A 72,089-nucleotide genomic window follows, 5' to 3' on the forward strand; every position below is an offset into this window, starting at 1 on the left:
TCAAGAACTAATCTATTTACCATCTCAAAGGAATGGCCAAACTATAATTCACAGCATCCTTAACAAACTACAGTTTATGGGATTCTCTCCATGACTGCTGAACTGGTGGTCTGCCGCAGTCAAAACAAAATAAAAAAATCCTTCCAGTAGCACCTTTGTTGTTGTTGTTTAGTTTTAGTTGTGTCCGACTCTTTGTGACCCCATGGACCAGAGCACGCCAGGCACTCCTGTCTTCCACTGCCTCCCGCAGTTTGGTCAAACATGCTGGTAGCTTCGAGAACACTGTCCAACCATCTCATCCTCTGTCGCCCCCTTCTCCTTGTGCCCTCCATCTTTCCCAACATCAGGGTCTTTTCCAGGGAGTCTTCTCTTCTCATGAGGTGGCCATAGTATTGGAGCCTCAGCTTCACGATCTGTCGTTCCAGTGAGCACTCAGGGCTGATTTCCTTAAGAATGGATAGGTTTGATCTTCTTGCAGTCCATGGGACTCCTCCAGCACCATAATTCAAAAGCATCAATTCTTTGGTGGTCTTTCTTTATGGTCCAGCCTTCTTTATGGTCCAGCTCTCACTTTCATACTGTAGCACCCTGCTTGTGGTTAACGCTTAGCTGGAATGAAATATTCAACGCAGCAACAGAGAAATTAAAATAATAATTTATTTGTCAGACAAATAAATGTGAGGCACAGTGGTATATGATTACCAAGCTCTGGCCTGGCCTCCTGCCATTATGGCCAGCACTTATATTTCCTTAATCCAGCCCCCTTTGCTTCTCCTCTGGCTGCATCTGTCCAACCAGCCTGGTTGGAATTCCTATTGGCTGATTGGTATGACCAATCACAAAAATACACTCATTTCCTATTGCCTTTTATGGGAGACAAAGAGCTATATTTCCTTCCATTTATAATTGACAAACAAGTATTAATATATCTTTACATGTGTCTCAACAAGGAATCTTAATTACCAGCTCACCTCTTTGCCCTCCTTGCCCTGTTGCCTTCTAAAACAAATGGTTAATCTTAAATTTTTATCTTGAACAGATGTCAGAGACCTTGGGTTCATATTCTCATGCATCATCAATGAAATATCTCCTTTTGGAGGTCTTTAAACAAATGTCTGACAACCATATATATCAGAACTGCTCGGATGGCGTCTCATTTCTGGCAGGGAGCTAGGCTCATCTGCCCCCCTGGTCTCCTACAGCAATATGACTCTATGAAATAAGAATTTAACATTTCTTTCTTTCTAGATCCTTTGCATAATTACATTTAAACCAATATATTTCATACATTATCATAGGTAACCTTTTAAAAGAATAAAGCTTCTCAAAGTAAAAAGGAAGGAACTCAGTAAAAAACAGCTTTTAAAAGGAACCTCTTCAGTTCACCCCCCCTTTCACCCTCCTTTCCAGCCTCAAAATAAAATAGGAAGAAGCTTCTTCTTCCCCAGCCAAGCCAGTTGCCTTTCCCAACATTTATTGCTCTTTTTAACTCTCTCAGTTTAAGAAAGAAACAGTTTTAAAAGACTTCCCAAAAATGCTTTAAAAAGACTTCCCAAAAAGCCTCTCTTTCTGCCAGCTAGATGCTTCTCCATTTGGTCTTGGCCTTTTAACCTTAGAAAGAAGATCTGGCTCAAGTTTAAGGCACATGGTTTTATTTTCCGTAACCTTGCTCTTTAACCTGTAATTCCAGCTTTTATGACTTTGAGAATTGTTTTCTGCTATAAATCAAAGGGGGGCCCCTTGTCTTAGGAGAATGGCCAAGGTTTTCTCTATAAACAGTTGGCCTTCTTGCCTGGCATGAAACATTTGAAAATCTAAGCCCATTTAATTTAGGAACCTGATCAAATATAAGCCAATATATGCCTTGATTAAAAATGCAGTCTATATTCAGATGCCACATTCCCCCCTTTCAAGCTCAAGGACCTGGCTACAAAGCGTCCTTGATAGCTTGATCTTCCTAAGTTAAAGCTCTGTATAGGGCCATGATATGAGGTAGAGTTTCATTCGAAATCATCTTGCTAATTGTACGTCTAAAACATGAGATGATACATGGCATCATACATAAAACCATTATTACTACCGTCAAGAAAAACAAGCAAGACAATAGTATCCCTTTGAGTCCTGTGACATTAAGTAACCAATTGGTGAGCCATCCCATATCCCATCCTTCCCATGTTTATACTGGGACATGTGCTATATTCTCCATCTTTGTGGCCAACACACGGATTGCCTCACCATTATCAGAAATGTTAAAGCAACAGGCATTCCCTGTCAAGTTCAAGACTCCACATAGGCCTCCCTGCCTGGCAAGTACATAATCCATTCCCATTTTCAGCTGCAAAATAGCGGCTCTACTTTCATCCAGCTGTTATGCAATAAGTCTCAAACTCTGGGCCGTTGCATTGGTTACAAGTTCCACTACTGCTTGTAATCGAATTATTCTGTTTAGATTATAAATAGGATCCCGTGCCCCTTGTATGAGCTCACCAGGATTCCAGGAGGCAGGATCATAATAGGCTATAATGCGCTCTGGTGGCCAATCATTAGTACCGCTCCAACTTTGGGTACTTCCTCCTGCTATACGAGAAATATCAGCATTCCTTCGTGTTCGCTTAGCTGAACTAGTGGGCAAATCCACATTGGTGGTAATACCCATCCCAGGAAACAAGTCCCACTCCATTTGGAAGGGAGTTTCTTGTATGCCCATTCTCCACATATCCACCACAACCATCGGGTCTGAGGTTTTTTTGGTATGTGGAGTGTATAAGGCGAAATATCAAAAGGGGTATAGAGTTCACAGTGCAGTATGTTAGATTGCCTTTCTCTGTCACAGTTATGTTCCATACCACTTTCCATGCATGAATAAAAGGAGGTGCACAGGGCAAGGTATTCCGAGTTCGATAGGTAGTACCGTGTGCCCAGGTATGACTATTCTTAATATAATCCCAAGTATAGTGACAATGAGAAGAGCCTATCATGGTAGAATCAGCTGCATCTGATGATTTATGTACACAGAATTCCCCTTGTACAGGTATAGTTGAGTTCCATCCGGGGAAATTCTGTACTTCTGTTTGGTGTGGCATTTCGCTTACCATACCAATGGCATTTAATGGTATCAGTAATAAGGGCATACCTCCCTCTGAATCATCTGGCCCAAGAGAGCAAACAAGGCAATTGGTCCTATTTGCAACATTGGCTACCATTTCAGCTAAGCCTACCCACATATTGTGGTCATGGCTGAATCCATATTTAACAAATTTGGTCAGATTCAAGGACCCTTCCCCTTACCAAGGGATCAGGATTAATAATAAAATCATGTTGATGTCTAGCATATGCATTCCTTCCACAAAAGATTACCTTATTGTGATAGCATAAAACTATTAGTCCCAATATAATTCCCCCAGTGACAGAAATGGGGAACCACCAAGACCAAAACATATATCCCAAGGATCCCCAATGTGTAATATCTCTGATAATTGTTCCACAAGGGGGCAGTCAATCAATTGTATAAGAGAATCTTCCCTTTCACAATCGCTGGTTCAGATGCTCCTCAAGCTTCAGGCGTGCGCAGGTCAGCCAGCTTCCAAGTTGTGGCTGCAGCAGGCCGGTCGTCTAATGTTGCCCGTGACCTAGCCCGTTCCCCGTAGGGCTAGGTACAGGGGTTTTTGGAGAGAGTCAGTTTTAAAGGATTAGAGGGGTCACCTTTGCACGTCCAACTGCCTTCAGACTTCTTCAAACGAGAGTGATGAATCCAGGGGGTCACCTCAGCTACCTTCACCGCTGTTGGAGTAGAAAGCAAGACGGTGTAAGGTCTACGCCACTTAGGTGCAAGTGGATCACGTTTTCCACTCTTTCACCCATATGCTATGCCAGCCTGGAGCTGATGAATCGGCTTGGCAATGCTGCACGGCGTGTGCTTGAGGGCCCACCTGTTAAGAAAAAAACAACAACAAACAAACAAACACGGGAGAGAGACAAAAACACGGGAGAGAGATTGCACTTATCCCTGTGTCACATGGTCTCCTATTTGTTTGAGGTCAGTTGGAATATCCTGAACAAAGGAGGGCGGCCTCCCATACAGGAGCTCAAAAGGTGACAACTTAAGTCTTTTTGTGGGTGCGCACCGAACACGAAACAGTGTTATGGGTAACACATCTACCCTCCTGAGACTTTAGACATATTAGTGGGCTTCTGGCATGCCCTGCAAATACCTTGCACAAGCGTCTGGCGGTAGGTGGTAAGTCTGGCCAGGTAAATCGCATTGTTTGGATCCCAATTAGGATCTTCCAAGGGATAGTTGTCCTGGAGATGACGGTCAATATTATAAATATTTCCCACTCTGGCCTGCTCACGCAAATATATCTGTACCTTTTTAATTACGTCTCTCCTTTCCTCAGTGGTGAAGAGAGTATTCAGGAGCTGGCGACAATCTGTCCAAGTAGGACTATGAGTATTTTACTATTGAAGTCACCAAGTCCATCATAGCCTGAGGTTTTTCTGCGAAAGATGGGGCGTTTTCCAATTCATCAGACTGTAGTTGTGAATGGAATACATTGCAGGGTCGAAGTTCGAGGTGGCCGTGGTCCAGGTTGCCCATTAACCAGCACAGGCTCCTCAAGTGCATCAAATACTCTTCTAAGAGGGGCTACTACGTGACCTTTCTCTTCGCTTTGCTCTAGGGGCCTCAAATCATAGGGGATGGTATCTGTCCCAAGGCGTTCTTTTGGCAGCTCTATACGCCTAGCTGTATTGCTTGCTGACCGATTAAGGTCTCCCTGTAACTTCTGTAATAATAGATGTACAGGGGTTTAGGGTAGGCAATCAGTTGTTCCACTAAAGGAGACTGTAGATGGAGTTCTACTGGGACTCACAGGTGGAATAACCACTTCTGCTTGGGCTTCATTATAGGACTCCAATGCCTCCTGAAGATATTTATCATAATCTATCAAGGAATCAAGTTCTATGACTCCACCCCCATTATTCATTCCACTTTCTTGCCTTGGGGTTACAACTGGTGGAGGGTTTGAATTTGTTTGGCAAGATTCCTTTCCTAGCTTTGGCTTTTACAGCCAATAATTTGCATCGTTGGACTTTGCATTCCCTTATCCATGGAGGATTTTTATTTAATGTGCTCAGCCAGGAATCTATATATGAAAATTGTTCTGGGCACCCTCCAGTTTCTTTGGTGATGTTAGACCAAAGTTTGCTTACTAAATTTATATCAAAGGTTCCTTGAAATGGCCATTCAGTATTTTGTTTTGGCCATTCTAGTTCACATAACGTTCTCAAGCGCCCTGGCGTCATTTTGACTCCATATGCCCCTGAGAAGGCTTTCTTAAAATTATTTAACATACATTCAAGAGGTGTATTTCCCCCTTTGAACCCCCAATTCCCATTGTATGGCCCTGTGAAGTATCCACTCAGTCACTCACACACACACCTTACTGGGAAACGAAGTAGTACTCACTCCACACTTAGGTCAGTTACACATTGTACTTTCTCACACATGCAATGCGCAAGATACTTCACCCACACTCTACCTCCCAATCTTCCCTTTTGCCCTACACCAGATCACCATCTGATGTACCCAGCCACCTAGCGTACTCAGTTCCCCTTTACTGAGACGCAGAAGTTTGATCAGGACTTCTCTTCCTCCCAATTAATTGGAGGGCCAAAACCCTTTAGTGCACTTACCCTTAGCTGGTTCCGTTTCCCCCCGGTCCGTCGCCGTCGGTGGGCAGGGTATCAGACAGACGAGACTGCTGCGTTCCCCTGGAAAAAAATTTTCCATTGCGCGCTGAGTAGGCAGTGAGTGATCCTCTGTCTTGTACCCTGCTCAGTAGGCGAAGGGGCTGCGTTCCAGCAGACCACTTATCCGAGTCGCAGGCACCATAAAATGTAGCACCCTGCTTGTGGTTAACGCTTAGCTGGAATGAAATATTCAACGCAGCAACAGAGAAATTAAAATAATAATTTATTTGTCAGACAAATAAATGTGAGGCACAGTAGTATATGATTACCAAGCTCTGGCCTGGCCTCCTGCCATTATGGCCAGCACTTATATTTCCTTAATCCAGCCCCCTTTGCTTCTCCTCTGGCTGCATCTGTCCAACCAGCCTGGTTGGAATTCCTATTGGCTGATTGGTATGACCAATCACAAAAATACACTCATTTCCTATTGCCTTTTATGGGAGACAAAGAGCTATATTTCCTTCCATTTATAATTGACAAACAAGTATTAATATATCTTTACATGTGTCTCAACAAGGAATCTTAATTACCAGCTCACCTCTTTGCCCTCCTTGCCCTGTTGCCTTCTAAAACAAATGGTTAATCTTAAATTTTTATCTTGAACAGATGTCAGAGACCTTGGGTTCATATTCTCATGCATCATCAATGAAATATCTCCTTTTGGAGGTCTTTAAACAAATGTCTGACAACCATATATATCAGAACTGCTCGGATGGCGTCTCATTTCTGGCAGGGAGCTAGGCTCATCTGCCCCCCTGGTCTCCTACAGCAATATGACTCTATGAAATAAGAATTTAACATTTCTTTCTTTCTAGATCCTTTGCATAATTACATTTAAACCAATATATTTCATACATTATCATAGGTAACCTTTTAAAAGAATAAAGCTTCTCAAAGTAAAAAGGAAGGAACTCAGTAAAAAACAGCTTTTAAAAGGAACCTCTTCAGTTCACCCCCCCTTTCACCCTCCTTTCCAGCCTCAAAATAAAATAGGAAGAAGCTTCTTCTTCCCCAGCCAAGCCAGTTGCCTTTCCCAACATTTATTGCTCTTTTTAACTCTCTCAGTTTAAGAAAGAAACAGTTTTAAAAGACTTCCCAAAAATGCTTTAAAAAGACTTCCCAAAAAGCCTCTCTTTCTGCCAGCTAGATGCTTCTCCATTTGGTCTTGGCCTTTTAACCTTAGAAAGAAGATCTGGCTCAAGTTTAAGGCACATGGTTTTATTTTCCGTAACCTTGCTCTTTAACCTGTAATTCCAGCTTTTATGACTTTGAGAATTGTTTTCTGCTATAAATCAAAGGGGGGCCCCTTGTCTTAGGAGAATGGCCAAGGTTTTCTCTATAAACAGTTGGCCTTCTTGCCTGGCATGAAACATTTGAAAATCTAAGCCCATTTAATTTAGGAACCTGATCAAATATAAGCCAATATATGCCTTGATTAAAAATGCAGTCTATATTCAGATGCCACATTACATCACTACTGGGAAAACCATAGCTTTAACTATACGGACCTTTGTTGGCAAGGTGATGTCTCTACTTTTTAAGATGCTGTCTAGGTTTGTCATTGCTTTTCTCCCAAGAAGCAGGCGTCTTTTAATTTCGTGACTGCTGTCACCATCTGCAGTGATCATGGAGCCCAAGAAAGTAAAATCTCTCACTGCCTCCATTTCTTCCCCTTCTATTCGCCAGGACGTGATGGGACCAGTGGCCATGATCTTAGTTTTTTGATGTTGAGCTTCAAACCATATTTTGCGCTCTCCTCTTTCACCCTCACCTTAGAACCAACTAAGTTTGTAAAGCTGCTTTCAATGTATGGTGTGAGATATGACCATAGGTAAATGTAGATATGGAACCCAGGAGAAAAAAGCTCAACAACTTTGGCTGACCCCCCCAAACAAAAATCCTGGCTACGGCCATGTCCAGGAGCACCTAATTTCATAGTGCTGGGGAGAACTAAGGTGCTTCAGCCCTTCCTGGTGTCTGTGAGATCAGTGGATGGACAATGGGAGCTGCTCTAAGTGTGCCAGTTGTTTTGCCGTACAAGCATTCCAGCTTGCCATGGGAGAGACCCCACTTCTACCTGCCAGGTGGCTGCTTTGGGGGTTCTCCTGACACCGCCCCCCCAAACCAGTCTTGGGGAATGTGGAGGGCATGCAGGGTAAGGTTACCAGACACCCCCGTTTCCCAGGGACAGTCCCCGGATTTACAGATCAGTCCCCTGACAAAATCCATCTATTCAGTAGGAAGTTGAAAAGTGTCCCCCGGAATCAGTTACCCACTAGGGGAGAACGGTTATGTAAGCTTTCAGAATATTTAGAATTAGCCAAATTGACAGATATAATAAGACAAAAACCAAAAAGTGAAGTGAAAAAAGAAGGGGAGTGCCTAAATGAATACCTTAAAAGCCAAGGTTCGAGGACAGAAATCTGGCTGAGTCTGGAATAACCTTGTGCAGTGAAAGGACAAGAAAGAGGGATTTATATTTAGATGTTAGGATAGAGATGATCAGGAAAACAGGAAGATACAATGAGAGGTAAAGGAAGTGCTGTGGGATTGGTGGAAGTCAATGTTTGTTTTTCCTTTTTAGTGTTTACATTATTAATTTGTAAGATGTGGATTTGTTTTTTTAGTGCTTGTTTTTGTTTTTGTGTATTGTTATTTTTTGTTGTTTTATTGTTGTGTGGAAAATACTAATAAAATTTACTAAAAAAGAAAAGAAAAAGAAAAAAGTGTCCCCGGATTCATTGAAAAAAATCTGGTAACCTTAAGCAGGGGGAAGAGAGGGAGAAAGCCTCATTGTGCAAGCAGAAGTCCTTGCACTGGGCTTCCATTGATGGGGCTGTTAAAATGAGTATAGTATAAATTGGTGTTCTTCCGCTGCAGGTCCCTAGACGTTGTTGGACTACAATTCCCATCATCCCCAGCCAATTTAGCCAATGGTCAGCGATGATGGGAGTTGCAGTTCTGGCAATGACCCAAAGTGGAAGAACACCACAGTAAGCAACAGTTTCAAAACAGAAGCTCCTTAATATCTCTGTCAATTTCATCCTGTTAAAAGCTTAGAGTGCAGGAGAGAAGGCACGGCAAGCATTTTTTTGTTTAATAAAAGTGGGATATTTCTGGAGCAGAAATTATGAGAACAGAATGATCGGTAGGCAGAAAGCTGCAATGGCAGGAGCTACAGAATCCAGGGCCAGGACACGTAGGCGTAGAATATATGGGTGCGTTCGTTTTTTCAGAGAATTGAACGTACTTTGCTAAGTTATTGCTGCCCATGGTGTGCATACTCATCCCACTCTAGGATAAAGGAGATCAAAAAAAATCCCAGAGTATCTAATTTTAATTCCTTTGTTTTGTTTTCGTTGGGCTGGTGTTGGTTAAATGTTTAGCTGTAGTTGGTGGTTATTTTAACTTGGGTGTAACTGTAAACTCTTTATTGTTGTTGTTACTGATTTCTATTGATTTATTGGTTGGTTTGTTGCTTGTGTAGGATATTTTGTTTTTTAATGTTTAATGTTTTGTTGCGTTTCTGTATGTATTGTAAGCTGCCCAGAGTGGCTGCGGAAACCCGGCCAGATGGATGGGATATTTTTTTTTTAAAAAAATAAAACATTATCTCACCTAAGATCCAAACATTAAAATGGTAATCAGTGATCCCATGTGTTCAATCCACCTTCAGAAGCGAAGGCTAATCTCTGGAGTGTAGATGTGTTCTACGGTTGGGATAAAAACCAGACTGCCCACAAATGAGAAGTCTCTTTCTCTTCGTTAGTTCCATCTAAGAGGACACTGTTGTTGCTCGAGGATCACTGTGGCTAGGCATGGCTCACATTTGGCTACTTGCATCTTGCATTTTTCTCTGCTTCGTAGCAGGAGGTAAGCCCAACAACTAATAATAATAATAATTAGGGGTACGCATATCCTGATGTTGGGAAAGATTGAGGGCACAAGGAGAAGGGGACGACAGAGGACGAGATGGTTGGACAGTGTTCTCAAAGCTACCAACATGACTTTGACCAAGCTGCGGGAGGCAGTGGAAGACAGGAGTGCCTGGTGTGCTCTGGTCCAGGGGGTCACGAAGAGTCAGACACAACTAAACAACTAAACAACAACAACAAAAATGCCCCAAAACATTTTGTGAATATAAGTTTGGCCTCATTGAGGGGCAATATTTCAATGAGTAGGAAAATGAGAGTACCCCTAAACATTTTTTTAAGGAAAAAAGCACTAATATAATAATAATAATAATAATAATAATAATAATAATAATAATAATAATACAACATAGGGTGCCACTGCTCTGGGCATCATATCCCACTACCCTTTCCCCTATCCGTCACATACATTTAAAGTGTATTTAAAACACATGGCTTCCCCAAAGGATTATTGGGACCTCTCATTTACCCCTTACAGTTTTTCGATTCTCCACACTCTTAATCCAGTTCCCAGGAGTCATTGAGGGAAGCCATGTGTTTCAAACGTATGACCTAAAAGACAAACCCCCAATTTGCTTCTCCCCCTCAAGGTAAATTACAAGGTAATTTATTGTTTTTAATTGTAGAATTAGATCAGATAGCTTTGCCACTTGGTCCCAGGTGATATTGCAATATCTGTGAACAATACAAACATACACTTACTCAGAATCTTCGCCATCAGCTGCCTTTCTGTAAATCACCACTTTCATGCAGCCCATGATATCATGAGGACAACTACATATTCAAAATGCTTTTGAACTTGGGAAAGACAAATCGCTGTCAGAACTCAGTTTTCTTAAGGCTACCAGTCATTTCAATCCGTATCTCTTTCTTTTTTCTTTTCCTTCTCCTCCTGCGATGAGGCTACATTTTAATATTTTAATGTTTCAATAATTTTAATGTTGTTTTTTAATGTTGTTTTTAAGTTGTAATCATTCAACTTGTTTTTATTATTGCTTGTAAGCTGCTCTGAGCCCGGCTTTGGCTGGGGAGGGCGGGGGTATAAATAAAAATTATTATTGTTGTTGTTGTTATTATTATTATTATTGTAGACAGTTTGTATGGCACTTTGTATTTTATTATACTGGTATACAGTGGTACCTCGGGTTACATGCGCTTCAGGTTACATACGCTTCAGGTTACACACTCCGCTAACCCAGAAATAGTGCTTCAGGTTAAGAACTTTGCTTCAGGATAAGAACAGAAATCAGACTCCGGCGGTGCGGCAGCAGCAGGAGGCCTCATTAGCTAAAGTGGTGCTTCAGGAGGTTAAGAACGGACCTCCGGAACGAATTAAGTACTTAACCCGAGGTACCACTGTACTGGTATAATTGCTGCACATTGCCATGGTGATATGAAAACGTTTTAGGAAATAAACAGCAAGTCATCTGAAAGGTTAACTCTGAAGGGGGGGGGGAGAATGAGCACTCTAGGAATATGCAATTGCTTGGGCATATTGATTACATATTTGTCTGATATATTGTAATGGTTTGTTTTACGAAGTCCTGAGAATGTTCTAATGTCCGTATACACAAACTGAGTTGCTTTTTGGATTATGTTTTAAAATGCTTTAGCATTGGATCATTAATGCTATTTAACACTGTCTTTGGGAGCCATTGTTACTCATTCCTGAGGAGCTAAAGCAGTTATATATATAAAAAGGTAAAGGTAAAGGACCCCTGGATGGTTAAGTCCAGTCAAAGGCGACTATGGGGTTGTGGCACTCATCTCACTTTCAGGCCGAGGGAGCTGGCATTTGTCCACAGACGGCTTTCCGGGTCATGCAGCCAGCATGACTAAACCGCTTCTGGAGCAATGGGACACCGTGATGGAAACCAGAGCTCACAGAAACGCTGTTTACCTTCCCGCCACAGGGGTACCTATTTATCTACTTGCACTGGCGTGCTTTTGAGCTGCTAGGTTGGCAGGAGCTGGGACAGAGCAACGGGAGGTCACCCCATCGCAGGGATTCAAACTGCTGACCTTCTGATCAGCAAGTCCAAGAGGCTCAGTGGTTTAGACCACAGCACCACTCGCGTCCTCATTCCAGAGGACCAAAACAGATATACTACAGTGCCTGTCACATCCTTGCACACGGCACTATGTCATGACATAGCAATGCGAACAGCACCGTGTCATGATATAGCTCCATTTTCATGAGCATTGCTGGGTTAAGGAGAAAAGGAGGAGGAAGATAATATCTCTTTTCACTATCCAGCATCTGGATAAACTTGATCTGGAGACACTTGCTAATGTGGATCCTAGGAGCAACCGCATTATTATTTTTAATGCTCTTTCTTAACGACAGATGCTGTTGTCTGCCGACAGTGTGCTACCATGAGACCATGGATACCATGCACGCCGTTAGGGAGAAGATGCGCTGCCATAAAGAACAAAATGATCTGCATAATCTTGAAAGTCTACAAAGGTAAGGTGTCTTGTCTTCTTAGCAACCTTGACCTTTTCCTTGCAAGCTAGCACTTATTTCAAGAGCATTGCTTTTGGGGAAAGTCTTATTGTGTTGGCCTGTGGATTATAACAACAACAACAACAACAACAACAACAACAACAACAACAATTTATATCCCGCCCATCTGGCTGGGCTTCCCCAGCCACTCTGGGCGGCTTTCAACAAAATATTAAAATACAGCAATGCATCAAACATTAAAAGCTTCCCTAAACAGGGCTGCCTTCAGATGTCTTCTAAAAGTCTGGTAGTTGTTGTTCTCTTTGACATCTGGTGGGAGGGCGTTCCACAGGGTGTGTGCCACTACCAAGAAGGCCCTCTGCCGGGTTCCCTGTAACTTGGCTTCTTGCAGTGAGGGAACCTCCAGAAGGCCCTCGGCGCTGGACCTCAGTGTCTAGGTAGAACAATGGGGGTGGAGATGCTCCTTCAGATATGAATACAGCTGCCACTGGGGCATCAAGCCCCTGGCTGGCTTTAGATAGGTTGGGACTCACAGCTAGGCCTAGTCTACTGACGAACGAAGGTGAGGCACCCACCTTGAATGGTGGAAGAAGTCCAAGAGGTGGTGCCTGCCTCACCTCCGCCACTCACCCCCCTCCACCGCCAGTGGAGAAGCAGCGGCTAGTGTGTCGTGGGCAGCAGGGCGGGGTGACAGCACGTTCCTGTTTCACCTCAAGCAGAACATGAATAACAACACGAATCAAAACGCTTTCCTTTCTCCCCGTGCCTCTTCCCACCACCCCAGGTTTCCAGCTGTGGCAGAAGGTCATGGACTGCACGAATGTGGATGACAACAGGTGTGACCAATGGAATTTTGACAAGCGCACTGGCAAAATGTACACATTCTCCTGTTGTGATGATAAAAATTATTGCACTCAGCAATAATAGATGGCAGTGTTGCGTGTCTTAGTTCTTTGTGTGACGTTGAGAGAAGAACGAAGAGGGGCCGAAGCGACCAGAAGTCTTTCAGTTAATTAACCGATATCGAAAAAGTGAGTGTTTGTTCAGCCGTCAGTCACGCCATCTCCCATGGACACCGTGAGGGCCACAAACCTAGGCAGCTCTAAACAAATCCAGCGGCCACTATTCACCATGGCCACATGCTACTTAAAGGGCCAGAGGCAAATATGAGCCGTTGAGGATCATGAGTGGAAGAATGTTTCTGTGGTCATGTGGGCTGCCTTTAGACCTATGGTTGGCACTATAAGCAGAAGAATGGCTGGACCTGGGAGGCCCGTGGTCCGATTCGGCAGTGCTCTTCTTTTTATGCTCTTATTCTCTGGGATATCTCAGTCGGTAGAGCATGAGACTCTTAATCTCAAGGTCATGGGTTTGAGCCTGACGTTGTGCAAAATAACCCTGCATTGCAGAGGTTTGGACCAGATGACTCCATGGTCCCCCCCTTCTATAGCTAAGCATGTGGCCCTTTCTTTATTTGAGATTTCCATTTGCCACCACGGGCAGGGAAACGGGGAGAATGCAAACACTGGGAGCAAAGTCCTCTCTTGTTGTATTGGGTGGCCACGTTGATGTGGAAACTGGAAGAGTAATTCTAGCCCACTTGGAATCTGTGACCCACCCTTAAGCCAAGCTGCATCAGGGAATGTGGAAGAATAGGCTGATTTGTGGCGCGACAGACTCCAGCCAATCAATTCTGCCCACGGCCAATTTCTGCTTCCAACATGCAGTTACAGTGTGATCTTGGTTCCCTTTAGGGGTTTGCAAATTACAGATGTGCAGAGCAGCAAATTAAGCACTGGGTTATCTTCCCCCTGACCTAGGTAAAGGGTAAAGGGACCCCTAAACATTAGATCCAGTCGTGGACGACTCTGGGGTTGCGGTGCTCATCTCGCTTTATTGGCCAAGGGAACCGGTGTACAGCTTCTGGGTCATGTGGCCAGCATGACTAAGCCGCTTCTGGCAAACCAGAGCAGCGCACAGAAACGCCATTTACCTTCCCACTGGAGCGGTACCTATTTATCTATTTGCACTTTGATGTGCTTTCGAACTGCTAGGTTGGCAGGAGCAGGGACTGAGCAATGGGAGCTCACCCCGTTAGGGGATTCGAACCGCCGACCTTCTGATTGGCAAGTCCTAGGCTCTGTGGTTTAACCCACAGTGCCACCACGTAACATATCACAAATCATTGTGTGTGTGTGTGTGTGTGTGTGTGTGTGTGTGTGCTATGCAAAAAACACAATGTGGGAAAACCCATGAAGTCAGCCAATGTTTCTATCGATTGCTGCAGTAAATCACAAAAGCAGGTGCTGGCAAAAATCACGATGCAGGAAAGGCCATGAAGCTAGCCCATAATATAATAATATTTCCCCAGCCACTCTGGGCAGTTCCCAATCGTATATTAAAAACACAATACAGCATTAAACATAAAAAAAACTTCCCTAAACAGCGCTGCCTTCAAATGTCTTCTAAAAGTCAGATAGTTGTTTATTTCCTTGACATCTGATGGGAGGGCGTTCCACAGGGCAGGCGCCACTACCAAGAAGGCCCTCTCCCTGGTTCCCCGTAACCTCGCTTCTCGCAGTGAGGGAACCACCAGAAGGCTCTCGGCGCTGGATCTCAGTGTCTCTACATAGCTCCATCCATATTTCAGAGATCGTGATAGATTGGTATATCGCGATGTTTAGCTGGTAGTTGATAGCTCTGTTGGTAGAGCATGAGACTCTTGATCTCAGGGTCTTAATCTCAGGGTTGTGGGTTCAAGTCCCACACTGTGTGAAAGATTCTTGCATTGCAGGGGGTCAGACTAGATGTCCTTCTTGGTTCCTTCCAGCTCTACAGTTCTATGAAATATACAACTCTACTGAAAAATGAGATATCACCCAGTCCTGGTTACCACATTCTGCACAACAGTACAGTGGTACCTCGGGTTACATATGCTACAGGTTACATACACTTCAGGTTACAGACTTTGCTACCCCAGAAATATTGCTTCAGGTTAAGAACTTTGCTTCAGGATGAGAACAGAAATTGTGCTCCTGCGGTGCAGCGGCAGCAGGAAGCCCCATCAGCTAAAGTGGTCATAGAATCATAGAATCATAGAGTTGGAAGAGACCACAAGGGCTATCGAGTCCAACCCCCTGCCAAGCAGGAAACACCATCAGAGCACTCCTGACATATGGTTGTTAAGCCTCTGCTTAAAGACCTCCAAAGACGGAGACTCCACCACACTCCTTGGCAGCAAATTCCACTGTCAAACAGCTCTTACTGTCAGGAAGTTCTTCCTAATGTTTAGGTGGAATCTTCTTTCTTGTAGTTTGGATCCATTGCTCCGTGTCCGCTTCTCTGGAGCAGCAGAAAACAACCTTTCTCCCTCTATGTGACATCCTTTTATATATTTGAACATGGCTATCATATCACCCCTTAACCTCCTCTTCTCCAGGCTAAACATGCCCAGCTCCTTTAGCCGTTCCTCATAAGGCATCGTTTCCAGGCCTTTGACCATTTTGGTTGCCCTCCTCTGGACACGTTCCAGTTTGTCAGTGTCCTTCTTGAACTGTGGTGCCTAGAACTGGACACAGTACTCCAGGTGAGGTCTGACCAGAGCAGAATACAGTGGCACTATTACTTCCCTTGATCTAGATGCTATACTCCTATTGATGCAGCCCAGAATTGCATTGGCTTTTTTAGCTGCCGCATCACACTGTTGGCTCATGTCAAGTTTGTGGTCAACCAAGACTCCTAGATCCTTTTCACATGTACTGCTCTCAAGCCAGGTGTCCCCCATCTTGTATTTGTGCCTCTCATTTTTTTTGCCCAAGTGCAATACTTTACATTTCTCCCTGTTAAAGTTCATCTTGTTTGTTTTGGCCCAGTTCTCTAATCTGTCAAGGTCGTTTTGAAGTGTGATCCTGTCCTCTGGGGTGTTAGCCACCCCTCCCAGTTTGGTGTCATCTGCAAATTTGATCAGGATGCCCTTGAGTCCATCATCCAAGTCGTTGATAAAGATGTTGAAAGATGTTGGTGCTTCAGGTTAAGAACAGTTTCAGGTTAAGAACGGACCTCCTGAATGAATTAAGTATTTAACCCGAGGTACCACTGTAACCACAACAGTAACCACAATCAGTGCTATTTTTCTAGAAAAGGAGGTGCCAGAACTCACCACAAACCCCTCCATTGTTCTCTTATAATGGCAATGGCGCCCACCTGAGAGGTGCTGGAACTGAGTTCCGGCAAGTTCCGGCTGAAAAAAAAAAGCCCTGACCACAATCGCCTAGATGCGGCGGGGGACAATATGGATGCACACACTAGCTCTGCCCCCTCCGCCACAATTCTTTACCTTCCAACTCATTGAAGGCAAGCATCTGAACTGGAAGTCTTTTATATCCAGGGATATAAAATGAAAGAAGCAAATGATCTGCTCAGTGCTGGAATATAGGAAGCTGTCTTAATACTGAGTCAGATTATTGGTTCTGCCTTCTCGGTATTCTCTGCAGTGAATGTCAGGCATGAATCTCTCTCAACTTTACCTGGAGAAGCTGGAAAATGAACCTAAGGACCTTGTGCAGATGCTCCCTCACGTTTATTCCTCTTTCCCATAAACCACTTACAGATTTGTTTATTATGTTAAGCAATATATTTTTAAATAAAGAAACAAGTAAAAAAAAATGAAAGAAAAGATGTACAGTACAGGGTTGGAGAAGAAATGTTGCGTATCTTTTTTCAGGAGAAGAACAGCTGGGCGGCCATCTATCATGGATGCTTTAACTGAGATTCTCGCATTGCAGGGGGTTGGACTAAATTATTATTATTATTATTATTATTATTATTATTATTATTATTATTATTATCCTGCCCTCCCCAGCCGAAGGCGGGCTCAGAGTGGCTAACAACAGTAAAATAACACAGTTTACATAAAATCACAATCAATTAATTGAAATACATTCTAAAATCAATTCATTCTAAAATCAATTCAGAGTCAAACTAATGGCAACCATTGGGCTAGAGTTCTATGAGGATTACAGAAGGAGAGAGTGTGCCTTGGCCAAAGGCCTGGTGGAACAGCTCTGTCTTGCAGGCCCTGCGGAAAGATGTCAAGTCCCGCAGGGCACTTCTCTCTTGTGACAGAGCGTTCCACCAGATCGGGGCCACGGCCGAAAAAGCCCTGGCTCTGGTTGAGGCCAGCCTAACCTCCCTGTGGCCTGGGACCTTCAAGATGTTTTATTTGAAGACTGTAAGGTCCTCCGTGGGACATACCAGGAGAGGCGGTCCCGTAGGTATGAAGGTCCTAGATGACCCATGGGGGTCCCTTAAAATTCTACAGTTCTATGATTCTATGATTTGGGGACAGCAGAATCAGAAGGCAGAATGTCGCAATGCCAGCATCCACAGGATCCAGGACCGGTTGGACATGTAGGCAAAGAAAATATGAATGTATTTGATCTTGTTCAGAGAATTGAATGTACCCTCACCCCACTCTATGATAAGGGAGTTCTAAGACTCCCAGAGTAATGTGTGCCAGCCGGTTTGTGTGCACATGCTGTGATCTCGACTACGATTCAAACGTTCAAAAGGTTTTCTGTGATTTTAAGGCCCACCCATCGCCTTTCAACCCACCTTCAGAAGTGAGGGCTAATCTCTGGAGCATCGATGTGTTCTGTTATTGGGATAAAACCAGTTTGCCCACAAATGAGAAGTCGCTTTCTCTCTGTTGGCGTCAACAGGACACGGCTTCTACTTGAGGACCGCCGAAAGCTAGCCATGGCTCAGATTGGGCTACTTGCCTCCTGTTTTTCCTCTGCTTATTTGCAGGAGGTAAGCCCAACCAACGTTGTGGCTCTGTAAGGGTTAACCGATGCCTGTTTTAAACTCTTTTCCATGGCTTATATTGTACCGTTTTATGTTGTGTTCCAGTAAACTGGTTTGATGTATTTTTTAATGACATAATGGGATATAAGTATTTTTATATTTAAATAATAAATTAGAGGTAAAGGTAAAGGACCCCTGGACGTTAAGTCCAGTCAAAGGCAACTATGGGGTTGTGGCGCTCATCTTGCTTTCAGGCCGAGGGAGCCGGCATTTGTCCACAAACAGCTTTCTGGGTGATGTGGCCAGCAGGACTAAACCTCTTCTGGCACAACGGAACACTGTGATGGAAACCAGAGCGCACGGAAATGCCGTTTACCTTCCTGCCACAGCAGTACCTATTTATCTACTTGCACTGGAGTGCTTTCGAACTGCTAGGTTAGCAGGAGCTGGGACAGAGAAATGGGAGCTCACTCCGTTGCAGGGATTCGAACCACCAACCTTCCAGTTGGCAAGCCCAAGAGGCTCAGTGGTTTAGACCACAGCGCCACCCGCGTCCCTGGTGATGCTGGTCCTCATTTTCAGTGTTGGAGATAGTATGCCCCCTGGATACCTGTTTGCTAGGAGTCACAGGTAGGGAGAAAGCCAACGCTCTCTGATCGTGCTTGGGGGCTTGCCATAGGCATCCCATAGGCCACTGTGAGAAAAGGATGGTTCTCTGGATAGAAACATGGAAGAAGAAGAAGAAGAGTTTGGATTTGATATCCCGCTTTATCACTACCCGAAGGAGTCTCAAAGCGGCTGGCATTCTCCTTTCCCTTCCTCCCCCACAACAAACACTCTGTGAGGTGAGTGGGGCTGAGAGACTTCAGAGAAGTGTGACTGGCCCAAGGTCACCCAGCAGAAGGACAGCTCAGTTGGTTAGAGCGTGGTGCTGATAACACCAAGGTCGCAGGTTGGATCCCCTTAAGGGGCATTTGCACATTCCTGCATTGCAGGGGTTTGGACTAGATCAGGCACCCCCAACCTGTGGCCCTCCAGATGTTTTGGCCTACAACTCCCATCATCCCTAGCTAACAGGACCAGTGGTCAGGGGTGATGGGAATTGTAGTCCAAAACATCTGGAGGGCCGAAGGTTGGGGATGCCTGGACTAGATGATCCTCAGGATTCTTTCCAACTCTATGATTCTGTGACTTTTTCCTCTTCCCAATTAAGATGGGAAATCAATAGGAAATGGGTCTGGAAGGGAAGGGAATAGGGTATGAACTAATGAACATGCAAGAAGTACGGTAAGTACAGTGGTACCTCGGGTTAAGTACTTAATTCGTTCCGGAGGTCCGTTCTTAACCAGAAACTGTTCTTAACCTGAAGCACCACTTTAGCTAATGGGGCCTCCTGCTACTGCTGCGCTGCCGGAGCACAATTTCTGTTCTCATCCTGAAGCAAAGGTCTTAACCTGAAGCACTATTTTTGGGTTAGCAGAGTCTGTAACCTGAAGCGTATGTAACCTGAAGCGTATGTAACCCGAGGTACCACTGTAATTATGGATTATTATTACCTTACTAAGGGAACTTCTTGGAGATAAAATCGAATACACTGGGCCGGAGGAAGAATATTCTGAGTCTCTAGTGATAACAACAATTGAAGAGCACTTTTTGGACCTTTTGCGTGGAAAGGAAAACGAACCAATTTGGAGACTGAAGATTGAGGAAGCACCGCCTAACAGATTGACGAATACCCGGACCTTGTCTTGGAGTTCTGAATGCTTTGAATAATCTGAATATACATAATGGACCGATGGCGAATCGGAAGTCCTTTCTATCTCTTTACCTTATGCCTCTTTCTCTCTCTCCTTTTTATTATATTTAGCTTTTGTGCTTTTTGTTTTTGGTTGATTTCATTTTTGTTTAAGTTGTATTTCGTTTTCTAATGTCCTCTACTCTGAGTTGAGGAGGATGCTCACAGGAAGGTCATGGAGGACTGACGAAGGACCTTACGTGAGAGGCAGGGAAGGGAAGAACTCCCAGGGTGGGAGAAGCAATGGAAGCTCCCAGGTGAGAGCTGGGAGGGTCCACACTCTTTTGTGCGAGATAAGGATCAAGATCTACTCCTAATACAGGACTCTCTCTTTTCCCTCCTCTTTTCTCTCTTGGTTTTCTCTTGGTTTTCTCTATTTTAATTTAGATTCATTTTTTAAATTGTATTATATGCTGAAGACTTTCAATAAAAATTCAGGTTTTTTTATTTTTTTAAGTTACACGGTGTTTGCAGTAAGGAATCCCTCCGTCCACACAAATGCTGGGCCAAAACCTCTTCCCCAACCCCCGGCTTCCAAAAATAGTCTCCTGCGAAAAAGAGGGGCTATTTGTTTTTCTTTTATGCTTTCCCGGGGGGGGGGGGGGTTCAGATGAATTTATTTGACATTTTCCAGAGCAGTGAAGGTAAAGGGACCCCTGACCATTAGGTCCAGTCGTGACCAACTCTGGGGTTGCGCGCTCATCTCGCTCTATAGGCCAAGGGAGCCGGCGTTTGTCCGCAGACAGCTTCCGGGTCATGTGGCCAGCATGACTAAGCCGCTTTTGGTGAACCAGAGCAGCACACGGAAACACCGTTTACCTTCGCGCCGGAGCGGTACCTATTTATCTACTTGCACTTTGACATGCTTTAGAACTGCTAGGTTGGCAGGAGCAGGGACCGAGCAACAGGAGCTCAACCCATTGCGGGGATTCGAACCACCCACCTTCTGATCGGCAAGTCCTAGGCTCTGTGGTTTAACCCACAGCATCACCCATGTCCCATTTCCAGAGCAGAGTTCCAGTCAAATCAAACTCCTTGAAGATAAGCCTGCCTGTTGTTTTATAATTGTCCATAAATAGGTTTGTAGTTTTCGGGGAGAGCCAGACACCTAAATATTTTATTTTCTTTACCACTTTACCACTGTTATTTCCGTTTTGCTTTGTAACTGATCTATTTGTTCCCCATTCATATTTTTTACCATCGTTCTTGTTTTATGCTTGTTAATTTTCAGTCCTGCCAACAAACCAAATTCTTAATTACTTTTAATGCTCCCGCAGTCGAGATTTGTGGTTCCTGTAATGTCAAAACTATATTGTCAGCGAAGGCTTTGACCTTGTATTCTTTTTCTCCACACTTTATCCCTGTAATTCTTTCTGTCTCTCTTATATTTTGAAGTAATACTTGCAGTATTTGTTTTTGTCTTATGCTTTACAGGGGGGGGGGGGAGGGGGGGTTGGATGAATTTATTGGACATTTTCCAGAGCTGAGTTCCAGTCAAATCAAACTCCTTGAAGATGGACCTGCCTGGCAAGCTGTTGAGTTCCGTCATGGAAGGAAGTCAAGATACAGGTATGGAAAACATATGCATTGCAGGGGGTTGGAAGGCGGACTCCATGATTTGCAGCACTACCAAAACAAGCCCTTTAAAAAATCCAAATAGGGATTTCCTTCCTTCTTTTTCTTTTAAGAATGGGGCAGACCCATTGGTGTCCATTATTAAGGACAGTCAGTCCTCTATTATGAATAAACAAGAAAGCAAATGAGAGATACATACCAGCAGTTGCCAGTCTCAGAAGAGCCAAGATTTAGGGAGTGGGAGGATGTTTCAATATTTCACTTGGGAGGGTCTTGCATTCCATAGACCAGCAACGATCCTTTGGCTCATCGCCAAGAGAACATGTTGATCTTTGGAGTGTAGGTGTAGATTTTAAAAAAAATAAACAACAACAATCACAACAACCACCGAGCGGTAGTTTCATTCAGTCTGTCAAATGGGGAACATACTCTTCCTTAGGGCTCGGGGGCCAGTCGTGTTCCGGACATGGCTGCTTGTAGTCTATGTTTTCCTCTGCCTCATACCAGAAGACCTGTCAAAAGGTAAGGTGACGTCTGCCGGCCAGTGACATGTTCTATTACTCCCCCCTCCACTTTCTTGTCTCTTCTTAAAAAGTGACAAATCCCCAAGCTGCTTTCTGAATTTGGAAGATAATTTGCAAGAGCGACGTTAAGTTTCTGCAGAGACATTTTCAGGGGAGGGGGGGGGAACTAGCTGAGAAAAGGTTCGCTGCCTTTGGAGAGCACACACATATTGGGATGTCAGAAGAGGAAAAGGGAGTAGAAATTGCTCCAGTCCAGGTGTTCATCTGTGGTCAGGAATTGAAATCAGATAAGCAAATATGATCCGTATTATTTCTCACTGTTTGCAAACAGCACATGATTGTTCTCTTACATTGTTTTGGTATTTTCTTTGCCATTGAAATGAATGTATGTTGCGAAAATGGTTCCGCAACTTATGTAGCTTGCTTTGAATAGCGGAGAGTGAGATGACTAACACAGCACTTGGCAGAAACCAAACCACAGTGCAACGGAAACAGCGCTGGTTGTGGTGAGTATGGGTTGGAATGCAAACTGCTGCCATTTTACACCCCTACAGACCTACGATCCATGGAGGCGAAGGCGGCTCACTGTTAGCATGATGTTGATTAACTTTCAATGTACTTGTTGTGGTGATGTGTGCAAGAGGTGGAGGGGCTTGCAGATTGCATGGGAATCTAAAAAAATATACATCTCTCTGTGATCAGAGGCACATTGATGTCCTCTTCCCCCTGAGGTTCGTTTTAGTAAAGGTCATTGTGGCATGATTAGAAAGGTTTTGCTGAATATTATCCTGAAACAATTAGCTTTATTCAACCAAACTGGATGCCTGCTACCTAAGTCCATGGCAATTATGTGCTTTTATGGGGAAATATCAAGTCATGCTTTGAGGGAACAGTGTCCCTTTTTGTGTGTGTGTGGGGGGGGGGGGAAACATCCCCTTAGGTTGGGATCACCAAAGTTACAGGTGACAATAGCTTCCAATTCTAAAAATACAATTTTTGAAAATGTACCCAAGGAAAAAAAGTGTCCATCTACCCTGGTGATAGTCCAAGAGAGTTATTCTAGTATGTTTCTGAGCACAATTCAAAGTGTTGGTGCTGACCTTTTTAAAGCCCTAAACAGCCTCGGCCCAGTATACCTGAAGGAGCATCTCCACCCCAATTGTTCTGCCTGGACACTGAGGTCCAGCTCCGAGGGCTTCTGGTGGTTCCCTCACTGCGAGAAGTGAGGTTACAGGGCCTTCTTGGTAGTGGCGCCTGCCCTGTGGAACGCCCTCCCACCAGATGTCACGGCAATAAACAATTATCTGACTTTTAGAAGATATCTGAAGGCAGCCCTATTTAGGGAAGTTTTTAATGTTTGATGTTGTTGCTTTTTTATTATTGTTATTGGGAGCCGCACAGAGTGGCTGGGGGAACCCAGCCAGATGGGTGGGGTATGTATGTATGTATGTATGTATGTATGTATGTATGTATAAATATTATTATTATCATTATTCCATGGTCAGTTTGAAGCTGCAATTCTGGTAGCAAGCCCCACCGAACTCTACAGGACTTGCTTCTGAGTATACACATATAGAACCCTTCCTACGTACTCCTCAGGCAGTACTATAAAAAAGATAAAATTGGTGCGGTGAGCATTCAAGGTAAGAACAATGCGTTTAGGCAGGGAGACGCTGCAATAAAATATGTCTCTGTCTCTTTAACAGCAGATGGCTTGGTCTGCCGGCAGTGTCTCTCTATGTGGCCAATGTCACCGTGCATTCCATATAAAAATTTCTGCCAAGTCCGTGGTGGTGCCTGCTTCACCCTGAAAGTCTTGGGCGGTAAGGAGCCTTTCTGGAGGTCGTGCATTCTCTAAGCGCCACCCTTTTATAGAATTGGCTGTGTTGGACACAGGACAGCATTCTGCTCCCAAGCATCCCTTGAACTATGCTGTCTCAAAGAGCTGGAATTGAAAGCAAGCCTCACATGTTATCTCATTGGATGAGATCCAGGTGGAGTCTACCCACTGAGGTCACTGAACTTAATTTCAGTGGGTCTACACTGAGTATGAGTTGCCTGGATATCACCAAATATTTTTATGCCAACCTGGTAAGGCAGGCCGTTTTCAAAATTATGCACACCCCAATATAATTCCTCTCCACACTGGAGAGCCAGTGTGGTGTAGTGGTTAAGAGCAGTGGACTTGTAATCTGGTGAACCGGGTTCTATTCCCTGCTCCTCCACATGCAGCTGCTGGGTGACCTTGGGCCAATCACACTTCTTTGAAGTCTCTCAGCCTCACTCACCTCACAGAGTGTTTGTTGCGGGGGAGGAAGGGAAAGGAAATTGTTAGCCGTTTTGAGACTCCTTAAGGGGAATGAAAGGCGGGGTATCAAGTCCAAACTCTCCTTTTTTATTATTGTCTTTATACCGATCATCAGTGAAGATGTTATTGGTTATTATGTATATTCAGTCTTATGGTTTCTTGGCACTAACGCTGGATGCTGTTGCTGTTTTTCAAAGCAGCTTTGATGGCTAACAATTCATTTCCTCCAGTTCCATAGTTAATTTATGTCCTTTCATGTTGGCTCCCGTCTCTTTTGTAAAACTGTAATATGCCTTACATTGATGGTATAGTACAACTTATTACATTCTCTAGAAAGGAATTGCGATAGTCCTTGGGGGGGGGGGGAAGGTTTATATGACACACACGACAACATATTTATGCTAAGTAAGCTGCACATTGTGGTGTTACGTTGGTCACAATAAATGTTGCGTGTAAAACATATTTCAGGTAACATCTCGTCACATTTTCTTAATGCTAAGAACCTCAAAGAAGAGATTAAAATTTAAAAATATAGATTTTTTTCTTCATTTGTTGTGTGCGGGGTGTGTGTGTGTGTGTGTGTGTTTGTGACCAATGCAACATGCTCACCCAACTAAGCTCATCCAATTTTATTCCTAACATAAAAATTATTGTCAGTTCACTAAATCTTGTATGTCATGCTCCTGGTTGCTTTACTCACGTGTAGAATGCCATTTCGAAAAGCTGTTGGCAGATAAGGAAAATCTGGAAAGTTATCTTTAAAATAACGCAGAACATGTTAACTCTATATGGGGGGAAATGGGTTTGTAGGTGGACATTTTCTTGGAATTTCCCTAACACAAACTCTTTTTCTCTTTTCCCAATTCCAGAAAAGCGGTTGGAGAAACTTATGCTAGGTTGCGAAGAGGATGCAAAGCACAAATGTGGAAGTCAGTGGAGGCACCCAAAAACTGATTTCCATTACATATTTAGCTGCTGCTCTAATAAAGACAACTGCAATTGGAAACCCTGGATCCGTCCATGGTAACCCCTTTCTCTGGAATTGCCATAAAAGTTCATTGCATTTTCATGGAGTAATCAGGCAACTTCATTGTCAGCTCACTGTATTCCAGAGTTTTCTGTGTTCTCCTCCCATTCCCCCTCCCCATTTTGTTTGCCACCATAGAATGCAGTTACAGCACCAGCCTGCCCAGTCTGTTAAGGCAAAGCACTATCGATGGTGTTTCTGGGTCACTGTGCCTTTAATCAAAAGCTTCCTGTTTTCAGGTTGTGGCCCTCTTCTTCCTTTCCCTTCGGTGCTGCTGGGAGACTAATGATGAATGGTTCCTCCACATTTAGCTGGCAATACCCAAACCACTTACCTAGGAGTAAGAATCCCTGAAATAAATGGGATTGTGGCGTTTGCCCTCCTAGGTGTGTGACATCATACTGGGTTCATAAGGCAGCAGGGAAGTGAGCACAGTGGTGGCACAGGGATAAATAGACCGTTGAACGTCCGGGGACCCTGTGTGATCGGCACAAAAGTGGTGTCAGCGGTGGGATTCGAACCCATGTCCCCAAAGAGACTGGAGCGATCACACAGGGTCCCCGGACGTATAACGATCTATTGATCCCTGTGCCACCACTGTGCTCACTTCCCCGCTGCCAGCAACCCATTACTCTCGGGTACACACTGAGTCCAGACAGTTGTTAAAATTGAAGCAAATAAACAAGTTTATTTTATAAGTATTAACAAGTTTATGGTTTCTCAGAATATTCTTGTCAGTTTCTTTACTTTCTTTACCGGCCTATACCTTCCTAATACCTTCTGACTGATTATATCAACTGTTTGACCGGCTCCTCTTAACCGATTCTCTCACTCTCTCACATCAGACTAGCCCAACCCACAGACTTATCCTCTCAGTCTCTTCTCTAACTCCAGACTGACTTCTTAACAACTCTAACTCCTCCCCTTGGGTTCCTATTGGTTAGTCATTTTACAATTAGTTAACCCTTTCCTTATGAACCCAGTATGATGTCACACACGTAGCAGGGCAAACGCCACAGGGATGTACTTCTGTGTGGACTTGTATAAGATTGTGCTGTTCATCGGCCTCTAATCCGTGTGACAGCGTAGCAGAGGCACTTGACTAAAGCAGACAAAAGAGAGAAAGTCCTACTGAACAAACCAGTATACAACTGGTATATGCTTGGGAGCTAGTGTAGGGAGGAGATGGACCTTTAAAGCCCTAAACGGCCTCGGTCCAGTATACCTGAAGGAGCATCTCCACCCCCATCATTCAGCCTGGACGCTGAGATCCAGCGCCGAGGGCCTTCTGGCGGTTCCCTCATTGTGAGAAGTGAGGTTACAGGGAACCAGGCAGAGGGCCTTCTCAGTAGTGGCGCCTACTCTGTGGAACACTCTCCCTTCAGATGTGAAGGAAATAAGCAGCTATCCTATCTTTCAGAGACATCTGAAGGCAGCCCTGTTCAGGGAAGTTTTTAATATTTAACGCTGTATTGTTTTTAACACTTGATTGGGAGCCACCCAGAGTGGCTGGGGAAACTCAGCCAGATGGGCGGGGTATAAATAATAAATTATTATTATTATTATTATTATTATTATTATTATGGTTGATCTTGCTGCTTTTCACTGCCTTTAAAAAAACAAAAAACAAAACCCAGTGCGCATTGGTGTCTTTACAGGAAGAACTTTGATAATGAAGAAATAAGCCAGTTTGAAAAGCTGAAAAGCACGGAGGCGCCTGCGACAACGTCGAAGGGACCAATTCAGAATTTGGATGGCAGCAGTGCCGCCATTTAAAGTCGCCTTGCGTTCGTGTTAGAAACTGGTGATTCTGAAATCCAGAATGATTCCTGCAGTTCAGTGACGTGTCTCGAAGGCAAAACATCCTTGGCTTAAGAAATGAAAGGAAACTAATGTTTAATAAAACAATCAATAGGCGTAATACCGTTAGATGTGTGTGTGTTTCTTGCATCCACTTGTCCATTAAACTTGGAGGGCCTCTGGCACCATTGATTAATGCTTAGCAACAACAGTCACCTTCAATGGCCTGGTTTGCAGTCAGCAGTCAGTTAGTGGCCCTTATTCTGATTGCCCCTGCTATGAACCTAGCAACCTTTGCTATTGTCTGCTCATTTTGATCTGATAGAAGAAAGGACATTGTGGCAGTGGTTGAGCGCCCTGGGATGGTTAGTACGAGTGGGGTGATGATCTCGTTCCTCAGGTCTTTGTAGAGAGTACAGGACAGGAGGGCGTGTGCCGCTGTTTCGGTGCTACCATCTCCACAGGGGCAAAGACATTTCTCAGGTGGGATCTTTTGGAATCAACCCTCAAGTACCGTAGATGGCAAAACATCCAGTCTTGCAAGTGTAAAAGCACACCTGTATTTTGGGATAATAAGTTTGTGCAGATATGGGGCCAGAGAATCAAAATGGAGAGGTGGAAACTGAACATACCAAGGGCAGAATTTCCTTATAGTGGCCAGGTTGTTCTGATGCTCGATATTTTTTAGACGTTGACCAATTACTGTATTTTTCGCCCTATAGGATGCACCGTCCCATAAGGTGCACCTAGTTTTTTTGGGGGGGAACAAAGGGGAAAAAATTATTTCCCCCCCCCCCCCGGCGCGGGGCTGGGGCGGGGGTAGCCCGAGCTTCCCCCGACCAGCGCAGGGCTCCCACGCCTTGCGGAGAGCTGCGCGAAGTCTGGGCGCACTGAGCTCAGAGCGCCTAGCCTTCGGCATGCAGGCAACTCTCCGCAAGCCGCGGGAGCCCAGCGCAGGGCTCCTGTGACTTGTGGAGAGCTGCACGAAGTCTGGACGCTCTGAGCTCAGCTCGCCCAGGCTTCAGCATGCAGGCAACTCTCCCCACGGCTTGTGGAGAGCTGCGCGAAGCCTGGAGAGTGAGAGGGGTCGGTGCGTACCGACCCCTCGCTCTCCAGGCTTCAGCGAAAGCCTGCATTCGCCCCATAGGATGCACACACATTTCCCCTTCATTTTTGGAGGGGGAAAATGCGTCCTATGGGGCGAAAAATACGGTAGACTGTTTGCTTTAGGACCACTATGCATTATTATACTAACAAACTGTGGGAGGCAGTGGAAGACAGGGGTGCCTGACGTGCTCTTGTCCATGGGGTCACGAAGAGTCGGACACGACTAAATGACTAAACAACAACAACATGCACTATTATTGCATCAAGAATATGCTGCAGGAGCTGGCTTTATTAAATCTGTTAATAGATGACCGTAGGAATTTATTTTTCAAGGACCTGCTAATCGTGCCATGTCTGCAGCTAGAAACATAACAACACAATATTGTGAACAGCTACTAACTTTAAAGGGATGGTGAGACAGAATATGAAGAAGTGTGCATGCACACGAAAGCTCATACCAAGAACTAACTTAGTTGGTCTTTAAGGTGCTACTGGAAGGAAATTTTTTTTGTTTTGACTATGGCAGACCAACACGGCTACCTATCTGTAACTGGAAAAGGAGCAAAGCATCTTAGAGCATGGCTTACTCTGGGACAATCTACGAAGAGAGTGGAAGACACCTGACAGATATAAGCAATTCTAAACTACTTACAAGCATATTTTTTGACTATATCATTTACATGATTGTACAGCAGATTCATGGAATGTTTCTTGGGGGGGGGGGTGAGGGTATATGTTTGGTTTTTTTGGCTACATGTATTTCTAGAAAGGGAATAATAAAGCTAATTATGATAGTAAACATGTTGCGGGAGACACCTGCATTACAACACCAGCCTAGAGGGGCCCTTAAGCCACTTCCTGCCCAGGAGGAGCCAATGGGGAGCCTGGGTGGGTGGAGCCAGCCAGAGCCAGAAGGCTCTACAAGAAGAAGACATAGCTATGTGGGTTATCACATGGGGCATGAGCAGCAGTTCCTGACAATATCTACAATTTAAATGTCAAAGGTGGGGAAAAATCAGAGATGCAAGTCCTCTTCATTTTATGCTGGTTTTCTTCCAGGCTTCAAACACTTCTTATTTTCATCACAGCAGACAAAGGCACGGCGTAGTTTTTTGTCCCCACTTATCCGTTCGATTCCGCATACCTTTGTGTTTTTGGATATGCACGACTTCTCTACTTTTTTCAAGGCACCTCCTGGGCGGGCTGGGGAGAAAAGGGATAGGTGAAAGGACAGGATATGTCCTCAGTACAAGCAAAGTGTGAAGTGTAGCCACTAGTCTCTTTTCGGGAAATAACATATCCTCCAAGTGCCCCAATTTTCAAGTAACAGTCCCGGAATTGCAGAAGCCACCCCACTTTCTGATTTGATCCTGGAATGTCCAGAGGGATTGTAAGTACCCACAAAATAATCCTTACCTTCGTAAATTAATATGGCCAAGCAGTATCCATCAGGGATTGTGCAGATATATGGAGGCCAGCAGAGCTTATTGTTGTTTGGATTAATAATATCGCAGTAACTGCATGTTATGGCTTCTGCTGCAAAAGAGACACATTGTTGTAACTCTTCCTTGCAGACAACATCGCTAATGTGGTGTCAGGATGCTGTCAGCAGCCCCCAGCTGGTTGCCCAGGAAAGTATAAAGACAAGGAAAAGTTTCTTACCGTCCTTTTTTATTTCAATCTTTAGAGAGAGAGAGGCTGTAGAACCCAGCCTCTTGGATAATGGCGTTGTCCCGAGTGAATCTCCACCCGCCCTGTCTCTCCCACTTCCCCGTCCGTCTCCTCTACGGGTGCTGCTACGTGCCCTCTGTCTTTGAGCTCTTTGCTCTCCTACTCCTCTCTGCGAGACAGAGGATCTGGAATGCTTTCCAATGACGGCTGGGTGCTGTTCTGGCTCTCCCAGCTTCTCCCCTCATCTGCCTTTGAGCTACGACCTCCCTCAAACCCCTGTTGTAAATCTAAACCATCTTCTACTTCCTCCTCCCTGGAAGGGTCAGGATGGGGAGGCAGTCTCCACCATTCCTCCTCTGCTAGTCCCAGACACGTGGGAAAGATATAATAAGAGTTTTCTTCTGCCAGATGAAAGGTCCCAAACATCCACTGAGCTCAGCATCTTTTATGTGTTTTTGTAGTCACTAGCCAGATGTTTCTCCAACATATTTATTTCCACCATTTCCACCCTGAAATGTCAACACAGATAGACATGGTCTGAGAGGGAAAGGAAGAGTTTCGGAGGATGGTGGTAGTGCCTATCCACCCATGAGGCAAGGTGAGGTGATGAAAGAGTGGCCTCTTGGGGAATTGGAGGCACTGCTGGTCTCCCTGGGGTAGAAATGGTGGGGGTCGCCCTCTGGGGTCTCCTGGACACGGCACCTGCTAGCTGGGATTTAGAGCAGGAGGGTACTAAAAGTGATTTCCTTGAGAATGGGCTCCTTGAAACGGGGAGGAAAGTAGATTGTGCCACGTTAAATCAGAACAAATGTGGTTGTGGGATTCATGGTGGGGTAGGAGAAAAGGAGGGTATATCAGTAGGGGAGGGAGAAAAGGGAATGTTAGACGCAAAATCATGGAGCAGGAGGTAACAGCCATGTACCCAAAGGGAAACTGTGGGGAGAAGTGTCTCCGATAGAGAATCAGTGGAAGAGAATGTACCAAATGCCACATCACGGGGCAGGGGATGAAAAAGATGTATCTTCATTCTAGATCTGCAGGGAACCTATCTTCTAGTGTGGCCACCTGTTTCAGACACCTGCTAAAAACATATTTCTTGCAGCAAACCTTTCCAGACACGTACTTTTATTATGTCTTCACTCGTTTGAAATATTACTACAGTGGTGCCTCGCAAGACGAAAAGAATCCGTTCCGCGATTCTCTTCGTCTAGCGGTTTTTTCGTCTTGCGAAGCAACCCCATTAGCGGCTAAGAGGATTAGCGCTATTAGCGATTTAGCGGCTTAGCGGCTATTAAAGGATTAGCGGCTAAGCTGCTAAAAGGCTATTAGTGGCTTAGCGGCTTTGAAAAAGAAGGGGGGAGCGGGGGAAAAAATGGCGAGACTCGCAAGACTTTTTCGTCTTGCAAAGCAAGCCCATAGGGAAATTCGTCTTGCGAAGCGCCTCCGAAACGGAAAACCCTTTCGACTAGCGGGTTTTCCGTCTTGCGAGGCATTCGTCTTGCGGGGCACCACTGTAATTTTATTGGCCTTTATGCATATATAGGAACGGGAAGACTAATTTTTGTTGGTCTTTCTATATATGCGTGCACACACATATTGTTAGATGAAAACTACTTAGGGATTTTTCTCTTTTGATTAAGCAATCTATGCATCTTATGGCGGACAGACCATGCAACACACACACATGCAACACACACTGCAGAAGTAACCAGAGAACACAAATCTTACATGCTTCTTGTTTGGAAGTTGAAGGGCTATGGTTTCCTCTGCTTGCTCCATGCCCTTCCACTGCACAGCTACCCCTTCTAGCTTCAACCGCAAAGACCACAAGAAACGATATTAGAGGTGTTTGACCAATCCCAGCTCCTATGCCATCCAGCAACCCTTTCACAAATTCCTTTACAGGCCTTGTTGGGAAATGAGGTCCAAATGTGGAAAAGCAAGAAAGGCAGCAATGCCCATCAACTTTGGAGCCACCCCCCAGTCCCTGCAAATATTTTTTGGGGGGCCGAAGGGACCTGGGACCCTTTGAGTTGGCACCTATGTGTAGGTGGGACTTTTTACCTCCTGGCATGAGGCAGAGCACAACGCAGACAACAAGCAGCCAAGCTGGAGCCACACGAGGCTCTTGAATCTCCAGGATGAAGCCGTAACCCATTTTATAGCCCTTTGGTATGAAGAGAGAGAAAAAGAGATCGTGCCACTGGGTTTCCTTTTTTTCTTCTGTGGGCAGTCGGGTTTCTACCACCCTGGCAGCTGGGCAGCTCAGTTGGTTGAGTGGAGGAACCTGGAAAGAGCCATCTATTATATAAGTCCAGATGAAGCCTTATTGGCTTCTCTCAGGTCACCTGATCAACCTGGGCTTGATAGCTGCAGTAACACACAGTGGAGCTTCAGGACAGGCAGATGTCTGAGCGTGATGATGAACCAGGTCAATCCATTCCAGTTCTACATGTGGCAGATTATATAGTATATCTGTGTTGTTGTTCTCTCTCTCTTATCGGATCAGCCCTTAGCAAGAACAGCACGTGTAAAATAAACCCAGTGAGCCGTATTCACAGGTGGCTCAATTAGTACCAGGGAAGCTGAACATTTGGCTTTTAGCTCTATCAAATGGCCATCTCAGCTCTGCCCTTCGCAACCATCGAGCCTCATAGATAGAGGTTTAACAGCATATAACTTAAAATATCACAAGAAAAGAAGGAAGGAGAATCAGAATCAGAGCCAACTGACCCAAAACATTCAAATCAGGGTGTATGTAGAAGACAGCAGGGAAGAACACAGGGCCTGGGTAATAATAATAATAATAATAATAATAATAATAATAATAATAATAATAATACCCCACCCATCTGGCTGGGTTTCCCCAACCACTCTGGGCAGATTACAGCACATATAAAACATAATTTGTGTGGTGAGAGGTGGTTCTTATGGTATTGGGGTCTTGAGCAGCATAAGGCTGTATAGATCAAACCTAGCACTTTTAATTAGGCATGGAAATTAACTGGTAGCCAGTATAGTCAGGCCAGGCCAGGCCAGGCCTTACATTGCTTAGACCAGAGCATATGTCCTGAGCCAAGGCAGCTGAAAGGCCATGTAAATGCTGGTGCAATTTTGCCTTTTGGCAACATAAATGATTCTCCATGGAGCCTAAGGCTATCATACCTGCTAATCACAATGCCTGTATGGTATCTGGGGTACTATCTCTCTCTCTGCATACCTGTTGCTGGAGATCGTAAGTGAGAGCCCACTTGTGGGCTGCCCATGGGCAGGGAGTGAGCAGGATGGTGGACTGCACAAGCCTTTGGCTGGATCCACCTGAGCTCAACTTGCATGTTTGTATAAGTGATTTAGATCTGCACTGCAACCCTATGCCTGTTTACTCAGAAATCAGTGGGGCTTAGTCACCTGCATTGTGTAGGATTGCAGCTGGGTTGTGTGCAGTACCAGATCAGCTCTTAGTGAGCATGGGTAAAATGAATCCAGTTACTTTGAACAGTCTTTACAGGTGGCGCAATGAGTACAAGGGAAGCCAAACATTTTGTTTCTGGTCTATCGAATGGTCATCTGAGCTCTGTCCTTTGTCACCATTGAGCCTCATCACTGGATATTCTTCACAAGGAAATTCTGTGCTTGGGTTGTGAGTGTGAGTGTTTGTGTTAAAAAAGCCTACAAGATCCCATTCACTGCAGTCGTTGCATATTGATTGCTCTGCTTTGTAGACCTAATGCTTGAATGTGGGATGATAATAACAGAACAGAACCTTTGGGGAGGCCAGATAAGAAGATGGAATCTTGCAGCATGACTTTGATCCAGAACAGGCTGGTAATGTGTACGCACAGAAGGTGCACGCCTTAGATTTTATTTTGGGAGACAAATGTGGTAAATATAAATATAGAGCTATCACTCAGACGGGATTCTTACCTGGGAGACAAATGAAAGATAATGTTAGAAATATAATTGATTTAATTGAATATTTGGGTTCCAGGCAAGATAAACAAGCAGCTTTGATATTTATAGATGCTGATAAGGCATTTGATAATGTGTCTTGGTATTTTATGAAAAGAAACTTAGAACTTATGGATATGGGTCCAATGTTTCTTAATGGTATTCAGGCTATTTACTCTGCACAATATGCTAAATTATTAGTCAATAGCACGTTAACCGACAAGATTGAGATTACAAAAGGAACTAGACAGGTTTAGTACTGACAGTAGAACAACCCATATCCAGCGCAGTGGAAGCAATGGAGAGAATAAAATAATTAGCAGGTTTTATACTCAACAAATCCAAAATGATATTATTAACTAAGAATGTGGATAGTAAGGAAATAGAGGAACTGCAACAGAAAACAGGAATGATGATGATAGCAAAAAAAGAGAGTAAATTATCTGGGAGTCTGGCTCACATCTAAAAATATAAATCTGTATAAAGATAATTATGAAAAAGTGTGGAATGAAGTCAAAAGATATTTGGAAATTTGGGGAAGAATGAAATTATCATTTATGGGAAGAATTTCTGCTATAAAAATGAGTGTGCTACCAAGAATGTTATTTTTATTTCAAACAATCCCGATTATCAGCGGAACAGGACAATTCAATATATGGCAAAAGAGACTTTTGAAATTTGAAAAATGAGACTTTTGAAAAATGAGAATTAAGTATAAGCTTTTGACAGATGCAAAAGAAAGAGGAGGATTTTCCTTGCCATATCTCAAAATCTATTATGAGGCGTCCTGTTGGTTGAAGGATTGGATGCTTTTGGACAATATGGGTGTATTGGATTTAAAAGGATTCGATAACAGATTCAGCTGGCACACTTATTTGTAGTATGACAAGGTTAAAGTACATAGAGGCTTCCTAAACCACACTATAAGAAAATCAGTTTATGAGGTCTGGAACAGATATAAAACATTGTTAGAATGGTAAACTCCATGGTGGCTTTCACCACTGGAAGCCTTCGTGGTAAAAAAGAAAAATATGGCAATTGATTGGGCTACATACAAAGACTTGTTAATGGAAGTTGACAACAAATTGAAGCTAAAGTCATTTGAAGAGATAAGAGGCAAGCTATCAGATTGGTTGCAGTACTATCAATTGCAAGATATATTTAAGGAAGATAGTAAGAGAAATGGTTTTGGTAATACTAAATCAAAACTAGAGACAGAGTTGCTAGATAGCAAAAGAAAAACATTGTCAAAGATGTATAAGTTATTATTAGAATGGCATACAAAGGATGACGAAGTTAAGTCGGTTATGATTAAATGGTCTCAAGATTTTGGTCATAATATTGAATTAGATAAGTGGGAAAGATGGTGTGGACAGGCAAAGACCCCCCAACCCCAGGCAACCCCCAGGTGGAATAATGACTCAAGACACTATGTTATGGGATTAAAATTGGCCACAACTTTATTAAAACTTCAGATGTAGGGAGACCTTGGCTTAGGCATTGGGTGTTTATCCCTCCCAGTCCCTGGCTGGGAAGCTGGGAAACATCAGGGTTATCCAGAATGAGTGGGGATTGGGCTGGCTCTGGAGAACATCTGTTCAAGCAGAGAGCCAGCCCCCCATTTTGCCACCGTCACAGGGGAGAGCAATGACAACCTATTGGCGTATGGCCAATGCCTCCCCTCAAGACCCCTTTAACGGGAAACCCTGGGATCGCCGCCGCAGGGGGGGGGGAGCGTGGGTCACCACTTCACGCCCCCACAAATTAGGGAAGATAGACTAAAGGATTCCGCCCAAGGCCTGAAACCACCAAAGTTGTGACGTTTTGCTACGGGGAAGGCAAAACCTGCAAATGCAGGAAAATTTCTTTCCGACCCTTCAGCAGCGACCGTGATGTAGCAGCACCTGCGTACCTGTGAAGAAGAGGTTAACCGATATCCAGCACAGTGGAAGCACTGGAGAAAATAGAAGAATTTGGGCAATTAGCGGGTTTTATACTCAATAAATCTAAAACAAAATTATTAACTAAGAATATGGATAGTAAGGAAATAGAGGAACTGCAACAGAAAACAGGAATGATGATGATAGCAAAAAAAGAGAGTAAATTATCTGGGAGTCTGGCTCACATCTAAAAATATAAATCTGTATAAAGATAATTATGAAAAAGTGTGGAATGAAGTCAAAAGATATTTGGAAATTTGGGGAAGAATGAAATTATCATTTATGGGAAGAATTTCTGCTATAAAAATGAGTGTGCTACCAAGAATGTTATTTTTATTTCAAACAATCCCGATTATCAGCGGAACAGGACAATTCAATATATGGCAAAAGAGACATTTGAAATTGGTCTGGCAAGGGAAGAAACCGAGAATTAAGTATAAGCTTTTGACAGATGCTTTTGACCTATGAAGAAGAGGTTAACCTGCAAAAGAAGGCTTAACTGAGGGAGGGCAGGGGAGGAGAAGCTCTGGAGCTGACTGAGGATTCCCAGGTAAGTTCTGCCCTCTATTGTGTGGGCAGGGCGGTCCCTCCCTGGCCAAATCTCCTGCCAAGACGTCCCCAGCCAGGATAGGATAACTGGCAGAGGTAGGAGGAGACCTCCAGGTGTCCGGCTGCGGGCGGTGGTGAAGCCAGGTTGTACTGCCAGGAGCAGCATAGGTCCAGGGGTGTGAGCTCCAAAACAGAGTCCACAGCAGCAAGAGGTCAGGTCAGTTTCTCCTTCTCCATGCCAACAGGCTGGACGATGTGTTACGGCTTCACCATGCAGACCCAGAGGCCACACTTGGCTAAGCTTTGGCTACTTGCTGCTTGCGTTACCCTCTGCTTTGGGCTAGGAGGTAAGTCCCGCTTATGAGATAGGAGGGGAGTTACAACACCAGTGCTCGGAATCCCTTTTTTTGGGGGGGGGGGGATACTTTTTCAGAAAGTCAGCAGGTGCTGAAAAGACAGCAGAGGTGGCAACTGCCTAAAAATGGAGGGGAGGGAATTCCAAAGGGTAGGCAGGTGCCAGAACACACCAAAGACCTAAATGGTGTGGAACGGACCTCCTGATAACATGGTCCCTTGCAGGAGGTTCTCTCTAGGAGAATGCAGTGATACGTTGGGTATGGAGGGGAGAAGGAGACCTCCAACTAGTGGGGATTGTTCCAACTATTATTTGAGCCTTTTATTCTTCCTGTTAGTAACGTATTTTTATTTTTATTGATTACAGTAAGGTCTCAGGGTGAGCCACTGACATCTAAAAACAGAAGCTGCTCTGGAAAGTTTGGAGAAAGCCCTGAAACAGATTTTGTGTTTCCCTGGGGGGGATTTCAAAGGTGCAAGGAGAAATCTGTGTGCCGATGAAGCACTCTGCTTAGTACTGCTGCCCCATAATAATAACAATAATTTATTATTTATATCCTGCCCATCTGGCTGAGTTTCCCCAGCCACTCTGGCCGGCTCCCAGCATTAAAAACATGCCATGTTTAAGTGGATCAGGTCCAACATGGTTTCTTTAAACTAAAATTTGAAGCAAGCTTGCAGTTTTAAACTATGCACACTTAATTTCGCACACAATTCTCAAGCATCCAGCTCCTCCAGTTCTGCAGACTCTTTTGTGCCTGGGTTTTCACTATGCCTTTCCCTCCCTACTCCTTTTCTGCCGACCTCTCGCCCAAGACACCGGAACGGATTAAGTTTGAGAACCAAGGTACCACTGTAGATAGACCAATAGATAGATAGATAGATAGATGATAGATAGATAGATAGATAGATAGATAGATAGATAGATAGATGATAGATAGATAGATATAGATCGATAGATGATAGATAGATATAGATAGATGATAGATAGATAGATAGATAGATAGATAGATGATAGATGATAGATAGATAGATAGATAGATGACGATAGATGATAGATAGATAGATGATAGATAGATAGATGATGATAGATGATAGATAGATAGATGATAGATAGATAGATATAGATAGATATAGATAGATATAGATAGATGATAGATAGATAGATAGATAGATAGATAGATAGATAGATAGATAGATAGATGATAGATAGATAGATAATGATGATGATGATGATAGATAGATAGATGATAGATAGATAGATGATAGATAGATAGATAGATAGATAGATAGATAGATTAGATAGATAGATAGATAGATGATAGATAGATAGATAGATAGATAGATGATAGATAGATAGATAGATAGATGATAGATAGATAGATAGATAGATAGATAGATAGATAGATGATAGATAGATAGACAGACAGACAGACAGACAGGTAGATATAGACCGACAGGTGATAGGTGATAGGTGATAGATGATAGGTGATAGATGATAGATGATAGATGATAGATGATAGATAGATAGATCAAATGGCACAATCTATTTTCTCCCCCCTTTCAAAGAACCCACTTTTAGTACACTTCTTCCCCTTAGCTAGCTATTTCCCTTTCACATACCCCAAAAACTCAGACACATGCGCTTTGGAAACTGGGATTCGCTTTTATAGCTCAGCTCCCATTCAAGGGGCTTAGAATTTTTCCCAAGGTCTGCTATCAGCCCCTGAATGGGCAGGGCAGTAATGTTGCAAATAAATTTGTGGGAGGGTTCTGGGAAGCACCCAGCTTGTCGCTGCAAAAAACGAGACGGTGAGCTTGGTGGATGTCTGGGGCTGCTCTTCTGGCACAGCAGAACTCTTCTTAGACCCTTCTCACCTAGGCAGGTTGCTTGTCAGGAAGAGCTGAAATGAGGCATTTCTTTTACAGCAGTAGCAATCAACTGCCAGGTCTGCAAACTGGAGCCGGAGGTGAGCATGCAGTGCTGGCCTAGAAGAAGCAATTGCACAATAAGTGATGGATATTGCTTGCAGTTAATAACTATTGATGGTAAGGATTCTGTCGAGGGTGCTTGCCATTGTCTCTGCTCCAACCCCTAAAACAGTTGTGGAGAAGCTTTGGCTCTCCAGGTGTTGTTTTAATTTCAGTCCACCATTCTGACTTTTTGTATGTTTTGAATTATTGCTGGGGTGGGTGGCACTGTGGTCTAAACCACTGAGCCTCCTGGGCTTGCCGATCAGAAGGTCGGCAGTTTGAATCCCTGTGACGGGGTGAGCTCCCGTTGCTCTGTCCCAGCTCCTGCCAACCTAGCAGTTCGAAAGCACACCAGTGCAAGTAGATAAATAAATAGGTACCGCTGTGGCAGGAAGATAAACAGTGTTTCCATATGCTCTGGTTTCTGTCAGTGTCCCATTGCACCAGAAGCGGTTTAGTCCTGCTGGCCACATGACCTGGAAAGCTGTCTGTGGACAAATGCCATCTCCCTCAGCCTGAAAGCGAGATGAGCACCACAACCCCATAGTCATCTTGGACTGGACTTAACCATCCAGGGGTCCTTTACCTGTGGTGGTGGGAGGAGACCAGCAGTACCTCCTAATTACTGAGAGTGGAGGCAGTATGGTGATGGGAGCTGCCAAGAAGGAGCCATATGTGGCCTTCAAAGTGCATGCTGCAGCTGTCATTGGCACCGTGGCAGCAGTGGTGGGTGATGGAGGCCAGTTCTGCTGCCCCCGTGGATCCTGCCGCCTGAGGCGGTTACCTCCCCTTGCCGCATGGGTGGACCAGCCTGGCTTAGCATTCTACTTGTACCGAGGATGTATCCTGCACGTTCATTTGGCCTTTGTCTCCACAGTCGAAACAGATACCATAAAACATATACGTAGGAACTGCATTTCCAAATCCACAAAGATGTGCAGGCGCAAATTCCTGAGCGACGACAGAAAAGAAATCTACGCTTTTGCCTGCTGTGATGAAAATGGGTGTTTGATGCCTCATGGAATAGTCAACTGAAGTGTATAGTGAAGATGATCCGGACACAAAAGCTTCCAGACATATGGCAACCCCAGTTTTTGCTCAGATGTGCTCTTGTGAGTTGTATCTGAGGTGGTCCTAAGTTAAGTGTCCTGCCAGTGCAAGGACTTCCGCTTTTGCAATAAAACTCTATATGCTTATGTGGTGTTGGTGGTGGAGGCAGTTGTTGTGGCAGCTCTTCATTGGGGCATGACACCAGGAAGAGGATGGCGCATTGCATAATAATAATAATAATAATAATAATAATAATAATAATAATAATAATAATTTATTCATACCCCGCCTATCTGGCTGGGTTTCTCCAGCCACTCTGGGCGGTTTCCAACGGAATATTAAAATACAATAACCCATTAAACATTAAAAGCTTTCCTAAACAGAGCTGCCTTCAGATGTCTTCTAAAAATCTGGTAGTTGCTTTTCTTTTTGACATCTGATTAGAGGGTGTTCCACAGGGCGGATGCCGCTACCAAGAAGGCGCTCTGCCTGGTTCCCTGTAACTTGGCTTCTCACAGCGAGGGAACCACCTGAAGGCCCTCGATGCTGGACCTTAGTGTCCGGGCAGAACGATGGAGGTGGAGATGATCCTTTAGGTATACTGGACCGAGGCCGTTTAGGGCTTTAAAGGTTAGCACCAATACTTTGAATTGTGCTCGGAAACACACAGGAGGCTGTTGCAAGCTGTCACCAGCATCGGGAAACACTGAAAGGGTGGGGAGCCGGCATAGATTAATCCCTTCATGGGAGAGCAGCACCTTGAATTTAGTTACCTGTGGCATTCAGATTGCTAAAAGTTAGAAGTATCCTGAACATACAGGGGAAAACAAAGCACACTACAATATGGGCAGAGTGTGTTAGGGGAAACAGTTCAATGAATTGAGGGCAAGACGTTTCCCAGAGCAATGAGGTTAGTGCTATGTCACTGTGAAGAGTGCCCCTTCCCCAAGGTGGTAATGAAGAGGGCTGTCAGCAGGGGTGGGGAGGCTCCAGCTGGGGGAACCCCCAGAGGAGGAAGGCTCAGAGTCTGGGGATTGGTGGTGGGACACAGAGGTCAAAGGTAGAATATTGGTGAGAGGAGGTGTCCGAAGCTAAAGGGGCAACAGGGTTTAGTGAGCAAGAAGAGCCTGTGACAGGGAGCAGTTCAGACTCCAAGGCTGAAGCAAAGGGCGGCAGTGGTGATCAAGGGACTGCTGAAGAAGCCAGGGAGTCTTCTCCTCCAGCTGTGACAAGCTCCCCTCCTCCTGGGCCTCCAAGAATGCTGAAATGTGGCACAGAATTTTTTTATTTTAAAAAAGCATGCCCATCCACTTGCCTGCCAAGACCACTGCATGCCACTGGGCCCACACAAAGACCACTCACATAGACATCCCCACACAGCAACATAACGCACAGCCCTTTGTTCACATCAGAGTTCTTTTAATACAGCATCTTCCTTAGACTGCATTCAAAGGCACTGGTCTCTGTCATTACAGCAGTGGAGCTCATGCAACTGCTTTACAGAATGGTGGACCTTTCGAGTTTTGCACCCGCTGGCATAGAAGCCGCATCGTTTGTAGTAGCGCAACACATGTTTAGTTACCACTGGGAAGAGAAAGAAAAGTATCTGGGTTACTGTTAGAATCTAGCGAAGGATGCGTGATGATAATGGAAGGATCCGCTCATGGCAAGGTCCCCATCAGAGACAGCTGGGGAAACGGGGGTCTGTGCTGAAAGGCAGGTTTTTGCTACCACTGTTCCCAGGTACAGCAACCAACACCCCCATTTATCCTCAAGAATGAATGGAAATTTCCCATGACATTCGGTGAAGCATTGCAATTGGGATGCCATTGGCCAGAGGGCCCAACCTGGCCCCTGACTTGAGATACCTCAGCCAGGTGGTCTGTATCACCAGTGGTGTAGCGTGGGGGGTGCAGGGGGGGCCGGCCGCACCGGGCGCAACATCTGGGGGTTAGGGTTAGGGAGCGCAAATCCACGGGGTAGGGGGCGCAAATCCACGGGTTAGGGGGTGCAAATTACTTGCCTTGCCCCGGGTGCTGACAACCCACGCTACGCCACTGTGTATCACATGGACTTATCCAGGATCCTTTCTTTTTTTTATATAAATAATTTTTATTATTTTCCAATACAAAACAAAACAAGACAAAAGAAAAAAAAGAAATATATATAATTGTACCTATTTCGCAAATCTTCACAAATTTGTTACTTTTTGGACTTCCTTCGGGTTCTCTGAGAATCATCCATATTTACTTCTCAATTTACGCATTTCTCTGTGTATATTGCCATTCAGCTTCCCTCCCACTCCTGTTTATGTTTTTAACAATATATCTCTGTTTTCACAGTGCTGTTTGAAACCCCACCAGTGTTGTTTGCACATCACATGTTTTTTTTCAGATATTCGACAAATTTCCCCCAGTCCTCGATGAATATCCAGGATCCTTTCTGTACCTTGGCATGCTAGAGTTTGACTGGAGAATTATAAGTAAACTTAGAAGACTCATGTTTCCCCTACTGCTTGCAGGTATTGTTGGTTCAAAGAATTTCCAGGGGAATACATTTCATCATGTGACTGAGGGCTTGGAATCAGGTTTCGCATTAGCGTAGCTTAGAGCTTCCATTGGAACGAGGTGCTTCTCTCGTAGTTCTTGTTCTGCTGAAATCGCAAGATCCCCGACCTCCTCTGCACCCAGTCATACTAGCCATGCCCCACCACTCACCCATGGAAATGCACTGAAAATAAGGGGGAGAGAAATACAAGAAGGACCACTCACTTGAAGTGATTCTGTACAAGATGCAGGCTGCAGGATGTCCTGTATGTGGATCATCAGGGCACGTTTGAACATATGGCGAAACTAGTACACACGGCTGTCCTTCACCCTCTGAATTGCACACACTACAGATTAAGGCATTTGCTGTCAATGGAAGAAGAAAGAAAGAAAGAAAGAAAGAAAGAAAGAAAGAAAGAAAGAAAGAAAGAGAGAAAGAGAAAATCACCTGCTGTAAGAAAGGCTTTTCTATTTACATGTCTTGTCCCTCCCTGGGCTTCTAAGTCACCAAACTAGTTGTTTCCTTCAAAGAAGAAAAATGCTGATCAGAAAGTTCTGGGACATGATCCATGAAGAAATAAAAAAGTTACTAAGAACTTCACATAGCAAATGACCAGAAACATACCTTTTGGGAGTATTGAATGGTGATATTTCTAGAGAAAATACTAAATTCTTTCTCTACGTGACATCAGCGGTGAGAATCCTGGTGGCTAAGTACTGGAAGGGTAACCAGGTACCGACCAAAGAAGAATGGTTATGTAAATTACGTGAACATTTGGAACTGGCCAAATTGACAGATATAATAAGACTAAAGGCAATGAATACAGTCAAGAAGGAAAGGAAGTGCTTGAATGATTATTTAGAAAGACAAGGTTCTAAAGTAAAAATTTGGCTGTGTCTAGAATGACCTCGTGAATGGAAAAGGGTAAACATACATATATACATATATATATATATCAATCAATATATTGAAAGTAATACTGAAATACAGATAAAATATGAAACGTGAAAGGCAGTGTGAGAGTGATGGAAGTCTATTACTATTATTATTTTGTAAAATAGTGTTTATTGTATTGAAATATTATACTTTTCTTTATTCTTTTACGGTCTACTTTTCTTTGCTGTTTCCCCCTTTCCCCCTTTATTTTTTTATTTTTCTTTCTATTATTCTTTATGTATGGCTTGGTATTGATGTATTTACTTTGCAATAAAAATTCTAAAAGAAAAAAATAAAATAAAAATACTGAGATGCCCTGAGTCTAAAAAGTATATTGGGGGTTCTTACAGAAGGTGTACCGTATTTTTTGCCCCATAGGACGCACCGGCCCATAGGACGCATCAAGTTTTTTTGGGGGGAAATAAAGAAAAAAAAAATTATTTCCCCCCCAGGCGCTTGTGGGGACGGCAGCGGGGAGAAGCGCTCTTCTCCCCGCCGCCCGCCTTGAGATCAGGTCCGGGGATAGCGGGGAGACGCGCTGCTTCTCCCCGCTGTCCCCGGAGCTTGTGGGGCAGGCAGCGGGGAGAAGCGCTCTTCTCCCCACCGCCCGCCTTCAGATCAGGTCCGGGGACAGCGGGAAGACGCGCTGCGCCTCCCCACTGTCCCCGGAGCTTGCAGGGCTGGCGGCAGGGCCTCCCCGCCGTCAGCCTCCAAACCACTTCGGGAGACAGCGGGATGGCGGCGTTCCGCCTCCCTCTGTCCCCCGACCTTGTGGGGCTGGCGCTGGGGCTCTCCTGAAGCCTGGAGAGCGAGAGGGGTCGGTGCGCACCGACCCCTCTCGCTCTCCAGGCTTCAGCGAAAGCCTGCATTCGCCCCATAGGACGCACACACATTTCCCCTTCATTTTTGGAGGGGGAAAAGTGCGTCCTATAGGGCGAAAAATACGGTAAATTGAGCCCCATGGAGTTCGGCAGAACGTGATTGGCTGCGTCTCAGGCAGCCTACAAGCAGGAGCACCCTCCCCTCTGCCACATCCCCATAACAGGCATCTGAGAGTGCAGCCAGATCCAGCATTGTAGAGACTTTGCAGAAAGGGTCCTCTAGTGAGCTTCCTGAGAGTGGCAGGTGCCAAGCAGCAGCTTAGAGTTGCCATATTTCAAAAAGTGAAAATCTAGACACTAAAGTTGTAGAGCTATTATTATTATTATTATTATTATTATTATTATTATTACTATTACTATTAGTGAGGGTTGTTGAGCTTTTGGGACAAAATTGCAAAAAAGAGAGAAAATAATAATGATGTTTTTGAGCTATTTTTAAGGGGAATTGCCCAAAACGATAATGCCGACATGGGTTGCCGTATGTCCGCCTTTCCACGAACATTTTTAGTGATTTCTGCTTGGACACTGCTTCCGACGTATGGCAACGCTACAACAGCCGGATGGGCAACTTCAACAGATGTGAACACCAGAGAGTTTGCACCAACTGGGGGGGTGGGTGGTGGTCACTGCAGCTATGTTAGAAGGAGCACTTTCAGCTGCCACTGTAAGCTGTCAAGTTTATGCAGACAATTAAACATTTTTTCAAAACTAGTTGTTGAACTGCTACACTTATGACTTGCAAACTACTTTGATTTTTAAAAATCAAATGTTTTTAACAAGTAAATAAATAAAGTTGATATATGTCCCCCTGCCCTGTGCAATAGAGCATCATTCCCCTGAAAAACTTTCTGAAGTTGGGACTGTGCAGGGATTACAAGGACAGGAGACATAGTGGGTTTGTGGAAATCATCTCTGCCAATACCCTGACCCAAGCACGGAGGGTGATGATGCCTGTATAGATCTGGCACTTAATAGCATCTAAACCTTTCTCCAGGTCTGCATTATTTCCAAAGTTAGACTTTCAATCATTATCCCCAAATAGGTGCCAGAGCTAAAAAGAGAAAGAAAAAGAGAAAGAAAATAGCTTACGGGTTTGCCACTTCTTAGGAAGATAGGTGGTGGACATACAGCACATTTGAATTGGTGGCCTACCATGTTTTTCCATTGGCAGGTGGGACTTACCTCCACAGCTGAAACAAAAAAAATTCCTTCCAGTAGCACCTTAAAGACCAACTAACTTAGTTGGTCTTTAAGGTGCTACTGGAAGGAATTTTTTTTGTTTTGACTATGGCAGAGCAACACGGCTACCTATCTGTAACTCCACAGCTGAGGCAGAGCAAAAGACAGACTCCAAGCAGCCAGACCTGAGCCAAGCGTGGCTTCATGTTAGCAAGGAAAAAGCTCTGTCTGATTAGAAAGACTGTTTCGAAGAGTGATTACTTGGAGACAGAGGACTAGGCTTCCTGGTAATATGGAGGAGGAAGAGCTCAAATACTTCTCTACGTCTAAAGCTCAATACTGTCATTATATAAGGCCGAGAGGGGCCTTCTTGGCTGCTCAACCCATTCTAATGGGCTTCAAGGTACAAGAGGGCTCTGGGGTGGCTCTGAAGAGCAGCAGAGATGTGGATGGTGGTTCCTTGAGCCGTTAAGTGCATCGTGTCCTGATTGTTTAACAAATGTTAATGGGATGTGGGTTCAGCTGGATGCTCTACAGAATGTTCCATACCTCAGTGGTCTTCTGATGCTATCTTTGGTGGAGGCATGCCCATTCCTTTCAATGGGTTCTCTGCCCAGCTCCACATTTCCTGGTTGACTGAGCCACGCAAACCAAAAGAGGAGCATGGTGCACCAGGGCAGGCAAGTTCAGAAGCTGATTGGGCTCTGAGGCCCAGAACATAAAGCTTTTAATTTTAACAATGCTAAGTTCTTGTGATACCCCAGTAAAAAGGTAAAAGGTAAAGGACCCGTGGACGGTTAAGTCCAGTCAAAGGCGACTCTGGGGTTGCGGCGCTCATCTCACTTTCAGGCCGAGGGAGCCGGCGTTTGACCACAGACAGCTTTCCAGGTCACGTGGCCATCATGACTAAACCGCTTCTGGAGCAACAGAACAACATGACAAAAGCCAGAGCACACGGAAACGCCATGTACAGTGATACCTCAGGTTACAGACGCTTCAGGTTACAGATGCTTCAGGTTACAGACTCCGCTAACCCAGAAATAGTACCTCGGGTTAAGAACTTTGCTTCAGGCTGAGAACAAATATTCTGTGGCGGCGGCGCAATGGCAGTGGGAGGCTCCATTAGCTACAGTGGTACCTCAGGTTAAGAACAGTTTCAGGTTAAGAACGGACCTCCAGAAAGAAATAAGTTCTTAACCCGAGATACCACTGTACCTTCCTGCCACAGCGGTACCTATTTATCTACTTGCATTGGTGTGCTTTCAAACTGCTAGGTTGGCAGGAGCTGGGACTGATCCAACTGGAGATGCCAAACCCTGTACAGAATGTCCTAGAGCTCAGCTTCCAAATGATGCTGTCTTACATGGGAAGGAAGTGTATTCCTTTCAGTTAACAAGACTTTCATTATATAAGGCTCAGAGGCACCTTCTTTCTTCCTCAGGGCACGTGTCCCTGGTCGGCTCGAAAGGCACAACGAGCTTTTTAGGTGCATAATATACTGCTTGTTTGGACAAATCCAAATGGGCTAGAGCTGAGGAACCAGCCGGATGCAGTACAGAGTGTCCCAGACTTCAGCAACCCTCTTACATGTAGGGATTACTTGTTCACCACCAGGAAGCTTCAGCCAGGCCCATATGTGCTACTCACATGGTTGTTTCATAGTCCTAGGCCTCCCTGGGCCCCTGATGCTATCTTATCTAACCCCATAGTTGTCTTTGACTGGAAAGAAAGAAAGAAAGAAAGAAAGAAAGAAAGAAAGAAAGAAAGAAAGAAAGAAAGAAAGAAAGAAAGAAAGAAGTTTCGAAGGCTCTTGCCCCACCTCTGCCATGGCAGAAAGTTTTGGATTTTCCCAATCACTCATTCACCAGAAAGATATGAATGGAAAGCAGTCCTCCCTCCAGATGTAAAAACTAAGTTCAGGGGAGGCTGGTCTACTACTACTTACTTTCAAGTTTCCACTAGATCCCCAAACTACAGTCTTTCTATTTCCCACAACCTCCAGTACTGAATTTCAATGGAGAGAGAATCCTGGATATTTTTCTGTCAATCTCCCGTTCTCTGGCTAATCAGCTCTCTGCGAAAGGATTGTTGTGGTGAGGTGGTCCCACCCACTTGTTCCTAGGCAGAAAATACCAGGCAATAAGTTGTCATAGTAGCTGAACCTCTAATAAGGAAGATGTCACTTGGTTTGAAGAACCAGGCTCAATGCAGCCATGGCATACAGCTAGGGGGAACCTTGTTGAAATCCCAGCTCAACTGAGATGCCCACCCACTCACCTGCTGAGACCCAGCAGCCACGCATGCCATTAGGCACACACAGAGCCCACTTGCATAGACATCCCCACACAGCAACTCAACCTAACACAAATTGCACAGCCATTTGTTCACATAGGAGTTCTTTTAATACAGCATCTTCCTTAGACGGCATTCAAAGGCAGTGGTCTCTGTCGTTACAGCAGTGGAGCTCGTGCATTTGCTGTACGTCCTGGTGGACTTTTCGAGTTTTGCAGTCGCTGGTATAGAAGCCGCATTTTTTGTAGTAGCGCAACACATGTTTAGTTACCACTGGGAAGAGAAAGAAAAGTATCTGGGTTACTGTTAGTAACTGGTGAAAGATGGTTGACGATAATGTCAGGGTCCACCCTTGCTAGGTTCCCATCAGTGACAGCTGGGGAAACGGGGGTCTGTGCTGAAGGGCAGGTTTTTGCCACCACTGTTGCCAGGTATATCACCCAGCACCCCTGCTTATCCTCAAGAATGAATGGCAACTCTTTCCTGGCATTCGGTGAAGCACTGCAATTGGGCCGCCATTGGCCAGAGAGCCCAACCTGGCCCCTGACTTGAGTTACCTCAGCCAGGTGGACTGCATCGCATGGACTTATCCAGGATCCCATCTGTACCTTGACATGCTAGAGTTTGACTGGAGAATTATAAGTGAACTTAGAAAATTCATGTTTCTCTCACTGCCTGCAGGTATTGTTGCTTCAAAGAATTTCCAGGGGAATACGTTCCGTCATGTTCCTGAAGGCTTGCAATCAGGTTTCATATGGAGGCTGCATTAGGATAGCTTAGAGCTCCATTGGAACGAGGTGCTTGAACAACGAGAGAAGCACCTCATTCCAATGGAAGCTCTAAGCTTCCATTGTACTACTTGTACTACTGAAGTTGCAAGATCCCCGGCCTCCTCTGCACCCAGTCATACTAGCCATGCCCCATCAGCCACTCATGGAAATGCACTGAAAATAAGGGGGACGGGGAGAGAAAGACAAGAAGGACCACTCACTTGAAGTGATTCTGTACAAGACGCAGGCTGCAGGGTGTCCTGTACTTGGATCATCAGGGCATTTCTCTTCATGTGGGGTAGCTGGTACACATGGCTGTCCTTCAGCCTCTGAACTACACACGCTACACATTAAGGCATTTGCTGTTAAAAGAAGAAAGGAAGGGAGGGAGGGAGGGAGGCACCTGCTGTAAGGCTTGCTTCTTTGTTTACATATCTTGTCCCTTCCTGAGCTTCTAAGTCACCAAACCCGTTGTTTCCCTCAAAGAAGAAAAATGCTAAGATGCCCTGAGTCTAAAAAGGACATTGGTGGTTCTTACGGAAGGTGTAAATTGATCCCCATGGAGTTCCGCAGAACGTGATTGGCTGTGCCTACAACCAGGAGTACCCTCCCCTCTGCCACATCCCCATAACAGGCATCTGAGGGTGCAGCCAGCTCCAGCATTGTACAGACTTTGCAGAAAGGGTCCTCTAGTGAGCCTCCTGAGAGTGACAGGTGCCAAGCAGCACCTTAGAGTTGCCATATTTCAAAAAGTAACACCAAAGTTGTAGAGCTTTTATTCTTCTTCTCCTTATTAGCCAGGGTTGTTGATTTTTGGGACATAATTGCAAAAAAGAGAGAAAAGAATAAAGAGGTTTTTGAGCTATTTTTAAGGGAAATTTTCCAATATGATAATGCTGACCTGGGTTGCCCTATGTCCAGATTTCCACGAACATTTTTAGTGATTTCTGCTTGGACACTGCTTCCGACGTATGGCAACCCTAAAACAGCCGGATGGGCAACATTAACAGATGTGAACACCAGAGAGTTTGCACCAACCAGTGTGTGTGTGTGTGTGTGTGTGTGTGTGTGTGTGTGTGTGTGTGTGTGTCACTGCAGCTATGTTAGAAGGAGCACTGCCTACAGCTCCCATTTTAAGCTGCCAGGTTTATGCAGACAATTAACCATTTTTTCCAAGCTAGTTGGTGAACTGCTTGGGGAAGGGAAAGGCTGCACTTATGACTATTGCAAATTACTATGTGTTTTTTTTAATCAAATGTTTTAATAAGTAAATAAATAAAGTTAAAATAAGCCCCCCCTGCCCTGTGCAATAGAGCATCATTCCCCTGAAAAACTTTCTGAAGTTGGGACCGTGCAGGGATTACAAGGACAGGAGACATAGTGGGTTTGTGGAAATCATCTCTGCCAATACCCTGACCCAAGCACGGTGGGTCATGATGCCTGTATAGATCTGGCACTTAATAGTATCAAAACTTTTCTCCAGGTCTGCGTTATTTCCAAAGTTAGACTTTCAATCATTATCCCCAAATAGGTGCCAGAGCTGAAAAGAGAAAGAAAAAAGCTTACGGGTTCGCCAGTTCTTAGGAAGATAGGTGGTGGACATACAGCACATTTGAATTGGTGGCCTACCATGTTTTTCCATTGGCAGGTGGGACTTACCTCCATAGCTGAGGCAGAGCAAAAGACAGACTCCAAGCAGCCAGACGTGAGCCAAGCGTGGCTTCATGTTAGCAAGGAAAAAGCTCTGTCTGATTAGAAAGACTGTTTTGAAGAGGGATTGCTTGGAGACAGAGGACTAGGCTTCCTGGTAATATGGAGGAGGAAGAGCTCAAATACTTCTCTACGTCTAAGGCTCAATACTGTCATTATATAAGGCCGAGAGGGGCCTTCTTGGCTGCTCGCCCCATTCTAATGGGCTTCAAGGTACAAGAGGGCTCTGGGGTGGCTCTGAAGAGCAGCAGAGGTGTGGGTGGTGGTTCCTTGAGCCGTTAAGTGCATCGTGTCCTGATTGTTTAACAAATGTTAATGGGATGTGGGTTCAGCTGGATGCTCTACAGAATGTTCCATACCTCAGTGGTCCTCTGATGCTATCTTTGGTGGAGGCATGCCCGTTCCTTTCAATGGGTTCTCTGCCCAGCTCCACATTTCTTGGTTGACTGAGCTACGCAAACCAAAAGAGGAGCATGGTGCACCAGGGCAGGCAAGTTCAGAAGCTGATTGGGCTCTGAGGCCCAGAACATAAAGCTTTTAATTTTAACAATGCTAAGTTCTTGTGATACCCCAGTAAAAAGGTAAAAGGTAAAGGACCCGTGGACGGTTAAGTCCAGTCAAAGGCGACTCTGGGGTTGCGGCGCTCATCTCACTTTCAGGCCGAGGGAGCCGGCGTTTGACCACAGACAGCTTTCCAGGTCTTGTGGCCAGCATGACTAAACCGCTTCTGGAGCAACAGAACAACACGACAAAAGCCAGAGCACACGGAAACGCCATGTACAGTGATACCTCAGGTTACAGACGCTTCAGGTTACATACGCTTCAGGTTACAGACTCCGCTAACCCAGAAATAGTACCTCGTGTTAAGAACTTTGCTTCAGGCTGAGAACACATATTGTGCGGCGGCGGTGCAATGGCAGTGGGAGGCTCCATTAGCTACAGTGGTACCTCAGGTTAAGAACAGTTTCAGGTTAAGAACGGACTTCCAGAAAGAAATAAGTTCTTAACCTGAGATACCACTGTACCTTCCTGCCAAAGCGGTACCTATTTATCTACTTGCATTGGTGCGCTTTCAAACTGCTCTGTTGGCTGGAGCTGGGACTGACCCAACTGTACAGAATGTCCTAGAGCTCAGCTTCCAAATGATGCCGTCTAATAATAATAATAATAATAATAATAATAATAATAATTTATTATTTATACCCCGCCCATCTGGCTGGGCCTCCCCAGCCACTCTGGGCAGCTTCCATAAAAACCAAAAATACAGTAAAATATCACACGTTAAAAACTTTCCTGAACAGGGCTGCCTTAAGATGTCTTCTGAATGTCAGGTAGTTGGTAGTTGTTTATCGCTTTGACATCTGCTGGAAGGGCGTTCCATAGGGCGGGCGCCACTACCGAGAAGGCCCTCTGCCTGGTTCCCTGTAGCTTTGCCTCTCGCAATGAGGGAACCGCCAGAAGGCCCTCGGCGCTGGACCTCAGCGTCCGGGCAGAATGATGGGGGTGGAGACGCTCCTTCAGGTATACTGGACCGAGGCCATTTAGGGCTTTAAAGGTCAGCACCAACACTTTGAATTGTGCTCGGAAACGTAGCCAATGTAGGTCTTTCAAGACCGGTGTTATATGGTCTCGGTGGCCGCCCCCAGTCACCAGTCTAGCTGCCGCATTCTGGATTAATTGTAGTTTCCGAGTCACCTTCAAAGGTAGCCCCACGTAGAGTGCATTGCAGTAGTCCAAGCGGGAGATAACCAGAGCATGCACCACTCTGGCGAGACAGTCCGCAGGCAGATAGGGTCTCAGCCTACGTACCAGATGGAGCTGGTAAACAGCTGCCCTGGACACAGATTTTACCTGTGCCTCCATGGACAGCTGTGAGTCCAAAATGACTCCCAGGCTGCGCACCTGGTCCTTCAGGGGCACAGTTACCCCATTCAGGACCAGGGAATCCTCCACACCTGCCCGCCTCCTGTCCCCCAAAAACAATACTTCTGTCTTGTCAGGATTCAACCTCAATCTGTTAGCCGCCATCCATCCTCCAACCGCCTCCAGACACTCACACAGAACCTTCACCGCCCTCACTGGTTCTGATTTAAAAGAGAGGTAGAGCTGGGTATCATCCGCATACTGATGAACACCCAGCCCAAACCTCGTGATGATCTCTCCCAGCGGCTGCATGTAAATGTTGAAAAGCATGGGGGAGAGGACAGAACCCTGAGGCACCCCACAAGTGAGAGCCCAGGGGTCTGAACACTCATCCCCCCCCCACCACTTTCTGGACACGGCCCAGGAGGAAGGAGCGGAACCACTGTATGACAGTGCCCCCAGCTCCCAGCCCCTGAAGACAGTCCAGAAGGATGTTATGGTCGATGGTATCAAACGCCGCTGAGAGATCCAGCAGAACTAGGAAACAGCTCTCACCTTTGTCCCTAGCCTGCCGGAGATCATCAACCAGTGCGACCAAGGCAGTTTCAGTCCCATGATGAGGCCTGAATCCCGACTGGAAGGGATCCAAATGGTCTGCTTCTTCCAGGCGTGCCTGGAGTTGTTCGGCAACCGCTCGCTCAATCACCTTGCCCAAGAATGGAAGATTTGAGACTGGGCGATACTTGGCCATCGTGGCCACATCTAAAGATGGTTTTTTAAGAAGCGGTTTAATAACCGCCTCTTTCAGCGGGTCTGGGAAGGCTCCCTCACGGAGGGAAGCATTCACCACCCCACAAAGCCCATCGCCCAGTCCTTTCCTGCTATCTTTTATAAGCCAGGATGGGCAAGGATCCAGGAGACAGGTGGTTGGTTTCACTCGTCCAAGCAGCCTGTCCACATCCTCAGAGGTAACAGATTGGAATTGATCCCACACAACTTGACTAGACAGGACTCTAGCACTCTCCCTCCCCGGCCCTGCTCCCACGGTGGCGTCTACTTCTTCCCGAATCTGAGCGATTTTATCTGCAAAAAACTTTGCAAAATCATTGCAGGAGAACATGTGGCCCGTACTGGGCCCCGATGTTGCAGGTGGTTCCGCTAAATTGTGAACCACCTGAAAAAGTCTCCTGCTGCTGTTTTCTGCAGATGCAATAGAGGCGGTGAAGAAATTCTTCTTCGCCGTCGCTATCGCCACTTGGTAGGCTCGACGTTGAGCTCTAACCTGTGTCTGGTCAGATTCGGAATGAGTTATCCGCCACCGGCGCTCTAGCCGTCTCAACGATTGTTTCATTGCCCTCAGATCCGTGGAAAACCACGGGGCTGTCCGGGCTCCATGCAATCGGAGAGGGCGCTTTGGAGCCAAACAGTCAATAGCCCTGGTTAACTCCACATTCCAGCGGGCCACCAGGGAATCAGCTGAAAGGCCATCAACATGGGATAAAGCATCCCCTACCACTCTCTGGAAACCATTTGGATCCATTAAGTGGCGGGGGCAGACCATCCGAATTGGTCCCACCTCCCTGCAGAGGGGATGGGTCGCAGAGAAGTCCAGTTGCACCAGGAAGTGATCTGACCATGGCACTTCTTTCATTTCGCTTTTACTTAGTGTCAGATCACCAGCATCCATAGAGGTAAACACCAGGTCCAAGGCATGTCCGTGGCTATGGGTTGGGCCAGACTTATTCAGGGACAGCCCCATGGAGGCCATGCTTTCCACAAAGTCCCGAGCGGCCCCTTGTAAGGTCGTGTCAGCATGGATGTTAAAATCCCCTAGGACGACCAAGCTAGGTGTCTCCAGGAGAACATCTGCCACGATCTGAAGCAGCTCAGGCAGGGAATCCTTGGTGCAGTGGGGAGGTCGGTACACCAAAAGGAATCCTGTAGTGCCCCTATTGCCCAACTTCCAGAACATGCACTCGGAAAACTGGGTCTTCCCAATAGGACGCCTGGTGCAAACTAATGACTTCCTAAAAATCACTGCAACCCCCCCCCTCCCCGCCCACATGACCTGGGTTGCTGTGCGTAAGAGAAACCTGGTGGACAAGCAGCGGCAAGGACAGGCCCATCTGCTTCATCCAACCAAGTCTCTGTTACACATGCCAGGTCAAGTCCTCCATCCATGATCAAGTCATGGATGGCAGTGGTCTTATGAATCATTGACCTGGCATTGCACAGCAACACCTTCAGGTTATGTGGGTATCCCTTGCTGATTCTAGTATCCATGGGAAGGAAGTGTATTCCTTTCAATTAACAAGACTTTCATTATATAAGGCTCAGAGGCACCTTTTTTGTTCCTCAGGGCACCTGTCCCTGCTAGGCTCGAAAGGCACAAGGAGCTTTTTAGGTGCATAATATACTGCTTGTTTGGACAAATCCAAATGGGCTGAAGTTGAGGAACCAGCCGGATGCAGTACAGAGTATCCCAGACTTCAGCAACCCTCTTACATGTAGGGATTACTTGTTCACCACCAGGAAGCTTCAGCCAGGCCCATACGTGCTACTCACATGGTTGTTTCATAGTCCTAGGCCTCCCTGGGCCCCTGATGCTATCTTATGGGGAAGGATTGCAGTATGTGTTCCCCACCAGGAAGCTGCAGTCAGGCATACGTGATTGTTGCATCACACAAAACGTCAGCTGACTAGGGACCATTAGACCTGGATCAAAGACCAGTTTTTACTTTAAAAGGTTTGGATACAGAAGGGTATATTTTACTTGAGGACCTAAAGGGCATATTTCACCAGCGCTACCAGGTGAATGGGCTGGGAGGCCACACAGCTACTGACCCTGCAGCCACTGAGTGGATTTCTGTACGGACCTCAGAAGCTCCCAAGGGTGGTAAGTTGGACTAATTAAATGGAACCTTTTTCCCTCAAAAAGACTTCACCCAGAGTCCTCAGTAAAAAGCCACTTTACAATGAATTGAAGAAATGAGTTTCGAAGCCTCTTGCTTGGCCTCTATCACAGCAGAAAATTTTGGATTTTCCCAATCACTCATTCACCAGAAAGATATGAACGGAAAGCAGACCTTTCTCCAGATGAAAAACCTAAGTTCAGTGGAGGCTGGTCTACTACTACTTATTCTTAAGTATCCACTAGATTCCCAAACTACACTCTTTCTATTTTCCCCGACCTCCAGTACTGAATTTCAATGGAGAGAGAATCCTGAATATTTTTCTGTCAATCTCCCGTTCTCTGGCTAATCAGCTCTCTGCGAAAGGATTGTTGTGGTGAGGTGGTCCCACCCACTTGTTCCTAGGCAGAAAATACCAGGCAATAAGTTGTCATAGTAGCTGAACCTCTAATAAGGAAGATGTCACTTGGTTTGAAGAACCAGGCTCAATGCAGCCATGGCATACAGCCAGGAGAAACCTTGTTGAAATCCCAGCTCACCTGCGATGCCCACCCACTCACCTGCTGAGACCCTGCACCCACGCACGCCACTGGGCACACACAGAGCCCACTCACATAGACATCCCCACACAGCAACGTAACACAAATTGCACAGTCATTTGTTCACATAGGAGTTCTTTTAATACAGCATCCTCCTTAGACTGCTTTCAAAGGCAGTGGTCTCTGTCGTTACAGCAGTGGAGCTCGTGCACTTCCGGTACGTCATCGTAGACTTTTCGAGTTTTGCAGTCGCTGGTATAGAAGCCGCATTTTTTGTAGTAGCGCAACACACGTCCAGTTTCTGATGGGAAGAGAAAGAAAAGTATCTGGGTTACTGTTAGTAACTGGTGAAAGATGCTTGATGATAATGTCAGGATCCACCCTTGCTAGGTCCCCATCAGTGACAGCTGGGGAAACGGAGGTCTGTGCTGAAGGGCATGTTTTTGCTACCAGTGTTCCCAGGTATAGCACCCAGCACCGCTGCTTATCCTCAAGAATGAATGGCAACTCTTCCCTGGCATTAGGTGAAGCACTGCAATTTGGACGCCACTGGCCAGAGGGCCCAACGTGGCCCCTGACTTGAGATACCTCAGCCAGGTGGACTGCATCACATGGACTTATCCAGGATCCCATCTGTACCTTGACATGCTAGAGTTTGACTGGAGAATCAAAAGTGAACTTAGAAAATTCATGTTTCTCTCACTGCCTGCAGGTATTGTTGCTTCAAAGAATTTCCAGGGGAATAGGTTCCGTCATGTTCCTGAAGGCTTGCAATCAGGTTTCGTATGGAGGCTGCATTAGGATAGCTTAGAGCTCCATTGGAACGAGGTGCTTGAACAACGAGAGAAGCACCTCATTCCAATGGAAGCTCTAAGCTTCCATTGTACTACTTGTACTACTGAAGTTGCAAGATCCCCGGCCTCCTCTTCACCCAGTCATACTAGCCATGCCCCATCAGCCACTCATGGAAATGCACTGAAAATAAGGGGGACGGGGAGAGAAAGACAAGAAGGACCACTCACTTGAAGTGATTCTGTACAAGACGCAGGCTGCAGGGTGTCCTGTATGTGGATCATCAGGGCATTTCTCTTCATATGGGGCAGCTTGTATACACGGCTGTCCTGGACCCTCTGAACTGCACAGGCTACAGATTAAGGTATTTGCTGTTAAAAAAGAAAGGAAGGAGGGAGGGAGGGAGGGAGGGAGGAAGGCACCTGCTGTAAGGCATGCTTCTTTGATTACATGTCTTGTCCCTTCCTGACCTTCTAAGTCACCAAACTTGTTGTTTACTTCAAAGAAGAAAAATGCTGAGATGCCCTGAGTCTAAAAAGGACATTGGTGGTTCTTACAGAAGGTGTAAATTGATCCCCACGGAGTTCCGCAGAACATGATTGGCTGTGCCTACAACCAGGAGCACCCTTCCCTCTGCCACATCCCCATAACAGGCATCTGAGAGTGCAGCCAGATCCAGCATTGTAGAGACTTTGCAGAAAGGGTCCTCTAGTGAGCCTCCTGAGAGTGGCAGGTGCCAAGCAGACTTTAGAGTTGCCATATTTCAAAAAGTAAAAATCTAGATACTAAAGTTGTAGAGCTTTTATTCTTCTTCTTCTTATTAGCCAGGGTTGTTGATTTTTGGGACATAATTGCAAAAAAGAGAGAAAAGAATAAAGAGGTTTTTGAGCTATTTTTAAGGGAAATTTCCCAATACAGTAATGCTGACATGGGTTGCCATATGTCTGGATTTCCACGGATATTTTTAGTGATTTCTGCTTGGACACTGCTTCCGACATATGGCAACCGTAAAACAGCCAGATAGGCAACATCAACAGATGTGAACACCAGAGAGTTTGCACCAACAGGGGGGGAGGTGTCGCTGCAGCTATGATAGGAGGAGCACTGCCTGCAGCTGCTATTGTAAGCTGTCAAGTTTATGCAGACAATTAAACATTTTTTCACAATTTTTTCAAAGCTAGTTGGTGAACTGCATGGGGAGGGGAAAGGCTGCACTTATGACTGTTGCAAACTACTTTGATTTTTTAAAATCAAATGTTTTAATAAGTAAATAAATAAAGTTGAAATAAGCCCCCCTGCCCTGTGCATTAGAGCATCATTCCCCTTCCTGAAGTTAGGACCGTGCAGGGATTACAAGGACAGGAGACATAGCGGGATCTGTGGAAATCATCTCTGCCAATACCCTGACCCCTTCATGGATCACTGCCTTGCCGTGGCGAAGGGGCTTGAATAACTCAGAGAAGCTATGAGCTATACCGTGCAGGGCCACCCAAGATGGACAGGTCATAGTGGAGAGTTTCGACCAAACGTGATCCACCTGGAGCAGGAACCGGCAAGCCACTCCAGTATCCCTGCCAAGAAAACTCCATGGACATAGGCAACAGGCATATAAAAGTTATGACGCTGGAAGATGAGCCCCTCAGGTCGGAAGGCGTCCAACATGCTACTAGGGAAGAGCGGAGGACAAGTACAAGTAGATCCAGAGCTGATGAAGCGGCTGGGCCAAAGCCGAAAGGACGCTCAGTTGCGGATGTGCCTGGAAGCGAAAGGAAAGTCCAATGCTGTAAAGAAAAATATTGCATAGGAACCTGGAATGTAAGAACCATGAACCTTGGTAAGTTGGATGTGGTCAAAAATGAGATGGCAAGAATAATTATTGACATCCTGGGCGTCAGTGAACTAAAATGGACGGGAATGGGCGAATTCAGTTCGGATGACCATCATATCTACTACTGTGGGCAAGAATCCCGTAAAAGAAATGGAGTGGCCCTCATAGTCAACAAAAGAGTGGCGAAAGCTGTACTGGGATGCAATCTCAAAAATGATAGAATGATCTCGATACGATTCCAAGGCAGACCTTTTAACATCACAGTAATCCAAGTTTATGCACCAACCACTGGTGCTGAAGAAATTGAAATTGACCAATTCTATGAAGACGTACAACACCTTATAGAAATGACACCAAAGAAGGATGTTCTTCTCATTATAGGGGATTGGAATGCTAAAGTAGGGAGTCAAGAGATAAAAAGAACAACTGGCAAGTTTGGCCTTGGAGTTCAAAACAAAGCAGGGCAAAGGCTATTAGAGTTCTGCCAAGAGAACAAGCTGGTCATCACAAACACGCTTTTCCAACAAGACAAGAGACGACTCTACACATGGACATCACTAGATGGGCAGCATCGAAATCAGATTGATTATATTCTCTGCAGCCAAAGATGGAGAAGCTCTATACAGTCAGCAAAAACAAGACCTGGAGCTGACTGTGGCTCAGATCATCAGCTTCTTATAGCAAAATTTAAGCTTAAACTGAAGAAAGTAGGAAAAACCACTGGGCCGGTAAGATACAATCTAAGTCAAATCCCTTATGAATACACAGTGGAAGTGAGGAACAGGTTTAAGGATTTAGATTTGGTGGACAGAGTGCCTGAAGAACTATGGATGCAGGCTCGTAACATTGTACAGGAGGCAGCAACGAAAACCATCCCAATGAAAAGGAAATGCAAGAAAGCAAAGTGGCTGTCCAGCGAGGCCTTACAAACAGCGGGGGAGAGAAGGGAAGCAAAATGCGAGGGAGATAGTGAAAGATACAGGAAATTGAATGCAGATTTCCAAAAAATAGCAAGGAGAGACAAGAAGGCCTTCTTAAACGAGCAATGCAAAGAAATAGAGGAAAACAATAGAATGGGAGAAACCAGAGATTTGTTCAAGAAAATTGGCGATATGAAAGGAACATTTCGTACAAAGATCACCATAATAAAAGACAAAAGTGGAAAGGACCTAACAGAAACAGAAGACATCAAGAAGAGGTGGCAAGAATACACAGAGGAACTATACCAGAAAGAAATGGATGGCTCGTACACCCCGGGTAATGTGGTTGCTGACCTTGAGCCAGACATCCTGGAGAGTGAAGTCAAATGGGCCTTAGAAAGCACTTCTAATAACAAGGCCAGTGGAAGTGATGATATTCCAGCTGAACTATTTAAAATTTTAAACGATGATGCTGTTAAGGTGCTACACTCAATATGCCAGCAAGTTTGGAAAACTCAGCAGTGGCCAGAGGATACTACCGCACAATTACACTCATTTCACACGCTAGCAAGGTTATGCTTAAAATTCTACAAGGAAGGCTCAAGCAGTATGTGGATCGAGAACTCCCAGAAGTACAAGCTGGATTTCGAAGGGGCAGAGGAACCAGAGACCAAATTGCAAACATGCGCTGGATTATGGAGAAAGCTAGAGAGTTCCAGAAAGACATCTACTTCTGTTTCATTGACTATGCAAAAGCCTTTGACTGTGTTGACCACAGCAAACTATGGCAAGTTCTTAAAGAAATGGGAGTGCCTGATCACCTCATCTGTCTCCTGAGAAATCTCTATGTGGGACAAGAAGCTACAGTTAGAACTGGATATGGAACAACTGATTGGTTCAAAATTGGGAAAGGAGTACGGCAAGGCTGTATATTGTCTCCCTGCTTATTTAACTTATATGCAGAATTCATCATGCGAAAGGCTAGGCTGGATGAATCCCAAGCTGGAATTAAGATTCCTGGAGGAAATATCAGCAACCTCAGATATGCAGCTGACACAACCTTGATGGCAGAAATTGAGGAGGAATTAAAGAACCTTTTAATGAGGGTGAAAGAGGAAAGCGCAAAATATGGTCTGAAGCTCAACATCAAAAAAATGAAGACCATGGCCACTGGTCCCATCACCTCCTGGCAAATAGAAGGGGAAGAAATGGAGGCAGTGAGAGATTTTACTTTTTTGGGCTTCATAATCATAATCACTGCAGATGGTGACAGTAGTCACGAAATTAAAAGACGCCTGCTCCTTGGGAGAAAGGCGATGGCAAACCTAGACAGTATCTTAAAAAGCAGAGACATCACCTTGCCAAACAAGGTCTGTATAGTTAAAGCTATGGTTTTCCCAGCAGTGATGTATGGAAGTGAGAGCTGGACCATAAAGAAGGCTGATCGCTGAAAAATTGATGCCTTTGAATTATGGTGCTGGAGGAGACTCTTGAGAGTCCCATGGACTGCAAGAAGATCAAACCTATCCATTCTGAAGGAAATCAGCCCTGAGTGCTCACTGGAAGGACAGATCATGAAGCTGAGGCTCCAATACTTTGGCCACCTCATGAGAAGAGAAGACTCCCTGGAAAAGACCCTGATGTTGGGAAAGATGGGGGGCACAAGGAGAAGGGGGCGACAGAGGACGAGATGGCTGGACGGGGTTCTCGAAGCTACAAACATGAGTCTGACCAAACTGCGGGAGGCAGTGGAAGACAGGAGTGCCTGCAATGCTCTGGTCCATGGGGTCATGAAGAGTCGGACACGACTAAACAACAACAATACCCTGACCCAAGCACAGTGGGTGATGATGCCTGTATAGATCTGGCACTTAAGAGCATCTAAACCTTTATCCAGGTCTGCGTTATTTCCAAACTTAGCCTTTCAATCATTATCCCCAAATAGGTGCCAGAGCTAAAAAGAGAAAGAAAAAAGCTTACGGGTTCACCAGTTCTTAGGAAGATAAGTGGTGGACATACGACACATTTGAATTGGTGGCCTACCATATTTTTCCATTGGCAGGTGGGACTTACCTCCACAGCTGAGGCAGAGCAAAAGACAGACTCCAAGCAGCCAGACCTGAGCCAAGCGTGGCTTCATGTTAGCAAGGAAAAAGCTCTGTCTGGTTAGAAAGACTGTTTCAAGGAGTGATTGCTTGGAGACAGAGGACTAGGCTTCCTGGTAATATGGAGGAGGAAGAGCTCAACTACTTCTCTCCGTCTGAGGCTCAATACAGTCATTATATAAGGCCGAGAGGGGCCTTCTTGGCTGCTCAACCCATTCTAATGGGCTTCAAGGTACAAGAGGGCTCTGGGGTGGCTCTGAAGAGCAGCAGAGATGTGGATGGTGGTTCCTTGAGCCGTTAAGTGCATCGTGTCCTGATTGTTTAACAAATGTTAATGGGATGTGGGTTCAGCTGGATGCTCTACAGAATGTCCCAGACCTCAGTGGCCCTCTGATGCTATCTTTGGTGGAGGCATGCCCGTTCCTTTCAGTGGGTTCTCTGCCCAGCTCCACATTTCTTGGTTGACTGAGCCACACAAACCAAAAGAGGAGCATGGTGCACCAGGGCAGGCAAGTTCAGAAGCGGATTGGGCTCTGAGGCCCAGAACATACAGCTTTTAATATTAACAATCCTAAGTGCTTGCGAGGGAGATAGTGAAAGATACAGGAAATTGAATGCAGATTTCCAAAAAATAGCAAGGAGAGACAAGAAGGCCTTCTTAAACGAGCAATGCAAAGAAATAGAGGAAAACAATAGAATGGGAAAAACCAGAGATCTGTTCAAGAAAATTGGAGATATGAAAGCAACATTTCAGACAAAGATTATAATAATAAAAGACAAAAGTGGAAAGGACCTAACAGAAGCAGAAGACATAAAGAAGAGGTGGCAAGAATACACAGAGGAATTACTTGTTCACCACCAGGAAGCTTCAGCCAGGCCCATATGTGCTACTCACATGGTTGTTTCATAGTCCTAGGCCTCCCTGGGCCCCTGATGCTATCTTATGGGGAAGGATTGCAATATGTGTTCCCCACCAGGAAGCTGCAGCCAGGCATACGTGATTGTTGCATCACACGAAACTTCAGCTGACTAGGCACCATAAGACCTGGATCAAAGACCAGTTTTTACTTTAAAAGGTTTGGATAAAAGGTAAAGGTAAAGGTACCCCTGCCCATACGGGCCAGTCTTGACAGACTCTAGGGTTGTGCGCTCATCTCACTCTATAGGCAAGGAGCCAGCGCTGTCCGAAGACACTTCCGGGTCACGTGGCCAGCGTGACAAACTGCATCTGGCGAGCCAGCGCAGCACACGGAACGCCGTTTACCTTCCCGCTAGTAAGCGGTCCCTATTTATCTACTTGCACCTGAGGGTGCTTTCGAACTGCTAGGTTGGCAGGCGCTGGGACCGAACGACGGGAGCGCACCCCGCCACGGGGATTCGAACCGCTGACCTTTCGATCGGCAAGTCCTAGGCACTGAGGCTTTAACGCACAGCGCCACCCGCGTCCCTATAAAGGTTTGGATACAGAAGGGTATATTTTACTCGAGGACCTAAAGGGCATATTTCACCAGCGCTACCGGGTGAATGGGCTGGGAGGCCACACAGCTACTGACCCTGCAGCCACTGAGTGGCTGCTCAGTGGCTCCCAAGGGTGATAAGTTAGACTAATTAAATGGAACCTTTTCCCCTCAAAAGGACTTCACCCAGAATCTTCAGTAAAAAGCCACTTTACAATGAATTGAAGAAATGAGTTTCGAAGCCTCTTGCTTCGCCTCCGTCACAGCAGAAAATTTTGGATTTTCCCAATCACTCATTCACCAGAAAGATATGAATGGAAAGCCGTCCTCTCTCTAGATGAAAAACCAAAGTTCAGGGGAGGCTGTTCTACTACTACTTATTCTTAAGTTTCCACTAGATTCCCAAACTACACTCTTTCCCAAGCTGGAATTAAGATTCCTGGAGGAAATATCAGCAACCTCAGATATGCAGCTGACACAACCTTGATGGCAGAAATTGAGGAGGAATTAAAGAACCTTTTAATGAGGGTGAAAGAGGAAAGCGCAAAATATGGTCTGAAGCTCAACATCAAAAAAATGAAGACCATGGCCACTGGTCCCATCACCTCCTGGCAAATAGAAGGGGAAGAAATGGAGGCAGTGAGAGATTTTACTTTTTTGGGCTTCATAATCATAATCACTGCAGATGGTGACAGTAGTCACGAAATTAAAAGACGCCTGCTCCTTGGGAGAAAGGCGATGGCAAACCTAGACAGTATCTTAAAAAGCAGAGACATCACCTTGCCAAACAAGGTCTGTATAGTTAAAGCTATGGTTTTCCCAGCAGTGATATATGGAAGTGAGAGCTGGACCATAAAGAAGGCTGATTGCTGAAAAATTGATGCCTTTGAATTATGGTGCTGGAGGAGACTCTTGAGAGTCCCATGGACTGCAAGAAGATCATACCTATCCATTCTGAAGGAAATCAGCCCTGAGTGCTCACTGGAAGGACAGATCGTGAAGCTGAGGCTCCAATACTTTGGCCACCTCATGAGAAGAGAAGACTCCCTGGAAAAGACCCTGATGTTGGGAAAGATGGGGGGCACAAGGAGAAGGGGGCGACAGAGGACAAGATGGCTGGATGGGGTTCTCGAAGCTACAAACATGAGTCTGACCAAACCGCGGGAGGCAGTGGAAGACAGGAGTGCCTGCAATGCTCTGGTCCATGGGGTCATGAAGAGTCGGACACGACTAAACAACAACAATACCCTGACCCAAGCACAGTGGGTGATGATGCCTGTATAGATCTGGCACTTAAGAGCATCTAAACCTTTATCCAGGTCTGCGTTATTTCCAAACACTCTTTCTATTTTCCCCAACCTCCAGTACTGAATTTCAATGGAGAGAGAATCCTGAATATTTTTTTGTCAATCTCCTGTTCTCTGGCTAATCAGCTCTCTGCAAAAGGATTGTTGTGGTGAGGTGGTCCCACCCACTTGTTCCTAGGCAGAAAATACCAGGCAATAAGTAGTCATAGTAGCTGAACTTTGAGTAAGGAAGATGTCACTTGGTTTGAAGAACCAGGCTCAATGCAGCCATGGCATACAGCCAGGAGAAACCTTGCTGACATCCCAGCTCACCTGTGATGCCCACCCACTCACCTGCTGAGACCCAGCACCCACGCATGCCACTGGGCACACACAGAGCCCACTCACATAGACATCCCCACACAGCAACGTAACACAAATTGCACAGCCATTTGTTTACATAGGAGTTCTTTTAATACAGCATCTTCCTTAGAATGCTTTCAAAGGCAGTGGTCTCTGTCTTTACAGCATTTGAGCTCATACTCTTGCGGTAAATCCTTATCGACTTTTCGAGTTCCACATGCTTTTGTATAGTAGCCACATTTTTTGTAGTAGCGCATCACATTTTTAGTACCGTCAAACGCTGGGAAGAGAAAGAAAAGTATCTGGGTTACTGTTAACAAGTAGTGAAAGATGCCTGATGGAAATGGAAGGATGCACTCTTTGCATCAGAGACAGCTGGGGAAATGGAGGTCTGGGCTGAAAGGCAGGTTTTTGCCACCACTGTTGCCAGGTATAGCACCCAACCCCCCTGCTTATCCTCAAGAATGAATGGCAACTCTTCCCTGGCATTAGGTGAAGCATTGCAGTTGGGATGCCACTGGCCAGAGTGCCAAACCTGGCCCCTGACTTGAGATACCTCGCGAATTAAAAGTAAACTTAGAAAATTCATGTTTCTCTCACTGCCTGCAGGTATTGTTGCTTCAAAGAATTTTCAGGGGAATACATTCCGTCATGTTCCTGAGTGCTTGCAATCAGGTTTCGTATAGAGATTGCATTAGTGTAGCTTAGAGCTTCCATTGGAACAAGGTGCTTCTCTCGTTCTTGTACTATTGAAGTTGCAAGATCCCCGGCCTCCTCTGCACCCAGTTGTACTAGCCATGCCCACCACCCAACCATGGAAATGCACTGAAAATAAGGGGGGGGGGAGAAAGACGAGAAGGATCACTCACTTGCTGAGATTGTGTACAAGACGCAGGCTGCAGGGTGTCCTGTATTTGGATGATCAGAGCATGTCTGTATTTTGGGGGGATGTGGTAGACACGGCTCTTCTGGACCTCCTGAAGTGCAGACACTGCATTTTAAGGCATTTGCTGTTAAAAGAAGAAAGAAAGAAAGTTACCAAAAGAAAGAAAGTCTAAGTCACCAAACTCGTTGTTTCCTTCAAAAACGAAAAATTCTGAGATGCCCTGAGTCTAAAAAGGACATTGGGGGTTCTTACAGAAGGTGTAAATTGAGCCCCACGGAGTTCCGCAGAATGTGATTGGCTGCGTCTCAGGCTGCCTACAACCAGGAGCACCCTCCCCTCTGCCACATCCCCATAACAGGCAACTTAGTGTGCAGCCAGCTCCAGCATTGTAGAGTCTTTGCAGAAAGGGTCCTCTAGTGAGCCTCCTGAGAGTGGCAGGTGCCAAGCAGTAGCTTAGAGTTGCCATATTTCAAAAAGTGAAAATCCGAACACAAAAGATGTCGATCTTTTATTATTATTATTATTTTCTTTTGGCCAAAGCTGTTGACCTTTTTGGGCAAAATTGGAAAGAAAAACCTAAAAAAAGGTAAGAATGAAGTTTCTGAGCTATTTTAAAGGGAAATCGGCAAAAACGATACTGCCAACATGGATTGCTATTTTTTTAGCGATTTCCATCCGGACACCGACATATGGCAACCCTACAGTAACTTCATTAGAATGGCAACAGAGCATCATTCCACTGAAAAACTATCCGAAGTTGGGACTGTGCAGGGATAACAAGGACAGGAGGCATAGTGGGATCTGTGGAAATCATCTCTGCCAATACCCTGACATTGACCAAAGCATGGTGGGTGATGATGCCTGTATTGATCTGTTACTTAATAGCATCTAAACCTTTCTCCAGGTCTGCGTTATTTCCAAAGTTAGACTTTCAATCATTATCCCCAAGTAGGGACGCAGGTGGCGCTGTGGGCTAAAGCCTCAGCACCTAGGACTTGCCGATCGAAAGGTCGGCGGTTCGAATCCCTGCAGCGGGGTGCGCTCCTGTCGTTCGGTCCCAGCGCCTGCCAACCTAGCAGTTCGAAAGCACCCCCGGGTGCAAGTAGATAAATAGGGACCGCTTACTAGCGGGAAGGTAAACGGTGTTCCGTGTGCGGCTCTGGCTCGCCAGAGCAGCGATGTCACGCTGGCCACGTGACCCGGAAGTGTCTGCGGACAGCACTGGCTCCCGCCTATAGAGTGAGATGAGCGCACAACCCTAGAGTCTGGCAAGACTGGCCCGTACGGGCAGGGGTACCTTTACCTTTACCTTTTAGGTGCCAGAGCTAAAAAGAAAAAAGCTTACGGGTTTGCCAGTTCTTAGGAAGATAGGTGCTGGACATACGGCACATTTGAACTGGTGGCCTACCATGTTTTTTGCATTTGCAGGTGGGACTTACCTCCGCAGCTGAGGCAGAGCAAAAGACAGACTTCAAGCGGCCAGACGTGAGCCAAGCGTGGCTTCATGTTAGCAAGGAAAAAGCCCTGTCCGATTAGAAAGACTGTTTTGAAGGCTGGAAACTTGGAGACAGCAGGCTAGGCTTCCTGGTAATAAGAAGGAGGAAGAGCTCCGCCTTTATTGAACTCTCTGTCTGAGGAGCCAAGCTAAAAACAGTCATTATATAAGGCCGAGAGGGGCCTTCTTGGCTCCTCACCCTATTTTAATGGCCTTGAAAGGTACATGAAGTCTCTGGCAATATCTTTTGTGGAGGCATGCTTGTTCCTTTCAATGAGTTTTGGCTGCGTCTCACGCTGCCTACAACCACATCCCCATAACAGGTATCTAATTGTCAGGACAGCTCCAGCATTGAAGGTATCTTGGAGAAAGGGTCCTTCATTGAGCCTCCTGTGAGTAGCAGGTGGCAGGCAGCAGCAGCTGGAATGGCAGCTTCAGCAAGTGTTAACAGTAGAGAGTCCACAGAAGGAGACAGGGCATCTGTCTTAGAAGGAGCGGAGGCTGCAGCTTCCACTGGATTGCACACATTAAACTCTAAAGGTGTGTTCATAGGAGTGCTGCCCGCAGCTGATACATTAAGCCACACAGACAATTATCTTTTTTTTAAAGCGTTTATTAATTTTCCAATAAAGACATCCAATTAACATATCAAATCCAATAAAAAAAAATTAGATTAAAAAGGTCCAATTGTCTTCCAAACTGTAATAATTTTGTTTTGACTTCCCACAGTCTGAATTTCGAAGCGCATTCAACATCATAGTCCTGTCTCTCATCATCCTCAATGTTATTCATAATTCCATGTCCGATTCCCCCCCTCCACGTTTTGCCTCTGGTTCTATGATCCTCATTCATGTCAGAAAACAGATACTCCCCCCCCCCCAATGGAGTGCAGATTTGTCCGTATATTGTACTCCTTCAGCTGTTTTTTCATTGCACCGCTTCATTTAATTGCATCCAATTTCAAAGTTCTGTCCATCTCTTTGAGAGTTGTTATTTTGGCAGCTCCCAGATCGTTAATCTTCCCCGTCCAGGTGTTATCAAAGAAACAGAGAGAAATTTCCTTCTGTAACTTCCTTGTTGATTTATCTTAAGCAGACTGTTTGCAATGTAGCCATATATCAGACAGTTAGCAATTGGCCTTTGGAATCCTCCCAGTCCCCGCTCCAGGCCCTAGAGGGGGGCTGCCAGACATCCATTTAGCCCTCTCTCTCGCTCGTAATCAAAAAAACATCTTTTTGCAAACAGTTGTATATGTAATATTGTTTCCAGTCTTTATATTTTTTTTTTTTATAATAAATTTTTATTAATTTTCCATAAATAAAGAATAAACAAAACAAAAACATAGACATAAACAAACAAAAACATGACTTCCCCATACCACCCCTTTTCTGCATTCTTGTTTCAAGATTTTTCAGCAACCCTCTGATCATAACTTAAATATATTTCATGTATTTAACCTCAGTTAGTTATTAATACAACTGTAGTTCTTTATCTCTTATAACTCTGAGCCCCTAATTTTCCAAATTACAACAGTTTTTAAGATAAACTTTAAATTTGTTCCAATCTTCATCCACCGCCTCTTTCCCCCGGTCTCGAATTCTGCCAGTCATCTCTGCCAGTCCCATATAGTCGATCACCTTCGTCTGCCATTCTTCCAACGTGGGTAAATCTTGCGTCTTCCAATACTTTGCTAAAAGAATTCTTGCTGCTGTGGTGGCGTACATAAAAAATGTCCTATCCTTCTTTGGCACCATTTGGCCCACCATACCCAAGAGAAAGGCCTCTGGTTTTTTAACAAACGTTCTCTTCAGAACTTTTTTTATTTCATTATAGATCATTTCCCAGAAAGCCTTAATCTTCGGGCAGGTCCACCAAAGGTGATAGAAGGTTCCCTCCGTTTCACTGCACTTCCAACACTTGTTATTGGGCAAATGATAGATCTTTGCTAACTTAGCAGGAGTCATGTACCACCTGTAGATCATTTTCATAATGTTTTCTTTTAAGGCATTGCATGCCGTAAATTTAACACCAGTGGTCCATAACTGCTCCCAGTCTGCAAATTCAATGTCATGCCCAATGTCCTGTGCCCATTTAATCATATTAGATTTCACCATTTCATCTTGAGTATTCCATTTCAACAGCAAGTTGTACATTCTTGACAAATTTTTAGTATTGGGTTCTAACAGTTCTGTTTCTAATTTTGACTTCTCCACCTGGAAGCCTTTCTTTCTGTCCTGTTTAAATACTTCATTTATCTGTCGATAATGTAACCAATCTCTCACCTTAAATTTCAGTTTCTCAAAACTCTGCAATTTTACATTTTCACCATCTTGTTCTATAATTTCACAATATTTAGGCCAATTAGAACCCATATTCAATTTTTTCACCTCTTTTGCTTCCATTGGTGACAACCACCTGGGGGTTTTACTTTCAAACAGGTCTTTATACTTAATCCAAACATTATACAGAGCTTTCCTCACCATATGGTTCTTAAAACCTTTATGCAATTTTACCTTGTCATACCATATATATGCATGCCAACCAAATCTGTTGTCAAATCCTTCAAGGTCCAAAATGTCTGTATTCTCGAGGAGCAGCCAATCTTTCAACCAGCAAAACGCTGCTGATTCATAGTAGAGTCTTAAGTCCGGCAGGGCAAAACCCCCTCTATCTTTCGCATCTGTTAATGTCTTAAATTTTATTCTTGGCTTTTTGCCCTGCCAAACAAATTTCGATATGTCTTTCTGCCACCTCTTGAAACAGTCCATCTTGTCTATTATTTGTAATGTCTGAAACAGAAATAACATTCTAGGCAATACATTCATTTTGATAACAGCAATTCTGCCTAACAAGGAAAGTTTCAGCCTTGACCATATGTCTAAATCTTTCTTAACTTCTGTCCAACATTTATCATAATTGTCTTTAAAAAGATTCACATTTTTCGATGTCAAATTCACCCCCAGGTACTTCACTTTTTTTGCTATCTCCAAACCTGTTTCATTCTGGAATGTCTCTTTTTCTTCATTTGTTAGGTTTTTTTCCAATACTTTAGTTTTTTGTTTGTTCAGCTTAAATCCTGCAACTTGACCAAATATCTCGATCAGTTCTAAAACTCTTTTTGTACTAGTGATTGGCTGTTGCAAAGTCAAAACTAGGTCATCTGCAAATGCCCTTAATTTATACTCTTTCACTCCGACCTGAATTCCTTTAACCAACTGGTCCTTTCTAATCATATTTAACAAAACCTCCAGAACTAGTATAAAAAGTAGGGGGGAAATAGGACATCCCTGTCGTGTTCCTTTCTCTATGGCTATCTCTTCCGTTACCACATTGTTCACAATTAGCTTTGCCTTCTGCTCAGAATAAATTGCACCTATACCAGTCTTTATAACCAACCATCAGTTAGCTCCTGTTTCTCTTAATCAGGAAAGTATTTCAGATATTCCATAAAGACGTGGTGGGTAGAAGCCATTTTGTCCTTTGTCCTTTGTTTTCATCTTTAACAGCCATTTCCAGTCTTAGAAGAGAAGCCGCTGCGAGTAGATCCCAATTATATATGAAAGTCCATCTGAACTCACTTTTTGAAGAGCAATTTAAGTTCTTAATGAGGCTTGGCATGCATTACAGATTGTTGATGTTAAGGATAAAATAATGTTTTTTACATACCAAGCCCCTCCACATTCCAAACGTCATGATGAGGATCTCTTTGAAGTTTGATCTTTTGTACCAGAGACTGTACATACTGCAGGTTTTCCCCCCAGCTTCTTCAATTCAGAGCGTGTCTGTCTGTTTTCCAAATCTTTATATTTTCCCAAACAGATGCATCCGGCTATGGGGTGGTGTCGCAGGAGTGTCAGCCGTCCCTTGCTCTGTGACCCAGTGCCCCTGCCGTCTGCCACATCGGCAATCTGGGGCAGACCGTGGGTCGTCGAGACAGTCCTCCCCTGCCCTGGGGTGGCTGCCAGGGCTAATTACCCCCATATCAGCCCTGAATTATCGGAACGGCTGAGGTCTGATCGTGTGGGATCAGCCATTTTCCACTGCCGGAAACAGGCAGACAATTATCAAACGCTTTCTGCAGAATACTTAGCCGGTGAACTGTGTTTTTGCAGGGATGTGGGTGGAGGTTGTGCTATGAATACAGTAAACTGCTTGGAAGTTGGGTTTTTTGTTTGTTTTTTTACAAATTGAAATTGTAGGAGACTATTTATTAAACAAGTAAATAATACCCACCACCCAACATAACGTCATTCCAGCAGAAAACTACCCAAAGTTGGGACTGTGCAGGGATTACAAGGACAGAAGATGCTTCTGTCAGAGTGCTGCTGGCAGGAAGAAATTTTCTTCTCCAGGGACATTCAGCACATGTTTACTGGTGGTCTGCCTTATTTTATGTTCTGCAGGTGGGACTTACCTCCACAACTGAGGCAGAGCAAAACACAAGCGGCCAGGCGTGAGCTAAGCGTAGCGTCCTGTTAGCAAGGAAAAAGCCCTGCCCCATGGGAAAGACTTTTGGTATGTTGAGGCTGTTTTGAAGGCTGAAAGCTTGGAGACAGCAGACTAGGTTTCCTGGCAGTAAGTAGAAGGGGCAGCTCTTTCTCTGTTGAGCAACACGTCTCTCCGTCTGAGGCTCAATACAGTCATTATATAAGGCCGAGAGGGGCCTTCTTGGCTGCTCGCCCCATTCTAATGGGCTTCAAGGTACAAGAGGGCTCTGGGGTGGCTCTGAAGAGCAGCAGAGATGTGGGGGGTGGTTCCTTGAGCCGTTAAGTGCATCATGTCCTGATTGTTTAACAATTCCTAATGGGACGTGAGTTTAGCTGGATGCTCTACAGAATGTCCCAGACCTCAGTGGTCCTCTGATGCTATCTTTGGTGGAGGCATGCCTGTTCCTTTTAATGGGTTCTCTGCACAGCTCCACATTTCTTGGTTGAGTGGGCCGCGCGAACCAAAACAGGAGCATGGTGCACCAGGGCAGGCCAGTTCAGAAGCTGATTGGGCTCTGAGGCCCAGAACAAAGAGTTACAAACAGCTTTTAATTTTAACATTGCTAAGTGCTTGTGATACCCCAGTGACCTCATCCAGAGCAGCAGAGCTGGCTTGCTGATATGAGGCTTTTGCTGGGTTTGAGGGCTCACCTGAGACTTCAAGGAAGTTTACGTCTGGGGCTCTTCCTGCATCTCAGACTGCATCTTAGCCTACTCCTGTGTCTTCATCCCAGGGTGTCCCTCAGCCTACTCCTGTTTCAATGCAATTAAGCTTTCTTCTAGATGCATGGTGCCAGCTTAAAGAGACTCTTCTTTCTGATATCAGCTTTCTCCTCCCCCCCTCCTGTGGCAAGACCCAGCTCTGCACCTATGCCCAGCTCAGCTCTTGCCACCATTCTTACTGCTGTTTCTGTCCTTCTCAGACTGCATTTCAGCAGGCTACTTACTCACTAGCTGAGATCCAGGCTTGTTGCTTCACTAGATCCTCGTGATGTCCCATGGGACAAAGATTCCAGGAAGCATATTTCTGCTTTCTTGCTGCGGCAAGAGATGGCTTTGAGCACTTGTTTATACAGCTGGGTTTCTGTTATGCATTTGCTGAACAGCTCAAGTTAATGCATTTTAGAAATGCTCCCTTGGAGAAGGAAAAATGCGGATTTTGGGTCAGTTTCAAACTGACTGCACAGAAACCCATTCCTTCCGTATAGATTTGGAACAGTGGTTTGCAGAGGGACATAGTTCAGAAGGCAGGGAAATACTGGAT

At 45.1% G+C, this 72,089-nt stretch overlaps 3 long non-coding RNA genes across 3 annotated transcripts; 2 read left to right on the plus strand and 1 right to left on the minus strand.

The window, feature by feature from the left end:
• Positions 1-639: 639 nt before the first annotated feature.
• Positions 640-7,216, minus strand: LOC144327039 (uncharacterized). The gene is made up of 2 exons (XR_013392021.1): positions 5,695-7,216; positions 640-3,929 (listed from the first exon to the last, which is right to left on the minus strand). It is a non-coding gene; the product is annotated as an uncharacterized LOC144327039 (long non-coding RNA).
• A 13,985-nt stretch (positions 7,217-21,201) lies between these two features.
• LOC144326725 (uncharacterized) lies at positions 21,202-27,113 on the plus strand. The gene is made up of 5 exons (XR_013391701.1): positions 21,202-21,319; positions 22,283-22,355; positions 23,556-23,672; positions 25,027-25,180; positions 26,843-27,113. It is a non-coding gene; the product is annotated as an uncharacterized LOC144326725 (long non-coding RNA).
• A 9,225-nt stretch (positions 27,114-36,338) lies between these two features.
• On the plus strand, positions 36,339-39,702 carry LOC144326726 (uncharacterized). The gene is made up of 3 exons (XR_013391702.1): positions 36,339-36,546; positions 38,483-38,602; positions 39,405-39,702. It is a non-coding gene; the product is annotated as an uncharacterized LOC144326726 (long non-coding RNA).
• Positions 39,703-72,089: the final 32,387 nt, after the last annotated feature.

This window comes from Podarcis muralis, chromosome 2 (assembly GCF_964188315.1).
Source record: "Podarcis muralis chromosome 2, rPodMur119.hap1.1, whole genome shotgun sequence".
Lineage (NCBI taxonomy): Eukaryota > Metazoa > Chordata > Lepidosauria > Squamata > Lacertidae > Podarcis > Podarcis muralis.